The sequence below is a fragment of the Hippocampus bargibanti genome, linkage group LG09, assembly GCF_051943395.1.
Source record: "Hippocampus bargibanti isolate YZ-2025 linkage group LG09, ASM5194339v1, whole genome shotgun sequence".
NCBI classification, from domain to species: domain Eukaryota; kingdom Metazoa; phylum Chordata; class Actinopteri; order Syngnathiformes; family Syngnathidae; genus Hippocampus; species Hippocampus bargibanti.
In genome coordinates this window covers 22,381,177-22,432,409 of record NC_142742.1, presented here as the reverse complement: position 1 = coordinate 22,432,409, position 51,233 = coordinate 22,381,177, and the positions used below count along the sequence as shown (strand labels likewise).

The following is a 51,233-nucleotide window of genomic DNA, read 5'->3' as shown; positions in this document are numbered from 1 at the left end:
TGTTTGAAGTATCGTCTGTGTTGCTTTGTGTAAGCGGGTTCGGTAAATGATACAACTTCTGAATAGAGTTGAGGTTCTTTATTAGGACGGCTGTGTTGGTTGGAGGGAGAAGGCAATTGACATGTGTGGCTCTCGTAGGCTCTCATTAGACTGACTTGCAGCAGCGCGCATGCTCCTTTGATCTAAAGCCAGGCATCACTAGTAGAACATGCAAATACGATTTGCTCCTATCATTACATCTACCTTTCTTCATTGAATCTTTACTTTTAACAAATGTAATGAATTTAATTATGTCAGTAATTAGCAAACTTAAACTTGAATAAAGTCTTTCTAAATTTTGCAACAATAAATGAAACATTCACATGAAACATTCACATCATTTTTTTTCACCATGATCACGTAGAAAAACATGTTAAATGGGTTCAATCAGTCTCTCAGGTGCTTTCACTTTCCTTGAGGATTTTCGGATAGCATGTCCTGGATTTAGAGGTGTTACAACAGTCTCTGTTACAGTCTCTGTTCGTTGACTTGCTATGGTTGGTTCTTTGAGAAGATCTCTGCGGTTTCTTCTTAAAACAGCACCTTCCTCTGTCTGAATGTTGTATGACCTTGGTTGGACCTGACGCAGAACAGTCCCTTTCTGTGATCATGTGTCTGTTTTGTCTTTGTACCGGACTTGGTCACCGGTGTGTAGTTCAGGTAGGTTCCGTGTTCCTCTGTCATGATAGAAGTTTTGTTTTTGTTTCTGTTGTTCTTTGATCTTCCTCACTTTCTCCCCTTCCTTTGTCTTTAGCAGGTTTTCCGGGATGGGTAAGTTGGACACGTCACACGTCCCATGAGTAGCTGGGCCGGGGACATACCACACTCAAGCGGCGTTGTGCGATACACCAGCAAGCTCTGGTAGAAATCCGTTCCACTGTCTGTTTCCTTGTACATCAGCCTTTTCACAGTCTTGACAGAACTTTCCTTGATGGCTCTGTTTAGATCTCTGGGATCCAGGCATATTCTGAGTTTTCCGTTCTTTTTCTCTACGACAACGAGGGAACTTATCCAGTCAGTCGGCTCATCTATTTTCTTTATCACATGCCTGCTCTCCATGTTGTCCAATTCTGATTTTAGCTGCTTTTGAAGAGCAAATGGGACTTTCCTGAATGGATGTATGACTGGTGGCACACTCTTGTCCACTCTGATTGTGTTCTCCTGGTAGGCAGCCTAACCCTTGAAACAAGTCTCTGTACTGCTCCATCAGTTGATCATATACTGTCTCTTTTTGTCTATCCACGACAAAAACTCTGTTCACTAGGTGTAGTCTCTCACATGCCGACAATCCTAGTAGACCCTGCACATCCCTTGGAACTATGATGAAAGATAGCTTATGTAATTGGCCTTTATGTGTCACATTCACAATGCATTTTCCTTTCATTGGTATGACTGAACCCGCATAAGCTGTTACTTTCATGTTTGCTTTATGTATTTTTGGCCTCGGCCTGATCTTCATGAAATCAGTCTCTGAAATGACATTCACATTGGCTCCAGTATCCAATTTGAATTTTAGATGAATGTTGTTCACTTTCAGCGTAGTGATCCAATCTCTTTCTTCTCTTTCATCTTTTACAGCATTCACATAAAGTTCCTCCACATCATAATGATCATCTACTGCATCTACCTTGCCTTTCATGTCTTGGTTCCTGCAGCAACGAGCATAGTGATTTGCATTGTCGCAGTTTTTACATATTTTCCCATATGCTGGACACTGCTTTGGGGGATGTTGCATACCACCACGAGTACAACATTTTTGTTTGAATATCCTATTTTTGTTGGGTTGTCTCACTCTTGCTTTCATCTCAGCAGTCTTGTTTTTGTTGAATCTGTGTGCATTTCTTTCCACTGCGTGCACGTTGCAGCTAGCATCATTTAGCAACTCTTTAGCCTGTGACTTAACAGTCTCAGCGGCTCTACACAGTGCTAAGGCTTTTTCCAGGTCCAGATCTGATTCTCGGAGTAGCCTTTCTCTCAGTTTATTATCTGTAATGCCACACACTATTCTGTCTTTGATCAGTGATTCTGTTAATCCACCGAATTTACATGTCTTTGATCTTTTTCTCAGCTCATTTGTATATTGGTCAATAGTTTCTCCAACTGTCTGTACACATGTGAAGAATCTGTGCCTTTCAAACGTCACATTGCGTTTCGGAATGCAGTAAGCTTCAAACTTTTCCATTATTTTTGAAAGCTTCATCTTGTCATCCTCAGCATCAAATGTGAAGTTATTGTAGACCTCTAGAGCTTCCTCTACCACAATGTGCAAAAACATGGATGCTTTCATCTTTGAATGGCTTTCATCAGCTCCAATTGCAGACAAAACGTTGCTTAAATCTCTTCCAATTTTCAGCCACGTTACCTGTTAGCTGCAGAGCTGTGGGTGGACGTAAAGCTTCCATTTCTGCCGTTTTCTGCCGTGGGTTGTGCTCAATGTCCTTCCTCCGTGGAATCTTCCGTTCCAAGTCCTTTTATCGTCCTCTTGTCTTCCAGACCAATTCTGACACCATGTGTTGCTTGGGTCTTGTCTGGTGCGGTATATCCAGTGGTGTCAAACATACGGCCCCCAAGGAGGTTTGATCAGGCCCGCAGGATAATTTAAAAGTGGAAAAAAATGCAAAAACGACATAAAATTCATATTTTTTAATGAGGTGCAATTCAATGATTGTCCGCAGAGTGGTGCTGTTTCAATTAACGTAGAAGAGACAGCGGTAGAAGAGAACCACATTTTTTTTTCAACTGCGGTTTCAACACCCTCATTAGCAAAAATGTCATTATCCAAACAGAAATGAAAAATGGACCACATCATATTTTTTACAGAGATGCGTGGGAAACATTTGTGCTTGGTGTATTTTCAACAAGTTTCGGTATTGAAGGAATGATATTTGGTTATTTATAGCATGTATGGTATCATTTTAATGGTCCTTGGCATCTACCGAGGCCATATGTGGCCCACCATGTGAAATGAGTTTGACACCCCTGCTTTAGTTTAGACTGCCGTTCTCTCTCTCTCGCAGTTACTCTCATTCTGTCTCTCTCTAGCGATTACTTAAAGAGTTTGATGTTTCTCTTTATTTGTAAGTAGGTTCGTTGTCAGATCTTCCAGGCAGATGATGCGCAGAGCTTGATCGTGGCGTAGAGTCGAGCAAGTCGTGCTGTGAAACTCTGTGCGATGCTGAGCAGGTCTCTGCGAGCGGTGCGTCTGTCTGGGTCTGAGTCCGAGATGAGTCTGAATCTCCCTGTCGCACGACAGCTGCTTTTATACCATTGTTAAGCCTGTGATATGCGTCAGGGTGAGACGCACATCAAGGAGATCAAGGAATTGAAAGACATTAAAGCTTAAAGCTGCGGTGCGCACCGGTGACGCCACATACTCTAGTAGATCGAAACACATGACACGGACGCGGAAGTGATGATGACACAACATTATAAATAAAGTATTGAAGACGATTTTAAGAATGACTGTGCAAAGATACTGTGGGACTTCCAGATACAGACTGACAAGATGGTAATGGCCAACCAACCAGATATCGTGATCATTGATAACGGGCAAAGGAATGCCGCCGACGTGGATGTAGCAGTCCCAAGTGATGGAAACATCAGAAAGAAGGAACACGAGATACTCGAGAAATACCAAGGGCTCAGAAAGGAGCTTGAGAGAGCATTGAAGGTAAAGGTGACAGTCGTGCCTGTGGTGGTTGGAGCACTCTGAGTATGGAAAAATGCATAAAAGACATGGAATTAATATTTTTAATTCACTGCAATTCATGGATTATCCGCTAAGGGGCGTATTTTACCAAGATTCCACAGCATATAGCTATAGTTTACGTTCTAAGACTTGCGCTGAATATTCACAAAGTCTTGTTTTCGAGTTGATGACGAACCCCATGTGACATCACGTTTGGACCGCCCCTGACCGAGAAAGCGACACACAATGTATTTTGAGTACTTTGTTTAGTCTGAAAACTTTGTGTTGATCCATGTTGATGGCGAAATTAGAAGGAAAAAACATAAATAACGTGATGGTGAATCGTTGTGTGTTGCACCAAGACTACTAATTTGATACTAGTTGACACAAATTCCCAGCAGACAAATCAGCCCATTTCCAACGGAGCTTGGGCGCCATCTTGTGTATTTTCTGGGACGCTACATTGGAGTCTTGACAGCACTAATTGATACGGAAGGACTTCTTTAATCGATTGCAAACATTTATGCTTTCCTCTTCAGAACTATTTGAATCATATTCATAAGATAGGGAGGTGATGTTGGAGAAACTAGTAATCCTATCGGCGGACTTCATACAGCCATTTTCAATTTTACAAATATACACATGATCTATCTACACAATGAGAAGAGCCATGTTTTCTCGGGTCATAATACTTCATTGTTCTCTGAGACATTTTTATTCACTCCTATCCAGACACACAAAACAGAATATATTTGGCAACTTTTGCCCTTTCGGAATGCAGCTCATTGATCCATTCTCTACAACCCTTCACTCCTCAAGGCTCAGTGGTCATTTACATGGCAATGTGATCAGATGGGACAGAGTCGAAGTTAAGTGAGAACATAAAACAGTCATCCAAGAATAAGAATATCAAGTGCTGTGTTCATATTATTAATTTCAAAAGGATGCTGTCAAAACTACATGTCCAACCAGTCAGTCAGTCAAGTTCATCAGGCTGCGGTTTGGAGCCATCAATCACTACATCCAGCCTGGTTAAGTGTTACATAGCAGTACATGTACAATCTTGAACTACTAAATAGGCCTCATCAATAGGTGTGGTCAGGACATTAGCCAAGCCAGTACTTCATTATAAAAACAAACAACAAAAAGGTGGAGCTTAAAAAAATGTACATGGATTCTTCTTACCGCACTAAGTAAAAACAATTCACTTTAATAATGTATATATTCAATTATGATAGTTGAAATAACAACAGGATGAGGTCATTGAACTGCTTCACGTCACAACGATGGTACAGAAAGTGCTGAAGAATGAATGACTCTCGGTGTCTTTGTGTTGTCATATTTGTTTTTTTTACTTTGTTACTTCCGGGTTCAGTGATCGCTGGCGCTTGTGGCTGCAGCCGCTCACCCGCGGAAAAAAAATATCCTGTGACTGTAAAGTGTCCTTGAGAATTTTTTAAAAGAGATTATAAATGAAATGTATTATTATTATTATTGCAAAAAATAAAAAACAAACCGTTATGCCCTTAAAAAAAAAAAAATCATAAAAATGTTGAAGGTCTGTGTTTTGGAGAATTCAGGAATGATGACTGTGCCAGAGAGCACGTCAGCATGACAAATAGACGACAGTGTGATGTAGTGCAGAATCTGATAGGTCAGGAACCTATGGCTCGCGAGCCATATATGGCTCTTTTGATGATTGCATCTGGCTCGCCGATAAAACGAAATACATATTCTCGCTTTTTTGCTGTTCATTTCCTGTTTGGGCGGCAATTGGTAGAAAGCGCAATTTTGATTGGATGACATTGACCTCATGTCGAAACAAAAAAAAAAAAACGCCTCCTTTTAAAAAAAAATGACGAGTATCGTACACTTCAGGTTGAATGGACCGAAGAATTTGCCTTTGTGGAGAAAAAAGGTTCTGATTCTAATTTGCAATGAAACAATACCATCGATGAAACAGTTGAATGTCAGTGGCACTTTGACAAGCTTCATGCTAACGTTAGCATCAATATACTTCTGTGAGAGACAGCAGAAAGCAAGCGTGAACGCTAATGAGCAGTGTGCAGGCTAGCTAGCAGTAACTTCACCCGGCAAGTTGACTTTCATTCAGATCGTTTGGCTGGATTTTTTTTACCCATCATGAGGAACGGAAAACTATTCATACTAATCGTGAGTATTATCACAGTTATTTTAAATTACACATTCTGACATTTTGTTGAAATCACGTGCATGTGTGTCTCTCACAGAAAAACATTTCTAAATATTTTACTTTTATGGCTCTCTTCGTCAAAAAGGTTCCCGAACCCTGTGTTAGGTGTTCAAATGATTTGCTTTGTGTGACATCAATATAGAGTATATTCATACACACATGAACTTCCTTTCATTACTCATGGCAAATGAAGAAATTCACTGTTAATATATCAACCTGACACCTTCAATCCAGCATCAAAGTAAATTGCAAAGAATACCATGATTTAAGGAGTCTGCTAATATGACAAAGTCTTACATTTCTAATCACTAGTACAGCTTTGATTGGAATGTGATTGGAGCAGAGGAGGTCGAGTGTAGTGATTGGAAGTTCATTTGAAAGCAACAACGATTCCTCCAACAGTTGCCTAAGTACCTCGTAAAGGATACAGCACCACTGAATAAATAGTCTTGGTACTGTGTATTTACGCTACAAAAAAAAAAAAAAAATACATACCGTACAGCGCATTAAAAAATTATCAAATCACCAACACATACTTGTAACGTGTGCTCCAATGTTGATTCTTTTGATTTCACTGTGCTCTTATGTTAGGATGTTTGGAGTGAAAGGAGTAACTTCTTATATCCAAATTGTCATTTGGCTTCTTTGCAAAGTAGTCAAACGGATCAAGCATAATTTTCAATCACTGAAAGTTTTTTTTTTCTATTTAGAAATGCAAGTCATTAACTATAATTTCACATGATTAAATATCAATTTAAAGGACAACCGACGCCTCCGGATAAGTTGTGTCCATAATTTGTAAAATGACTTCAAATGACTTCTACTGGGCGTATTTTCATAAGATTCCACTGCATATAGCTATATTTTACGTTTTAAGACTCACGCTGAACATTCAGGAAGTCTTGTTTTTGAGTTGGTGACGAGGCCGTACGTGACGTCAGAAAAGGACCGCCTCCTCACCGTAAAAAAGATGCATTGTAGCGTCTTTCCATCACGTCAATGTATTTTGCTGTACTGTTTTTTTTAAACCATGTCTTACACCCAAAAGCCGCCAGCAGAGGGAGGCAAACTCCATGGAAGGAATGTATCAGCCTGTGGAAACGGGCTGATTCATTCCTCACCGGAGCTGGTCGCCATTTTTCTGCCTCTTTTTGGGTGAGACATTACCCCCGGCCGTTTGCCTAAAAATGGCCCAAATAAATTTTTAATCGATTGCAAACATGTATGCTTTGCTCATCATGACTATTTGAATCATATTCATAACTGGATGTGTAACAAGAAAGCTTATTCTCCGAATCTGAAGCCATTGTTTTGATTCACAAGCAATGCAAGCCGTCTTGGCGTGACATCACAAAATGGGGGCGGTACTTTCTGAAAATGCCCAATTCGCAGCTCAATTTTTTTGCAGATTTTGGACACTTTAAGTCATTTTTATTGGTGTTTTGCATTTGACTAAAAATAACATACTGCATGTTTTGGGTATTTTAGATGCTATAAAACGTTTTTCTGGTATCAGTTAAAAAACAAAAAAGTGACGTCGGTTGTCCTTTAAGACTCGCGCTGAATAGTCAGGAAGTCTTGTTTTCGAGTTGATGACGATGCCTGTCTCATGTCTGGAACGCCCCTGACCGAGAAAGCGACACACAATGCATTTTGGGTACTTTGTTTGGTCTGAAAACTTCGTGTTGATCCGTGTTGATGGCAAAATTAGAAGGAAAGCACATAAATAATGTGATGGTGAATCGTTGTGTGTCGCACCAAGACTACTATTTGATTCTTGTTGACACAAATTCCTAGCAGACAAATCAGCCCATTTGGAGCTTGTGCGCCATCCGGTGCATTTTCTGGAATGCTACATTGGAGTCCTGACGGCTCGAATTGATACGGGAGGACGTCTTTAATTGATTGCAAACATTTATGCTTTCCTCTTCAGAACTATTTGAATCATATTCATAACTGGATGAGTCACAAGAACGCATCTTCTCCAAATCTGAAGCCATTATTTTGATTCTCGAGCAAGGCAAGACGTCCCGGCGTGACGTCATGAACAAGGGGGCGGGACCTTCTGAAACTTTCTGAGGTCATTTTGAAGTAGTTTTGGGACACTTTAAGTCATTTTTATTGGTGTTTTGCATTTGATTAAAAATATCAGCCTCTGTGTTTTGGGTATTTTAGATGCTATAACACGTTTTTGTGATGTGAATTAGGAAACAAAAAATAGTGTCGGTTGTCCTTTAAATCCATTTTTCCGCACCATCACTTCATCCTGGACCTAAGATAGGGAGGTGAAGTTGGAGAAACTAGTAATCCTATCGGCGGACTTCATACATTTAAAAAATTAACTACATTTGAAAATATATGACGATTCAGGAATTTGCTATTACATAACACCCTCAAAAATATCTTGAGGAACAGTGGCATAAACCTTTCATTAGGTTGTGGAGTATCAAATTTGTTAAGCATGTCTGTCTGCACATGTTTGCGTGAGAGAATGAGAGAGTGGTGAAGGAGAATGTCAGCGTAACCAGGAGCAGGACACCCACTGGGGTTCTGTGTCCAGTTTGTTGATGAGTCTTAGCAGCTCGGCGTAGGCTTTGTCATGGTCTGTGTTAACTATGATGGCATCAAACAGGTGACCCCAACTTTGCTCCATCTCCCGTGCTCTCTCAATGATGTCCCGTAGCTCCTCGGGCTGTACCAAAATACAAAATTTAGGATTAAGAACGCTCAAAGTTATATGCCGCAAAAATTACGATATCCCCCCCTCCAGACAGGTGAGCCGTCACCTTGGGGTTCTTGTTGTCTTTCGCCAACAGAGCTCTGAGTCTTTCTTGGGAAGGCGGAGCTATAAAGATGACGTATGGTTTTAAATCCGAACTCCTCAGCACCTTTAGGGCCTGTACACACAAACACACATTAGGTCCCCTAAACCAATAACGCCAGAAACAAACGACATTTTCACTGATGCAAGTACAGTGAAGTCTCATTATATCGATATTCTCAGGAGTCGGAAAAAATATCGATATAACCGGACTATCGATATATACGATCCTGCGGCATGTAAATTTTCTCCTTGCGTTCTTAGAAATAGTATCGTAATAAGATAACCGATATCGATATAACAAGACTTTACTGTATATTTAATAATTACAAAGGTTGGTAGTTTAAAGCCGTGCATGAATAATAATAATAATAATAATAATAATAATAATAGCTAGCTTTTCATCCATTTGAGCCATTCAGCTCGCTAATATTTGAGCTATCCAGCTAGCTCAGGGGTGTCAAACATACGGCCCGCGGGCCGGAACCGGCCCCCGAAGAGGTTCGATCAGGCCCGCAGGATAATTTGAAAGTGGAAAAATGCATAAAAGACATGGAATTAATATTTTTGATTCACTGCAATTCATGGATTATCCGCTAAGGGGCGCACTCTTTCCATCAGAGTAGAAGACACGCCGCATCACTGAGACAGACGGAAAACAGCCGACGGTGTCAATGCGCCATCTGCTGCTTGTTACGGCGTTGTTAATATCTTGGTCTCTACCTCTCCGCTACACCCTCATTAGCCAAAATGTCGTTATCCAAACGGAGAAAAGTAGATAAGGAGTGTAGAATTTTCAAAGAAAAATGGACCACGTCCTATTTCTTTACAGAGATGCACGGAAAACCTTTGTGCTTGGTGTGTTTGCAACAAGTTTCGGTATTGAAGGAATATAATATTCGACGCCACTACGGGACTCATCACAGCGAAAAAATATGACGGGTTGCAAGGACAACTGAGAAGAGAAGAGATGAACGAATTGCTGGCGGGTCTGCGGAAACAGCAGTCAACTTTCATCCGGAGCCGAGAAGTCAGTGAAGCAGCGGTAAAAGCCAGCTACCTAATTGCTAGTGAAATAGCATTAGCATCGAGGCCCTATTTCGACGGTGAGTTTGTTAAACGATGCATGATGAAGGCGGCTGAACTTGTATGTTCCGAGAAGCGACAAGCTTTTGCCAATATTAGCCTGACGAGGAATACTATAGCAGAGAGGATTTATTGCATTTTCCGTGGCAATTGACGAGAGCACTGACATCACAGACGTGGCCCAACGGACCTTATTTATTCGAGGAGTTGATGAGACATTGACTGTTACTGAAGAGTTTCTTGAGTTGGTGCTAATGATGGACACCACAACAGCCGAGGACATTTTCGGCTCTGTCGTTGCTGTATTGGACAGAGTTGGAGTGAACTGGTCCCGCGCTGTCAGCCTGGCTACAGACGGGGCGTCATCCATGGTCGCAAAGAAAGCAGGTGTCGTGACAAAGTTCAAAGACAAAGTACAAGCCCTTAATGGAGGAGATCGTTTCTGGACATTTCACTGTATTTTGCACCAGGAGGCATTGTGTTGCAAGTCGCTGAAAATGGACCACGTCATGGAGGTGGTTGTTCGCACTGTAAATTTCCAGAGGTCTGAACCATCGTCAGTTTGACAAACTTCTCAGCGACAGCAACATTACCCACAGCCTGCCATACCACTCTTTAATGTTAGTCAGCAGCTTCAAAACAAAAGTTCTGTGATGGAATTCTACTGTTCATACAACTCCATACATTTTCAGTATGTATTGTATGTGTATGTATGTTTCATGTATGAAGTTTACAGATTTACAGGACACGTTAACACTTTCTTCATTACAAATTTAGAATCACTCCTCTTAGTTTGTAAGGTGTACGCAGGGATTACGTTTAGATTTTATATGTGTATGTGTAAGTGGTTTAAAAAATCCCTTTCTTTAAAAGTCTCATTTAATCTTAAAGTGCATTACTATATTTTTCAGTACAAATTAAAGTTTTGTGCCTTTGTATAATCATTGGGATCAATTGCAATGCATATTTGTGAATGATAAAAGTAAATTGCACATTTGTCTAAGGAAAGATGAGGTGTTTCATGAAATGTTTTGTAAAAGGATAGTTCATTAAATGTCAATATTTTCCTAATGTTCTTGTGCTTCTTTACACCAAAACAAAGGAAAGACATGATATTTTTGCTATTTTTAGCAGAGTATGGTATAATTTTAATGGTCCGGCCCACTTGACATCTCCCTAGGCCGTATGTGGCCCGCGATGCGAAATGAGTTTGACACCCCTGAGCTAGCTAATGGCCAGCTAATAGCTAGTCAGCTAGAGAGCTAATAGCTTCCAGCGAGAGCCTTGGTCCGTCCAACAGCAGTGACCTTTCCACTGCACAAAGCAGGGCTGTGAAGATTCTGCCCCCATGACGGGCGCCAAAAAGAAAAATGGCCCTTGAGCTGTTCAGTGACGACCGTCAAATGGCAGCGACATTTGTGCATGGTCCTGGTCCCCACTTAGCTATCGAGCGGGTTATCTAGCTGGCTAATGTTGATTCTTGTGTGTGCATGTGTGTACGCACACCAACCTGAGTATGTAGACAGAGGACACATATTTTCCCAGTGTTGATAACTTGTCTCACTGAGTCTGTGCTGGTCCCATATAGATTCTTCTCAAACTCGCCGGACTCAATCAGCTTGCCTAAGAAAAGTATTGCGGACATACAAACCCAAGTGTTTAATCGTGGCAAATAAAATTTGGCAATGCACACTTCGGTAAACTGAATTTTAACATGTGTTTACATGGCAAAAACGAGTACATATCAATGAAATCTAGCACAGCTAACCGTTAGCTTTGATAAACATAGCTTCTAAAGTTTAGAAGAAACATATTTAAACCACAACAATTCCACCAATGCGAGTCTAATCATAAACCTTCTGAAAATATGCTTCAGTAGTTTTATATGATGCCTGTGCATTTCTTTCCAGTCCCTTCCAATAGAACATTTACAATTTGGAATATTTTCAAAGCTCACCAATAAACATATTCCACACGTGTGAAAGTTTGCATGTTCCTGAAGTGGATCATTCTTTGGCCAATTGAAATCAATGTGATGAATCTATTGGGTTTATGTCTAAATCTGTAGGAGTAAATGATGGATCAGAGTTAGGAAATTGAGATGTTTGGCCTATTTCATAGAAATTCAAATGCTGTATCTTCCGCAATATAAGGCGCTTTGAATTATTAAGCACACCTTCAATGAATGGCCGATTTTAAAACAGTTCATTCCGATAGAACGTTTACAAATCGCAATACTTTCAAATCTCCCCAACTTCATTTTACCAGAAATTGTTTGGAAATTCCATGACCATTTCCCCCCTGTGTGAAGTTTTTCAAGTTCCTGAAGTGGATCATTCTTTGGCCAATTGCAATCGGTGTGATAGGGCACACTGAATAAGGCACATTATACAGAAGCTACAATAGTAGCTTCAGTTGCACTGTCCATACACTAGATACACTAGATGAGAATAGGGAGGGATTTTTTTTAAAGATCCTTCATAACAGCTGAAGCTTTAACTAAACTAAGAAGCAGCAACAAACACGGACATGAAACAAATACAAATGGCATTAAAAATCATTAACTGGCGCGTGTGGTTGCCACTGCTCAACGGCAGAAAAAACTTATCGTCTGACTATAAAGCGTCCTTGAGCGTTTTGAAAGGCGCTCAGAAACAACATTTATTTTTATTATTATTATTATTATATGGAAGGCAAAAGTTCTGAAGACAATAAACAAAAAGGCATACAAACCAAAAGGGGCCAAATATACTTACAACAATAATAATAATAATAATAATAATAATAATAAATGTCATTTCCAAGCGCCTTTCAAAACACTCAAGGACACTTTACAATCAAAAAACAACACACAAAACAATAGAACCATAAATGAAATGATAAATAATAGCTGATTGAACGAGACCAGGGGTCGGCAAAAACATTTTAAACTCCGAAAAAAAGACGTTGGGTTGAAGATTACTTTCAAATTTAATACTCAATGTCTATTTGACGGCTTCCCGTGCCTGACTATTTCCTGAGAGGCCACAAAACTAGCATATGTAGCTGAATTTGTAGATTTCATCCACTTCATGAAATGATTTTTGCTCTGATCAGCCTTCCGCATCAGTTCCGAAACGGCTCTTTTTCTCTCATCTCCATCCGGATATTTTTGAGCAAAGGTTCTGGAAGGTTCTTGCGACATTTCACTTTTTGTTGTTTGCTAACTTCTCATTACATATTAAGCATACCGTTAAACCCGTCTCGTGAGCAGTGAAGGCGAACGAATCTGCCCACGTATCATTAAACGTTCTGTTTTCTATAGATTTATCCATAGTTGGCCTACCTGGGGGTCGAAAAATTCAAGATATTGTGCGCAATTTGGCGGTTGTGACCGGATATACGTCCAATGTCGTTGGTTGTGACGTATATTATGAGCGAGAAAAAAATTGAATACGTTTTATTTTGTATTACAGTAAAGTCTCGTTATATCGATATTCTCGGGAGTCCGAAAAATATCGATATAACCGGGACTATCGATATATCCGACCCTGCGCGCATGTAATTTTCTCCTTGCGGTCATAGAAATAGTATCGTAATAAGCGGTACTATCGATATAACCGATATCGATATAACGAGACTTTACTGTATTTATAATCACCATAATATTCAAATTTAGAATTACATTTTAAAAACGAACGAACTAAAATAATATACATTAAATCAAATACTCATTATTTATTTTCCAAAGCCGCAGGGAGCCGCAGCAGGGGGGTGAAAGAGCCTCATGCGGCTCTGAAGCCGCGGGTTGCCGATGTCTGAACTAGACCATGTGCAATTTTAAATAGATGCATTTTGAGGTGGGATTTGAAAGTAGGAAGGGTGTCAATATTATGGATGTTGGGTGGAAGTGAATTCCCGAGTTTGGGAGCAGAGCGGCTGAAAGCTCTGTACCCCATTGTGGTGAGACGGGCAGAAGGCACATAGAGGTGAAGGGAGAGGTCTTATCTCCTTCCTCCATTTAGTAAGTACCGTAGTTAACTATGCTTTTGGTATTATCTTTGTTTCATAATGCTGTACAGAACCTCAAGAAGTATTTGGCTGTTGACTATGTGTTGGCAAATGCACATGTCAATTCATTTTAACAACTGGTTCTTGCTAATAACCCAGAGATGGCAAAGAATCGATTACTAACAAGAAAACAACTCCATGGGAATCTATGGAGGTTGTTAATTACATAAATAAATCGAATGGGATTATTAGGTGCATGGTCGGCTTTTGAGAAAACTGAAAACTTTTAAGTGCATCTTATAGTGCAGAAATTACGGTAATTCTTTTCGATTTGAAATCTTACCAGCAGCCAGCTCGGTCTCAAACATCTGACGAGAAACAAAATGATAGTCTCGACCACCGAGCTCGACATCACGCCGGCTCCGCGTTGTATCTGCAACACACATTGTCAGGTGGGTATACAGGACAAACATTGCATGTTCAGGGATGCATCTGGGAAACTAAAAAAGCCGGCCAGTTGGCCCCCTTGTGTCTGAAAAGGAGGCCAAATTCTAACATTGATGGGCCAGATTTAAATGGACTGCAGGAGTACACAAAACTGATTGAAATAAACCAAAATACATTCATTGCAGCATGATATTTCTAAATTGCAAATGAAGAAACATGATTCGAATAAAATCTGTTTTTTTTAATATGTCAACAATTTTAATTCAAGTCAAATAAATTATTCATACATAAAATAAACATTTTCTATTTTCTTTAGTTAATACACAATCCTGTGCTATTTTGATATTCTACGGTATTACAGAGAAGACAAAGAGAACATAGCAAGCACTACATTTCTTACGAGTGTCTATTTCAGGGGTGTCAAACATACGGCCCGCGGGCCGGAACCGGCCCCCAAGGAGGTTCAATCAGGCCCGCAGGATAATTTGGAAGTGGAAAAATGCATAAAAGACATGGAATTGATATTTTTAATTCGCTGCAATTCATGGCTTATCCTCTAAGGGGCACACTTGTTCCATCAGATTAGAAGACACGGCGCATCACTGAGGCAGACTCAAAACAGCCGACGGTGTCAATGCGCCATCTACTGCTTGTTACGACGTTGTTAATACTTTGGTCTCTGCCTCTCCGCTACACCCTCATTAGCCAAAATGTCGTTATCCAAACGGAGAAAAGTAGATAAGGAATGTAGAATTTTCAAAGAAAAATTGACCATGTCCTATTTATATACAGAGATGCACGCAAAACCTTTGTGCTTGGTGTGTTTGCAACAAGTTTCGGTATTGAAGGAATATAATATTCGACGCCACTACGAGACTCATCACAGCGAAAGATATGACAGGTTGCAAGGACTACTGAGAAGAGAAAAGATTAACGAATTGCTGGCGGGTCTGAGGAAACAGCAGTCAACTTTCATCCGGAGCCGAGAAGTCAATGAAGCAGCGGTAAAAGCCAGCTACCTAATTGCTAGCGAAATAGTATTAGCATCGAAGCCGTATTTCGACATTACGACGGTGACTGCGTTAAACGATCATGAAGGCGGCTGAACTTGTATGTTCCGAGAAGCGACAAGCTTTTGCCAATATTAGCCCGACGAGGAATACTAGAGCAGAGAGGATTTATTGCATTTTCCGTGGCAATTGACGAGAGCACTGACATCACAGACGTGGCCCAACTGGCCATATTTATTCGAGGAGTTGATGAGACATTGACTGTTACTGAAGAGTTTCTTGAGTTGGTGCCAATGATGGACACCACAACAGCCAAGGACATTTTCGGCTCTGTCGTTGCTGTATTGGACAGAGTTGGAGTGGACCGGTCCCGCGTTGTCAGCCTGTCTACAGACGGCGCGTGATCCATGTTGGGAAAGAAAGCAGGTGTCGCGACAAAGTTCAAAGACAAAGTATAAGCCCTTAATGGAGGAGATTGTTTCTGGACATTTCACTGTATTTTGCACCAGGAGGCATTGTGTCGCAAGTCGCTGAAAATGGACCACGTCATGGAGGTGGTTGTTCGCACTGTAAATTTTATCCGGTCCAGAGGTCTGAACCATCGTCAGTTTGACAAACTTCTCAGCGACAGCAACATTACCCACAGCCTGCCATACCACACTTTAATGTTAGTCAGCAGCTTCAAAACAAAAGTTCTGTGATGGAATTCTACTGTTCATACAACTCCATAAATTTTCAGTATGTATTGTATGTGTATGTATGTTTCATGTACGAAGTTTACACATTTACAGGACAGGTGAACACTTTCTTCATTACAGGGATTACATTTAGATTTTATATGCGTATGTGTAAGTGGTTTAAAAATTCCCTTTCTTTAAAAGTCTCATTTAATCTTAAAGTGCATTACTATATTTTTCAGTACCAATTAAAGTTTTGTGCCTTTGTACAATCAGTGGGATCAGTTGCAATGCATATTTGTGAATGATAAAAGTAAATTGCACATTTCTCTAAGGAAATATGAGGTGTTTCATGAAATGTTTTGTAAAAGGATAGTTCATTAAATAAATATTTTCCTAATGTTCTTGTGCTTCTTTACATCAAAACAAAGGAAATACATGATATTTTTTCTATTTTTAGCAGAGTATGGTATAATTTTAATGGTCCGGCCCACTTGACATCTCCCTAGGTCGTATGTGGCCCGCGATGCGAAATGAGTTTGACACCCCTGGTCTATTTAAAGACATTTATTTGCTTTAAAGATTTCCAATGTGCCTCAACACCTGTGAAACCATTCCCAATATCCACTAAATTTGAATCATGAACAGCAGTTTGCTGCAACAAATTGCCATTACACTCCGGACTTATTTGATTGTTTCTTAAAAGATGAGAATGTTTGTCTACTGCCTACTTTTAATGGTGTTTTAGGGTTTTACTCCTGTTCTCACGCTCCATATTGCAAACATCGATGTTGATGGCGTTCGATGTAAATACTCCAATGCACCATGGGTAAATGAATAATCAATTATCTCTTTCGGCAGTTTCCGGCGGGTCACGGAAAAGCCATTTAGTTAGTACCGTAGTTAACCATGCTTTTGGTATTATCTAGCAATCATGTAGCAATATGCGCTAATCGTGATAGACTTGCAACGGTGCAGGCGCAGGTGAGTTACAAAGTTGTGCCAGCGGCTGTCAAAATGCATAAAATGGCGCGGCCCAGATGCATCCCTGCATGTGTGCGTGTTTAAGTCTCACGAGGTACAGCCCCAGCAAAGCGTTCAGGGTGGTTATTCAGAAGTCTCTGACGAAGCTCGGCCTGCCCACAGCTGGTTGGCCCAATCAATGCTATTGGCCGCTTCCGATTGGCTGGCTGGTGGTACAGGGCCATCTCCTCATAGGTCAGAATCTCCTCATCAATATCTACGATAGTTGGGAAATGAGGAGATAACCAAGAATGGTGGTACAGTGTTTATAGCGTACTTTTTGCATCCAGCTTCTTACCATCATTTCTTTGCGTGTTGTAAAGCAGCTTTTTTCTCTTTCTCTTGTTCTTTTTAGCACACCACAACTTTGCTGGAAAAAAAGACAATAAAAAGGGTGTTATCAGCATCCCTGTTAACCAGTGCCCCCATTGCATGGGAAGAGACAGAAGTAATGACATTACAATGTTTCAATTTTAGTTGAACGGGTTGTTCGTTACATGTACTTTTCTTCTTCAAATAATGTAAGTGATTTTAGAACTTCTTTTCCTTTCGGCTTTTCCACAGCGAATCAATGTCCTCCATCTATCCCAGTTTTGTGCATCCTCTTCTCTCACACCAGCTACCTTCATGTCCTCTTTGACCACATCCATAAACCTCCTCTTCGGTCTTCCTCTCGGTCTCCTGCCTGGCAGTTCAAGGCTCAGCATCCTTCTCCGGATATAGTCTCTCTCCTCTGGACATGTCCAAACCATCTCAGTCTGGCCTCTCTGACTTTCTCTCCAAAGCCTCTAATATGAGTTGTCCCTCTAATTCCTGATCCTATCCAACCTGGTCACTCCCAAAGAAAACCTCAACATCTTCAGCCCTGCTACCTCCAGCTCTGCTTCCTGTCTTTTTTTCAGTAGCACTGTCTCCAGTCCAAAATCATGGCTGGTCTCACCACGGTTTTATACACTTTTCCTTTCATCCGAGCTGAAACCCTTCTATCACACATCACACCTGACATTTTTCTCCAGGCGCTCCAGCCTGCCTGGACACGCTTCTTCACCTCTTTTCCACACTCTCTATTTCTCTGGACAGTTGACCCCAAGTACTTAAAATCCTCCACCTTCTTTATCTCTTCTCCCTGTAGCATCACTCTTGCACTTGGATCCCTCTCATTCACACACATATATTCCGTCTTGCTGCAACTGATCTTCATTCCTCTCCTTTCCAGGGCATATCTCCACATCTCTAGTTTCTCCGCCACCTGTTCCCAGTTCTCGCTACAGATCACAATGTCATCTACAAACATCATGGTCCAAGGAGATTCTTGTCTAACATCGTCTGTCAGCCTGTCCATCACCATAGCAAACAAGAAGGGGCTCAGAGCTGACCCCTGGTGGAGTCCCACCTCCACCTTGAATTCTTCAGTAATACCGACAGCACACCTCACAACTGTCTTACAGTCATAATACATGTCTTGCATCGCTCTGACATACTTTTCCGTCACTCCAGACTTCCTCATGCAATTCCACAGCTCTTCTCTGGGCACCCTGTCATACGCTTTCTCCAGAACTACAAAGACACCAAATGCAATTCCTTCTGACCTTCTCTGTACTTCTCTATCAGCATTCTTAAAGCAAACACTGCATCTGTCATACTCTTTTTTTGGCATGAAGCCATACTGCTGCTCACAAATGTTCACGTCTGCTCTTCGTCTTGCTTCAACTGCTCTTTCCCAGAGTTTCATTGTATGGCTCATCAACTTTATTCCTCTGTAATTAGTACAACTCTGCACATCTCCTTTGTTCTTAAAAATGGGCATGAGTACACTTTGTCTCCACTCTTCAGGCATCTGTTCACCATCTAAGATCTTGTTGAATAACCCAGTCAGGAACACCACCGCCACGTCTCCAAGACACTTCCATACCTCGATTGGTAAATCATCAGGCCCGAGTGCCTTTCCCCCCTTCATCCTCTTTAGCACCCTCCTCACTTCATCTTGCTAATGCTTGCTACGTCTTGGTCCACAACAGTCACGTCTTCTACTCTTTGTTCCTTCTCATTTTCCTCATTCATCAATTCTTCAAAGTACTCTTTCCACCTTGCCGTCACACTACTGGCACCTGTTAATACATTGCCATCTCTATCCTTAATCACCCGAACCTGCTGCAGGTCCTTACCATCTTTGTCTCTCTGTCTCGCCAGCGTATAAGATCAGTCTCACCTTCCTTGCTGTCCAGCCGAGCATACAAGTCATCATAGGCCTCTTGTTTGGCCTTTGCCACCTTTACTTTAACCGTGCGCTGCATCTCCTTGTACTGCTGTCTACTCTCGTCCGTCCTCTCAGTGTCCCACTTCTTCTTTGCTAACCTCTTTCTCTGTATTCACTCCTGCACCTCCCCATTCCACCACCAAGTCTCCTTATCTACCTTTCTTCCACTCGATACACCAAGTACTTTCCGACCTGTGTCTCTGATTATGTTCTCTGGAGTTTGCCAGTCATCTGGAAAGACCTCTTGCCCACCCAGTGCTTGTCTTACCTCCTTCCTAAATGTCATGCAACACTCCTTTTTCTACTTCCACCATTTTGTCCTCACTTCAGCCTTTGGTTTCTTCATCTTCCTCACTGCCAGAGTCATTCTACACACCACCAACCTATGCTGTCTGGCTACACTCTCACCAACCACTACTTTGCAGTCACTGATTTCCTTTAGATGGCGCCGTTGACACAAAATATAGTCTACCTGGGTACTTCTGCCTCCACTCTTATAGGTCACCCTATGTTCCTGTCTCTTCTGAAAGAAAGTATTCACAATAGCCATTTGCATTCTCTTAGCAAAGTCAACCACCATCTGTCCTTCAGCGTTCCTCATCTGGAGTCCAAACCTGCCCATCACCTCCTCATCATCTTTGTTTCCTGCGCCAACATGTCCATTGAAGTCTCCACCAATTACAACCCTCTCACTTCTCGGGATGTTCTGTATGACTTCATCAAAGTCCAACCAAAATTTCTCCTTCTCCGCCAGCTCACATCCTACTTGTGGGGCATACCCACAAACAACATTGAACATCACACCTTCAATTTCTAGCTTCAGTCTCATCATTCTATCTAATACTCTTTTTACTTCTAAGACATTCCTAACAAACTCTTTTAAGATAACCCCAACTCCATTTCTCTTTCTGTCTTCACCATGATAGAACAACTTAAACCCTGACCCTAAGCTTCTAGCCTTGGTCCCTTTCCACCTGGTCTCCTGGACACACAGTATGTCTACCTTCCTTCTCTGCATCATGTCAACCAGCTCTCAACCTTTACCTGTCATTGTTCCTACATTCAAAGTTCCTACTCTTAGTTCTATACTCTTGGCGTTCCATTTCTCTCTTTTCCTCCGGGCACACCTCCCTCCTCTCCTTCTTCGACCAACAGTAGTCCATTTTCCACTGGCACCCTGAAGGTCAACAGTACCAATGGCGGCCGTTGTTAACCCGGGCCTCGACCGATCCGGTATGGGATTCATAGGTTTGATTCGCATATTTGTTTTGGCATTTTTTTTTACATTGGATGCCCTTCCTGACACAACCCTCTGTATTTATCCGGGCTTGGGACCGACACAATAAGACACTGGCTTGTGCCCCCTTGTGGCTACATTTAGTGATTTTAGAACTGACATGAACAAAACAACGAATTGTAATAATAACAATACATTTTATTTTAAGCGCCTTTTAAAGCTCTCAAGGACACTTTACAGTCACAGACAAGCATAGGTACAATAATAAATAAAATACAATCACAAATACAATACAAAAAATAAAACACAGTTATAAATAGAAAGAGGAGAAAGAGCTACACAGAGAATGCAATTTTAAATAGGTGGGGCACACAGAGGTAGAGGGAGGAAGAGGATCTGAGGGAACGAGAGGGAATAGAAATTTGAAGAAGGTCAGATAGGTATGGGGGGGGGGGGGGGGGCAAGGTTATGGATAGCTTTAAATGTATAAAGAAGAATTTTAATTAGGTAACAATAGACAGAGTACCGGTACTTTTCAGGGCCTCAATTACGCACACAATTGCCATGTTGACAGTTAGAAGAGGACCCTCACACATGAGGCACACAATTGCCATGTTGACAGTTAGAAGAGGACCCTCACACAAGAGGCATTACTTTATCTACGTATCGCCAACAAACATGTTTTATCAAACGCACTCCTCAAGTTGACTTTTCATCAGTCCGTATATAGGTCAAAACATTTGATCTTTCTGACCGGGCAGAAAAGCAGCTGAAAGTGCGTGGAGGCGACAAGAGAGTACTGCTCAGGCACAATGCAAAGAATAAGCACCCCGGCGCTCTTCCCAAAGAGCAAAGATCACCAAATATTTGGTAAAAAACTGACAGCTACATCCTGGGGACTGCTTAACAAAAAGCCTGATTCGTTGCTCAAACTACCTTTAATAACACTGTTATATGCATGTACTCATGATACCAACCATGTCTATGATTTTGCATAAAAAAATATTAATGTGTAACAGTATTTCTATAATTCTGTGCCAGGGTTTAAAGGAAAACCGATGTCACTTTTGTGTTTCGACATGCCCATTTCATGGTAAGATCAGAGCATTGTCATCAAATGGTGAGGATAGTTTTGCTTTTTTGATTGTTGCTGTGCTGATGACCATTTTGTGCTTGGAAGCCTTATACTGAGCAAGTTGCTTGTTGTGTAGCCACAAAGGGATATAAGTCTTCTTGTGCCGGTCCCAAGCCCGGATAAATACAGAAGGGTTGTGTCAGGAAGGGCATCCGACGTAAAAGCTTGGCCAAAACAAACATGCGTATCATACCTCTGAAGATGGAGGTTACTGATTCGCTGTGGCGACCCCTTGAAGGGAAAAGCCGAAAGGAAAAGAAGAAGAACTGACATCAGAAAAACGTTTTATAGCATCTAAAATACCCAAAACACGCAGTATGATATTTTTAGTCAAATGCAAAACACCAATAAAAATGACTTAGTGTCTAAAAAGTAGTTCAATTTGAAACCGGAAGTGGCCAGTTTCAGAAGGTCCCGCCCCCATATTCGTGGTGTCATGGCAAGACGTCTTGCCTTGCTCGAGAATCAAAACAATGGCTTCAGATTCGGAGAATATGCTTTCTTGTTACTCATCCAGTTATGAATATGATTCAAATAGTTCTGAAGAAGCATACATGTTTGCAATCGATTAAATAATTTATTCCGTGTCATTTTGAGGCTTCAGGGGTGGGAAATGTCGCACCCAAAAAAGGCAGAACGTGGCGACAAAGCTCCATGTAAGGAATTAATCAGCCTGTGGAAACGGGCTGATTAATTCCTTACATGGAGCTTTGTCACCCTCTTCTGCCTCTTTTTGGTCCTACACGATGTTTTCAGACCAAAGTACAGCAAAATGCATTGACGTGATGGAAGGACTGCTACAATGTGTCCTTTTTTCGGTCAGGGGCGTTCCTTCAGTGATGTAACGTACGGACTCGTCACCAACTCAAAAACAAGACTTCCGGAATATTCAGCGCGAGTCTTAAAACGTAAATTATAGCTATATGCGGTGGAATCTTTGTAAGATACGCTCAGTAGAAGTCATTTGAAGACATTTTACAAATTATGGACACGACTTGTCCGGAGACGTCGATTGTCCTTTAAGTGTCAATGCCACATTATTTGTAAGATGTTTATAGAAGAAACCAGGCTACTTATGCAATGCAAGAGGGTGACCCCGTGCCCAGGGGCAATATGTTGGTGAGCCTTGCATGAATCAGTGCTTCTTAAGTCATGAACCTCAGCGCACGTCACAAATGTAAACCACCACAAAACATTTCTGACACTTCCATGAAGACAGACCTGACTTCTCAGGCTCTTTGTCTTCTTCTATTGTTTGTTTCATGGCTTCTCTCTGCTGCTGGAAACTCTTCCCTATACGGAAAAAAAACAAGCTTTTCTGTTGCCATCAACCAAAATGCTCAATTCACAAGAGGTGTACCTGACACCACCTTAACGACCATAGTTAAAAAAAAGATGAACAGACCTGGTACCAATCCAGCAAGAGGCTGATTATCTTCATCTCCATCTCGATATGCCTGCCACCAATTGGGGTCAGATTGGCTGATGATGTGGAGAATATCTCCTTTCTGGAAGGACAAGCCTAACTCTCTGCATGGCACATAGGGGTCATCAGATGGGTCATAGTCAAAATGTGCTTTCACGTGAACCTAAAGAAACCAAGGAGGATGAGTTGGAGAGGGGATTTGTTTTTCATGTGTTCACTTAATTGTGAAATTGTGAAATTTAACACAGAGGCTCTCTTTTGATTTTGTTGAGTGATGTCCACCTTTAAAATATTTTGAATAATCTGCAATAGCCCTGAAATACCAGCACAGATATATCACTTACTACATTCTCTTTGACTGGGGGAGGCTTGCTCTGAGTACTCGGAATGAGTACAAAGGTAAGGAGGCCATGCATGTCCGCCTGAAACAAAGACATTTTGCAAATAACATTAGGATAGTGGGCTTGTTGTTTTGCACATTTGTTGTGAAGCTGTCCATCCTAAAATGTCTCAGAATGGAAACCAGAACTAATGCAAGTTAGGCTGGTTATTAATGTGCTTCAGTGTGTCCTTGCGTTTAAAATGCACATCTCTAGAAATGTATTTTGTTGATTTGTGTATTCTTACTAGAATATCAAAGACTTGGTTGACGTCTTTGCCTTTTATTTCAATGCCATTTATTTCCAATATTTCATCTCCTTCTGCTAAAAGTCCACTGCGTTGGGCTGCTCCTCCTCGTACAATCCTACTGATAATCACACTTTCCATTTCATTCCGGACTGTCGCCCCCTGCAGAAAACACAGACAAGACCAGATGTGAGATGAAAGCTGCCAATTATTACATATATATATTTTGCATACAGTGTATGGGGGTTGGAAAAGGTCCAGTGAAGAAGGCATCACTTTTTTCGTTGGATACAAAATTAAGGGCAAATCTGAAGACAATAGTCCTATTTGTTCTATAAATAAAATATGCGCACATATACATATGCACACATCAACATAAATGGAATTGTAAGACTGCAACAGCATAAATAAACTACAGATCAAAAATGTACATTATTTGCGTTGAGTCACATCTAAGGTATGGTATTGCATCTGTTTGTACTGAATATTAATTGTCAGACCAGTGGTATGTCTCGGGCCTTCTCTATGTGAACAATCTTTACAGTGTCCTCTCCCCATTGCGTCAGTGTTTCTGTTTGGCTGGTCGGTGGTTCTGGTTCCATTTCTTTCTCTGCGATGCTGTCATGTGCCAGAAGCAAGGACTGCAGCACAATGAAACAGACAAATCATAGGAATATATACACAACAATTACATTATTATTATTTTAGTGCAATAACTTTATAATAGAGTGGAAGAAACTGTGCGTCTTCACCTGGAGGCGAATGTCAGATAGGAGACTGCAGAGTTCCAGTCCTTCTTTGTTCTGACTTGTCCGGCTGAGATTTCTGACCTGAATCAAAAACAATAATGTAACAGACACACACACACACACACACACACACACACACACACACACACATATATATATATATATATATATATATATATATATATATATATATATATATATATATATATATATATATATATATATATATATATATATATATATATATATTTCTATGCACGCACGGAGAAAATTACATGCAAACAGGGTCGGATATATCGATAGTCCCGGTTATATCGATATTTTTTCGGACTCCCTTTACGATAACGAGACTTTACTGTATATATATATATATATATATATATATATTTCACATCGCAAAATAAAATGTGCAGTACTTTGTTGTGTTCCTTGCTTCACAACAGCTGCAGCACAACAAGTAGCACTAATGCAAATGTTTTGGCAAAGCGACCAAACAGCAAATGCAATATGTCGACTCCCCAAACCAAAATAAGAATGAACTGCAGTGATTTTAAAGGACAACCGAAATCACTTTTTTGTTTCCTAACTGACATCAGAAAAACGTTCTATAGCAGGGGTCGGGAACCTATGGCTCGCGAGCCATATATGGCTCTTTTGATGATTGCATATGGCTCGCTGATAAATACTACATATTATAATACATATTGTCGTTTTTTTCGTCGTTCATTTCCCGTTGGGGCTGCAGTTGGCGGAAAGCGCAATTTTGATTGGATGACACTGACCTACAATGGCCGAAAGCGCCATGTTGATTGGATGATAGTGGCCGTCATGTTGAAACAGGTAAACGCCCCTTTAAATGAGCCCAACTTGTGCACTTCAGCCTGAATGCACTGGAGCATTCGAGGAGAGAAAATGTTCTGATTCTAATTTGCAATGAAACAATACCATCGATGAAACAGTCGAATGTCAGTGACATTTTAACAAGCCCCATGTTGACGTTAGCATCGACATACTTCTGCGAGAAGTAGATTGCAGATAGCAAGTGTGGAAGCTTATGAGCCGTGTGCAGGCTAGCTAGCAGTAACTTCGCCTCTGGACCGGCAAATTGAATGCCATTCCGATCGTTTTCCTGGATTTTTACCAAACACAAGGAACGGAAAACCATCCATGTTAACGGTGAGTACTATCACAAAGTTATTTTAAATAATACATTCTGATATTTTGTTGAAAAGTGGCCGCGCGTGCGTGTGCGCGCGCATGCGAGCGTTTGTATGTGCGCGCGTGCGTGCGTGTGGCTCTCGCTGAAAAACATTTCTAAATATTTTACTTTTATGGCTCTCTTAGTCAAAAAGGTTCCCGACCCCTGTTCTATAGCATCTAAAATACCCAAAACATGCAGGCTCATATTTTTAGTCAAATGCAAAACACCAATAAAAATGACTTAAAGTGTCCAAAATCAGCAAAAAATTGAGCTGCAAATTGGGCATTGTCAGAAAGTCCCGCGCCCAGTCCGTGACGTCACGCAAAGACGTCTTGCATTGCTCGAGAATCAAGACAATGGCTTCAGATTCGGAGAATATGCTTTTTTGTTAAGCATCCAGTTATGAATATGATTCAAATAGTTCTGAAGGGGAAAGTACAAATGTTTGCAATCGATTAAAGGTCTTCAGGGTTATTTTGAGTGATCAAGACTGAAGTGTAGCGTCACAGAAAATGCAGAAGATGGCGCCAGAGCTCCGTTGGAAATTGGTTGATTCTTCACCTTGGAATTTTTGTCAGCGAATATCTAAAAGTTGTCTCGGTGTAACATACGATTCACCATTGCATTATTCAGAATCAGAATCAGAATACCTTTATTCGTCCCGCAATGGGGAAATTTGCAGTCCACAGCAGCAATTGAAGAGGGATGGGGTTGGGGTGGGAGTGAAAGGATAGAAAACAAGATATTCTAAGCATAACAAAATAAAAATGTCAACTGTATACTGTGCAAATGTAGATGTGCAAAAACCGTTCTATAAACAAGACTGTACATAGTGCAGAATCAAGAAATGCATTTAGATATATTGCAACAACCCATATTTACAAGTGTCCAGTTTTTTTTTTTTTTTTTTTTTATTTATGTTTTCCTTCTAATTTTGCCATCAACACGGATCAACACGAAGTTTTCAGACCAAACAAGGTACAGCAAAATGCATTGAGGTGATGCAAGGTATGTCCTTTCTCGCTCAGGGCCGTTACTTCAGTGACGTAGGGTGAGGACTCGTCACAAACTCAAAAACAACACTTCCGGAATATTCAGCGCGAGTCTTAAAACGTAAAATATAGCTATATGCGGTGGGATCTTTGTTAAATACGGTCAGTAAAAGTCATTTGGAGCAATTTTACAAATTATGGACACAACTTGTCCGTAGACGTCGGATGTCCTTTAAATGGGGATTGCTGTCAGAGTCTGTGCAAATATAAGACCAAGCATTGAAAGTGGAAGATTTTTTTTCCGAGTGAGAAAGGTCTGCTCTGCAAAGCTAAAGTTATGAGCGAATTTTCAGGTGGTAAATGATGGTAAGAAATAAAAGTTGGACAACTTCAAGTAACACATTTAGGGCTGGTTCACAGAATGACCACCACTTATCGTGGTGCCATGGCCGAGATTGAGAGTAATGTTTCCGGGTTTAAGTGTACGGACGCCAGATATGCAGCTGTACTATGATATATGAAATAAAGCTCACTTCCTAACCGCACTCAACTGAAGTTGTGATCTCTTGATTAAGCACAAAATGAACAACCAAAAGTTAGATTTTACTACCTCCAGTGCCAGCTGTAGTGCCTGTTGTGTTTGTGGGTAAGGAGGATAGGGTCTATGCATGTTGTTGGCCACAGCATTATGGATCTTAAGTGCAGACTGGAACTCTGACTAGAAACAAAGGGGACAAACATTTAGTGACAGAAAAAGGTAAAAACAAGAGCCATGTTCTGATAACTAAAAAAGGCATTTCAGCAGACATTGTTACCCCACTATATCATATTGGTTTTTACAATTATACAGGGAAGTTCAAATTTAGTGCACTGCCACAACTTTGTTTGGTGTACTTACTGAGTCTATTTACTGAAAGTGATGCAGCATCAGAGAGGGGTATAAAAAATTGTAACAAATCACAAATCAAGAAAATGTTTTTTTTTAATTCAACCCTGGCCGGCCTGGTAGTCGAGTGGTTAGCACGCCGGCCGGCTTCACAGTGCAGAAGGTCGCTTGTTCACTTCCCGCCCCAGCCTCCCTGTGTGGAGTTTGCATATTCTCCCGTGTGGGTTTTCTCCAGGTCCTCCGGTTTCCTCCCACATTCCAAAAACATGCATGCCAGGCAGATTGAACACTCCAAATTATCCCTCGGTGTTGAGTGTGAGAGTGACTGGTTGTTTGTCTTTGTGTGCCCTGCGATTGGCTAGCAATTCAGGGTGTCCCCCGTCTCGTGCCCGAAGACAGCTGGGATGGGCTCCAGCACCCCCCGCGACCCTAATGAGGAATAAGCGGAACAGAAAATTGATGGATGGATGAATTGAACCCTCCTCTCAAAGTCAAAGTCAAAAGTCAAAGTCAGCTTTATTGTCAAATATGCTAATATGCATGACATACAGCACAGATGAAATTACTGTCCTCTCCGATCCAGCATGCAAGGCACTTATGACTTTAACGAACATAATAAACATGAAAACACCAATTTGTCGGGAGAGGGGAGCCGCTGCGTGTTCATGCAGCGCCATCTTGGGAAAACCAAAAAAAAACAAAAATAACAAATCGTAATATGACAACACATTGACACAGAGTCATTCATTCTTCAGGACTTGCTGTATCCTCTTTGTGATGACATGAAGCCGTTGTAGATGAAAGAGGAGAGGATCAAAGCATCCATGTCAGCAGTGGATCAGGGACGTCATGGTGGAATTTGCACGTTTACTACAAGCTAAATGTTGAAAGCAAACCCGAAGCTGTAGCATCCATTGACGAAAATACATTGTCTCACATCTCCTGTCCCACATAAATCCGCTTCAATTCCAAGCCGCGACAGTTCCACATACGCATCGGCGCTCTGCGCTGAGGCTGCTTTCTTCTTATCGCGGGCTCCTCAAGCCATGCATCCATCCAACCGCAGACTGTCCAACAGCACCGACCTTTCCGCTGAACAAAGCGGGGCTGTGGAGATGCTGCCCATTACAGCCGCAAAAAAGCACAATGGCCCCAGAGCTGTCCAGCAATGAGTCAAATGGCTCCGACATTCCTCCCATTCAAAAACAGTACTGGCATATCCATGCTGCCGAAAAGGCGCAACCGCTCAGCAGTCTTCTCCTTGATGACTGTCGTGGCCAAAAATGCTGAAAAACAACCCATATCCGTTCCACACGACGCACAAAAACATAAAGTGACAAAAGAAAACACAATAACTAGACAAAAACGACAAAAAAAAAAGCAAGGCTCATAAGAGCACTTGCTGACGGCTGCCTACTCAGGCGCCATCTTGGAAAAACAAAACTCCCCCCAAATAGTGGATTTTTGCCCTTAAAACTTGACTGCTTTTTTAAAGCTAATCGTACAAAAGTAACATCGCTTTGAATAGGCATCAATGGTACAAACCTTTTTGTCTTCAAGGGTCTGCACAAAACTCGGCCTGACTTCCCTTTCATTGTTGCCACGAAGCACATATTTTATAAAATGTACCCCCATTTCTTGCTCTAGCATGATTTCTTTGCAGGTAAAATACACACATAGCAATGCTCCTTACAAAATTCTTTGTCGCTGGCTGGTATTTCGTAGGTGTACGAGTCAGCTATATTGGCGTTCTTTTGTTTAAAAAAAATTATGTATTTTTTGTATTAGACAACTTCCACATGTACACCACTTTTAATTGGTGAGGACAGATGTTGTCTAAATAGCATATTTGATTGGCATATTTCCAGTGTGTTAAAAGTCACAGAAGTGGTTATATTTATTTTCCCATTTTTTAAAAAAAGGTTTGATTCCCACCTATTGAACTTGGTCAGTGAACGGGTAGTCCACTTTCATTTTTCTGAAATTTCATTTTTCTGAAACTGTTGCACAGGCAGACTGGGCTTTACCACCACATTGCCATTTTGAGAACACTTTCACTGACCTCAGACGAAATGTGTGTGTAGACTTGTGACCAAAATAAGGAGAATTGCATGCATTTGATTAACCACTTTCCCAACAATTTTTTTGTGTGAAAACACAGGCAAACTACGGCCCGCGGGCCACATACAGTTAGGCTTTTTAATCCGGCCCGCCGAATTTGTCCAAATTATAGTAAAAACAATGGCTGAAACTCGTAACAAAAAGGTAGCGGACAAAAGGGCAGACAACTCTGAAAAGCTGCCTGCCCCGTTTTTCACAACTTGAAACACGATAAGACCAGCAATTGCAAAAAAAATCATCACAAAGTATTAAGTTTTTTATATTAATTAAGGTTGTCCCTACCACAAATTTTACCTTGCTTAATTTACGGTAAATGTCCAAGGCTGCAGATTTCGCTGCAGTAGTCATTTGTCACCATGGTGCACAATGCAATGTTTGCATTGCTAGCTACAACCCACTAAGCCCCTTTCATAACTCTCACGTACACTTTACAGTCACGGTTTGATATGAATTTACGTTTTTTTGCGTCACACATGTTGTTAGCTTCTTTTGAATCTTTCTTCTGGGCTGTGCATCTATTTTGGAAAATGATATGCAAATACACAACCTTATAACGCTTGCGAAAGTCCGGAAGAAAGAAGCAGACTTCTGATTGGCTGCCGTGTCGAGTATGCAAATTTCAACTGCAGGTAGCCTGTCTGTGTGCTTGCCGACGGTACACGTGTACTGTTTGCGCGTGAAGGCGAGGGCGTCCGTGGCGAGTTTGTAGAGTGCGCGGTCAGGACAATCCATCCATGATTTAGCGTAGTTTAACACAAGTAGGTATTATTGAGCTTGAATATTTCGTTGTGGAATAATATGTGTGTCGCTTTCTCGGTCAGTGGCGGTCCAAACGTGACGTCACATGGGGATCGTCATCAACTCGAAAACAAGACTTCATGAATATTCAGCGCGAGTCTTAAAACGTAAACTATAGCTATATACCGTGGAATCTTTGTAAAATACGCTCAGTCGAAGTCATTTGAAGTGATTTTATCAATTATGGACATAACTTGTTCGGAGGCGTCGGTTGTCTTTTAATTCTTTAGGTTTAGTATTTCCGGCCCAAACACTCCCTCCAAATGCTCCTGGCCCGGCCCCTCTGTCAAATTTTAGAACCCATTGCGGCCCGCGAGTCAAAAAGTTTGCCCACCCCTGCTCTAGTTCTTTTTTGACCCCAATGCAATGTTTGCGCTGCCTGCTACAGGCGACTAAGCACCTTTCAAAATTCTCAAGTACACTTTACCGTCACGGGTATAATGTACGTTTAAGTTTTGTAGCGAATATTTGTTCTGGGGCTGAGGTTCTGTGCATCAACTTTGGAAAATGATATGCAAATGCACGACCTTATAACGCTAGGGACAGTCCGGAAGAAAGAAGCAGGCTTCTGAATGGCCGCCGTGCCGAGTATGCAAATTTCAGCTGCAGGTAGGATATTTAATTCCAGACTATGTGTCTCTGTGCTTGGCAACGATACACGTGTACTGTTAGCGCGTGAAGGCGAGGGCGTCCGTGGCGAGTTTTCAGAGCGCGCGGTCAAGACAATCCATCCATGATTTTGCGTGATTTTGAGTTTAACACAAGTAGATATCATTGAGCTTGAGTATTTTGTGGTGTAATAATATGTTTGAATGTTGAAAGTGATTCCATTTTTCAATAAATGTTGATTTCTTTAACTTTGCACCTTCGATTGAAACTTATTCAAAACAGATGCAGTCTTGATAAATCACAGTGCGTATGTTATTTTAATCTATTTACATTTCCTCCTCCCAGTATCTGCGAAATAGTATGTAAATGCCATGTCTTGCATATTCCGTGAGACAAATTTATGAACTGATAAGGGATATTTTTTGCATTTGAAAGACAGTTAATATATTGGGTTATAGTGTTCTTACTGTGCTATGAGGTTAGCACACGCTACATTTAATGCTTTATCCGGTCCAAACACTCCCCCCAAATGCTCCTGACCCGGCCCCTCTGTCGAATTTTAGAACCCATTGTGGCCTGCCAGTCAAAAAGTTTGCCCAACGCTGTTCTTTATGGTATCGTTGGTATCGAACAGTTTGTACATCCTGCCCAGTTTGTTCAACAAAACGATTAGTCTCTACCAGTACACAGTCAATAACCCTTTTATCAATAAAAAGACTGAAGAATTCTGAAGTTTTTATCAATCGTTATTCAATGTTTTCTGTGAAAGGATATGCGCCTCTGACAACTCGAGGCTTCTCCAAGCGCTCCTCCCTACTTGGCGAGAAATAGTCATTGTACGATGAACTGGCAGAGTTATCAGAAGTATTCAAGCTTCCGAAGGAAGGTTCATATTCACCATCATCCATTGAATTAGGCATTTGTGGTGTAACACTTGAAAATGCTACAAAAAAATGAATGCAAACCTTCGATGCGAACGACACTGTTACGACGACAACGGCAGTCGGAGCAAGTCTCGTAACAATGTCCTTGAAATCCCACAGCTCTACCCTATCGCAAGAATACTCGTTGCACTCGGAGAATGGCTCACAAAGGCTTAAAATTATATTATATACAATTATATATGAATGTCGCTAGTTTTTGAAGGTAAGGTTTTAGACGAGTATACTCGTCCACGACTGAAAAAAACATTTTGTGAAAACCTGTACACTTGTTTCTGCCGGGCAAGGTTAATAGCCAAATACTCTAAATTCTCCCTAAGCGCGAGTGTGGATTGTTGTTTGGCTTGCAACCAGTTCAGTGTGTCCCCCGCCTACTGCCTAAGACCAGCTGGATAGGCTCAAGCACATCCTGCAACCAATGTGAGAATAAACGGATCAGAAAATGGATGGGTGGATGACATTATTGAAATGTATGTGTTTATCTAAATAAAGGTGTATTGCATTCTATTTAGGGCAACACCATCTAGTGGATGCATAGCACAGCAACAGCTACTATGGTGGGGTATATTATGTGGCGTGCCATATGCGTTTTAAAGGTGCATTTTATAATGTGAAGTTCGTTATATCTAAATACAGTCCAGGTAACATCCGACTTATGACCGGCGCGACGTATGACCACCCGTACTAACGACCACGACCGCCAGACTCTATTTTTTTTTAATTTTAATTCTACGCCTGCCACGGCAACGCGCGAGAAGCCAGGCAAGGCAATTTTGTTTTGTTTGCAAGTGATTTAGCACACAGTCTGGATTCAACATTTTGAATAGATTTTGACTCACGGCCATTTTGATTTACAACCGTTTGGTCGGAAAGGGAACCCGGTCGTAAGTCGGATGTTACCTCTACTCATAAATGTTTGCCATCAAGTGGGAAGGGGCTGACGTGGAGGGTTGTGTTTTTTCTTCTACGGTGGGCGTTTAGTGAAGTCAAAAATGTTTTTTACATTTGTTATATGTTAATCCCTTTTATTTTTTAGGTGTCCATATCCAGGACCAAATATTGCCCTTAAAATTCCCCATCGATTACCTTGTTAAATAGTGAAAGGACAAGCTCTATGTCATTCTGACTCTGCTGATCGGACAGACAGCCTCTGACCTGCTTCAGTGACAGCAACAACTCCTCCAACTCTGCAGGAAAAACACACTGCAGTTACAATTTTCAGCTTTTACCATCTAAACAACAGATTAGTTATTTCATCTTCTTGTCCACGAGCTGGATAAGAATATCATCTTGCGGCGGCTTCACATTGATGGTCCCATTTAATAGTAAAGAGTAGTGCAGGGATAAACATTACAGTCCCCAAGAGATTTAATTAAGTTGCTTCCAGGAGCGTCTCATGTCTGTCTCGTCCTCCTCGTGGAATTCCCTCCCACATGTTCTTCCTTAGATTCCTTTCACTCCAAACTGAATTTCCTCTACAGTAGCTCTCCCGTTTCACAAACAGGTTCAGTGATGTTTGCTCCAAAAGTGGGAAAACTATTACTACTTATTAGATTATGTGCACTAGCTGAAGTTTGTGTGCTCATACCAAGCAAAGTGTGCTGACCGCTCAGTAGTGGTTGCTGCGGCGCGTGTGTGTCCTGCAGAAATGTGGGGTTGTCGATGCCAATGTGGGGATTCTGAGAGAGCTTCTTCAGCCTGAGTGAAGCATTGAGATCCAGCTGCCGACCTTCCTCCTCTCGACGACGGCGCAAGTCCTCCTAGCATAAACAGAAAAGTCAAGGAGGCCAGATTACAGGATATCTGGTTTATAATCAACAGTCTTTTTTAAAAAAAGACAAATCAAAAATTACATTTACTGTACTCCTTAATAACGAAATCAGAAATTTCTCTACAGGGCCTGGTCTTTTCTGCAGACAAACATTACCTGATGTTGTCTTATTCTCTCGAGTTGAGCAGATCGCCGGATTGGCAGTGTCCGGTTCCCGAGTTCTCCCGGACAGTCAACGGCCATTTCCCTGTGCTGTTGTCCTACCCTCACATCTTCATCTCCTCCTCTTCCTCCTCCTTCTCCAGCAACATGCCCATTCAGATGAGAGGTTGTCATCCCTCAAACACTTGGGAGTCACAAGTGTGTATACCCAGAGATTTCAGGGTCACCCAGGTATATGTCACACTACAAAGATTTCTAGGACGGTAGCTCCGTAAAAAATGCAGCCATGTTGCCTATACCTGCGGAGAAAAGCAAACACCTCAAAGGTTTAACTTCTGGAATGTTTTTTTTTGTTTATAGTGAAGATTGCTCTTAAAACATTCAATATGAAACAACATAATCTAAAGTCAAGCAACTTCTGATGTCTCAAAATAAAAACTACATTTATCAGAGGATGACAAAACACTAATAACTCATAAATAGAAAGGAAATAGAACTGTCCTATACAGGTAAATGACTGCTCCTAGATTTTTCTCCAGATGGCACTTGAGCTAAAATGAGTTTGACATCACCGATCTCAGTCACCAGGAGCTTCAAACTCAAAGCACAGTTTTGGTAGTATGCTGAATAGAATAAGTAGGCTGAAACTAAACATTTATCACAAAAATAGGCATTAAAGCAGACAGTACAGAACAGCTGACCACCCGACCACTAGCCAGTGAGAGGCCGAGTGCCAACGTCCGACTGTCAATGCGTCACACAAGTCAGTCCACCATTGGGTGCTTCTTGGCCGGCCGAAGCAGAGAATGCGGAGTTGTAGTTTTGGGCTATTGATCAATTGAATTTGTTTGTTGTTTTATAGTACAATTTTTCAGGCTGTTTTATTAGCAGATATGTTAAAAAAAATAAAATATGATCGTCAAAAAGGATGGAGTGATTCTTTATCAGCTGATCCTCAAAAGCAAGTGTGATTCACTTGTCAGATTTGACAGGACAGTCAGTCCCTCAACATGACAAATGTTCACTGGAAAGTGTGAGCATGGGCCTCTCTATGCAGCTCCTGTCTGGACCCTCTGGGGGGTCTGGCTGATTACATTCAGTGCAAGTTATCAGAAAAAAGTAATATATATATATATATATATATATATATATATATATATATATATATATATATATATATATATATATATACAAACAACAAAAATTTAACAAAAAGGACACAACAAAAAAAACTGCGCAGATAGAAATGACAAAAAAATATCATTCAAAACTTTCAAGCATCTCTCACACACATACACGCACACACAATGACGCACGCACACGCACGCACACACACATCAATATAAGGTGAAAAGAAAAAATAAAAAGGTGAAAGGATTGATGACTTATCTTGGTCACAATCACCTCAAAAGCATGTTTGATATGTTATCTCTCACCAGTAGGGCTACGTATTTGCGCACACACGCACACACTAACACACACACACACACACACACGCGCGCACACACACACACACACACACACACACACGCGCGCGCGCGCACACACACACACACACACACACACACACACACACACACACACACACACACACACACACACACACACACACACACACACACACACACACACGAATAATAGTCAGATCCCTTGGTGCAGGAGTGAGGAATGCCAGGCAGTCCTGGGAACAAAATTCCATGGTTGGGGGAGGGAAATGTGTGTATACAAGACCACATACAGTGTTGTGAAATAGTATTTGCCTCCATTCTGATTTCAGTGATGTTTGGATATTTATCACATGCAAAGGTTTCAAGTCATTACATTAATTTTAACATTGCACATATAACATCCAAGGAAATACAAAAGGCAGTTTCTACAAGCCAATTTAATTTATAAAGGTACAAAAATTCAAAAACTACCTGTCCCTATGGGGAAAAAGTAATTGTCCCCCTTGTTAAACCACGCAGTGCCTGTGACTAACGATGGTTTTGAGAAAGCTGAGTTCAATTTCACGGGTTAAAATCACGCACCACCTTTGTTGAGAAACCACACAAGAGGATGTGTCAGGCAAAGTGAATAAGGCTACAAGATCTCAAGAGACAAACTAAGAATCGCACTGTCCAAAGAAGTTTCCCGAAAAAAAAATTGTCAAAAGAAATCGATCAGTCTGGTAAAAAAAGTTACATTGCCATTTCCAGGTTTCTGGGACTTGAAATCAGCGTCAGAGTTAGTATCCATAAGTAGATCAAATTGGGAGCAGTGGCAAACAGTCTCAAGTGTGGACAACCAGCTAAACGAGTGGTTCTTCATCTTGTTGGAGGCACCGAACCCCACGAGTTTCATATGCTCATTCACCGAACCCTTCTTCCAATGTCTGTGCCTACTAACTGCAGTCTAGACTGAGGGATGGACCTCTGTGGCGGAGGATCCACCGAACCCCTGAGACCGACTGACCAAACCCCTAGGGTTTGATCGAACCTAGGTTAGGAATCACTGAGCTAAAATAACCCCATGAGTGTGAGGACAACTCCTCATTGAGTTTGTAAAAGAACCCTGTACGACATCCAAAGAACGCCAGGACTTGTTAGCCTCAGTTTGGGTCAGTGTTTATGACTGAAAGACACTGGCCAAAAACAGCATGCAAGGGAGAGTTCCCAGGTAAAAAACATTGTTGACATATGGGCTTGCCTCACATTTGTCATCGAAAGACATTGATCCAGAGACACTCCTTCATATTGCAGCATGACAACAAATTTTAGATCAATATTTTGTCAGGCAAGGAGATCAGAACTTGGCAATTAGAAGACTTGAGTGCGAAATTATGCTGGCTGGCCTTATAACCCCTTGAGGTCAACCTGGAAGAGGTGCTCATGGAGATTTGAGACCTCTGTGCTTAGTCCACTGTTCTTTGAATTTTGAAATGACTCAGCAGATTTTTTTTTCAGTGTCATATTTGTTCTTGATACAAAAGAGCAACGTAGAACAATACAGTTGTAATACAAATATTCACGTCTTGGCCCATTCGGCTTTTCAATATGTTTATAAGATTGACAAAATATGAATTATTTCATGTGAAATTGTTCTGTGAATCTGTTTATTTTGATTCTGGTTTTATTCACCAAATACACACACAGGGTTAAAAATCCGCACTTGGTTACTTTGGAGTTGGAAGCACAAATAGAGGCAAACCTTATCCGGGTTTGACGCACACACAGTTGCACATAGACACACACACACTCCCGAAAAGAGTTGTACAACCCTGTACCAAGCAAAGAGAAAGATATAGAGGAACAGACTGGCATAAGCACATTTCCTTTGATACCATTTCAGGGTGTGTGTGTGTGTGTGTCTATGTGCAACTGTGTGTGCGTCAAACCCGAATAAGGTTTGCCTCTATTTGTGCTTCCAACTCCAAAGTAACCAAGTGCGGATTTGTAACCCTGTGTGTGTATTTGGTGAATAAAACCAGAATCAAAATAAACAGACAACAGAAGAGAAGATTGTTGGTCCAACACTGGTTTGGTGGGGCATTGTCATTTGTTTGTGGCCTAATTTTAAGTCTGTCAGAGCATGGAGGGAGTGGGAATGCGAGTGAATATAATTTCAGAGAACAGAGGTTGTGTGTATTGTGCTGGCGGGTAGCCCACGTGCTTGTGTGCTAGTTTCATCAGGAACTCTAAATACATTATCAGCCTTGGCCTCGTCACAACAGTATTCACAAAATGAAAGACAATTCTAGTTTCAAATATTACAGAAATGCCAAGCAAATATATTATTACCTCGAGAAGGACGATGATTGAAAATTGAATGTGTGATTTCAATTGAGGGTGCTCGCAATATTGACAACGTAATAATCGAACAAAAGAGATCCATGTGCAAATGGAAAGGAGTATTTACAAGTTCCTGAAGTTGTGAAAGTACCCTAAATGCACAATTTTTATGTGACAAAAAGAATAGTGTTCAAGAAGAGTATTCAACTCAGAGCACCTCCAAAAATTTCTGACTTGATTGACTGAACGGTCTTTCTTTTCAGTAATAATAATACATTTCATTTATAAGCACCTTTCAAAACTCAAGGATGCAAGTATGTATTAATATTGAAGACAAGGTGCAACTGTCCTGCTCACTCGTGTGAGTCAATAGTATCGTCATGATCAAAGACAACGTAAAAATAAATAAAGAGGCCAGATTCTGGTTAAAGTTACTGAGCAAAAGGTCTATCTCGAAATGACTCAAGTTGGATTGTATCTTAAGAGATACAATATGTAATCTTTTGGGAAGCCATTATTTGAATTCATTCATAGTTGAAGAGGCACCGGTGGTTCAGCTGGTGATTGTGAGAAAATGCACAAGTGGAAGTACACTATCGTATACAGAAAACTGCCCACACACAGCCTGACCTTTTTGAAAGATAAGCTGTATGTTTACAGTATTTCTCAGTCACATCGTCATCACATTTTTGTGTCACTTGTGTACATGTAAAAAGAAATAAAAAGACTTTCTCATTTCTTTGAAGCAGTTGCAAATTCTTAGGCACAACTACATAACTGATTGTTTATCATGCGCAATTCTCTGCTGTTGCCCACATTTCCAATTGCTTATCATGGCACCAAACTGCCTCTGAATAGTCGCATTCGCCACCTAAAACTCGAGAGTTCGTAAATACATTTTTTTGACCAGTCACGCCAATGTGACTTGACTTCAAAATTACCATGGTATAATTGTGATCAATAATATTGCAATATTTAATAAGAACCCCCCCCCCCCAAAAAAAAAAAAAACACTTACTATGTAGTCAAACATTTTTGTTTTATATATATATATATATATATATATATATATATACAGTAAAGTCTCGTTATATCGATATCGGATATATCGATAGTCCCGGTTATATCGATATTTTTTCGGACTCCCTTGAATATCGATATAACGAGACTTTACTGTATATAAAATCCTCATATCACCCACCATGGGTGGTGTCTGTCCCCCATTTCAGCTCGGGTCCTCTACCTACCATCTTAAACCCTGCAGTTATGTGTTGGATTGTCTCAGGTGCCTCTTTGCACAACCTACACCTTGGGTCTTGTCTGGTGTGGTATATCCCTGCCTCTATGGCTCTGGTGTTCAGGGCCTGCTCTTGGGCAGCCAGGATGAGTGCCTCTGTGCTGTCCTTTAGGCCAGCCCTCTCTAGCCACTGATAGGACTTCTTGAGATCAGCCACTTCTGCTATGGTTCGGTGGTACATCCCGTGTAGGGGCTTTTCCTCCCATGATTGTCCCTCTTCCAGCACCTCATCCTCTGTTCCCAATTGACTGAGACATTCTCTGAGTACATCATCCGTTGGAGCCTTCTCTTTGATGTATTCATGGAGCTTGGATGTTTCATCCTGGACAGTGGCTCTCAAACTCACTAGTCCCCGGCCTCCTTCCTTACGGCTTGTGTACAGTCTCAGGGTGCTGGACTTGGGATGGAACCCTCCGTGCATGGTGAGGAGTTTTCGGGTCTTAACATCCGTGGTCTGAATCTCTTCCTTTGGCCACTTTATTATTCCTGCAGGGTATCTGATCACTGGCAGGGCATAGCTGTTTATTGCCCGGGTCTTGTTCTTGCCATTGAGCTGGCTACTGAGGACTTGCCTCACCCGCTGGAGGTATTTGGTCATAGCCGCTTTCCTTGTTGCTAGTTCGAGGTTGCCATTGGCCTGTGGTATACCAAGGTACTTGTAGCTGTTTTCAATGTCTGCTATTGTTCCTTCAGGGAGTGAGACCCCTTCAGTGTGGACTACCTTGCCCCTCTTAGTCACCATCCGACTACATTTCTCCAGCCCGAATGACATTCCGATATCACTGCTGTAGATCCTGGTTGTGTGGATCAGGGAGTCTATGTCCCTTTCGCTCTTAGCATACAGCTTTATGTCATCCATGTAGAGGAGGTGACTGATCGTAGCTCCATTTCTGAGGCGGTATCCATAGCCTGTCTTGGCGATTATCTGGCTGAGGGGGTTCAGTCCTATGCAGAACAGCAGTGGGGAGAGTGCATCACCTTGGTATATGCTACATTTGATGGACACATGCGTTAGTGGCTTGCCATTGCCATTTCCACATCCTCATCGAGTTTGCAACGAAGGCTCTCAGGGTCCTGTTGACCTTATACAACTCCAAGCATTCAGTGATCCATGTGTGTGGCATCGAGTCATATGCTTTCTTGTAATCAGTCTAGGCTGTGCACAGGTTGGTATGTCGGGACCTGCAGTCTTGAGTGACTGTTCTGTCAACTAGCAGCTGATGTTTGGCACCTCTAGTATCTCTACTAATGCCTTTCTTTGCTTTGCTCGTGTATTGATCCATGTGTCCACTTATCTTAGCCGCAATGATGCCTGACATGAGCTTCCATGTTGTGGAGAGACAGGTTATTGGTCGATAGTTGGAAGGAACTGCACCCTTTGAGGAATCCTTCATTATCAGGATTGTTCGCCCTTCGGTTAGCCATCCTGGGTGGGTCCCATCCATCAGCAACTGGTTCATTTGTGCTGCTAGGCGCTCGTGGAGAGCTGTGAGTTTCTTTAGCCAGTAGGTGTGGCCTGGTGCCGTCCAGTTTTTCATACCTGAGACTTTTCCTTGTATATCTGCCGCTGTGATGGTAACTGGGTTCTGTTCAGGGAGGTTGCTGTGCTCCTCTTTCAGAGTCACCAGCCATTGTGCACTGCTGTTATGTGCGACTTCCTTCTCCCATATGCCTTTCCAGTATCTTTCAGTTTCCAGCCTTGGAGGGTCTGCTCCGTTGTTAGAACCCTGCCACTGAGCGTACACTTTTGCAGGTTGTGTTGCGAACAGCATGTTTATTCTTCTGGCCTCATTGTCTTTTGTTTACCTCTTTAGGCGACTGGACAAGGCCTGGAGCCTTTATTTGGCAGTTTCGAGTGCTTCAGGTATGGTTATCTGCATGTACCTCTTAGGTATTGGCCTTTTATTCACACCTCTCTGGATCTCCATCAATTGACTCACATATTTCCGAGCCGCCTTGATCTTGGCCTCCAACCGTCTTTTCCATGGTGGGTAATGAATCTCGTGGCTCTCATGGTTGCTCTTGTAGCCAAGCATCTCTAGGATCACTGATGCTGAGGTGTATATCAGCTCATTGGTTTCCGTGATCGTTCCGGTCGGGATTGTTCTCAGTGCTGCATTCACAGTTTCCATGAGACTTTCAGGTGGTACTTCACATAGCAGTTTTAATCGGTGTCTTCGTTGCCCAGTTTTCATTCTTGCCATGATCTTATCTCTCAGGTCAGTTGCTGCCTCGCTCAGCATTGCATTCATTGGGGCTGGTTTCCCAATCTCATCATTCATTGGGGCTTGCCTCCCAATCTCTGGTTGAACCTCTTCCTCGGATGTGGCAGCCTGGGGCCTTTCCCTTCGGAATTTGTGTTGTACCTCATCAATCTATTTTCACCGACACACCAAAATCTACAAAGTTTTTCGGGGCTGCTCGCGAGCGGCGTAGCAGCTCTGTACGGAGCTTTGAGACGCCGGCGTAGGAGGGGGAAGCGAGCCGGCGTGCTCGTCAAGCTACGGCAGCGTGGATTTCGAACGCCGCTCCCATCGATCCACCTCGCTAATCTACGCTCACTACCTGGCTCAGTGACCGCCACCCGGATTCCGCGCTACACCTACCCGGATTCCGTCTCTGTCGGGCCGACCGTGACACGGAGCAATCGGGGAAATCCAAAGGCGGTGGACTATGCTTCTACATCAACGAAGAATGGTGCACCGATGTCACGATGCTCGACACACACTGCAGCCCTGGTTTGGAATCGCTGTCTCTGAACTGCAAGCCATTCTACTCGCCACGTGAGTTCGCTTCCTTTATTCTCGTTGCCGTGTACATCGCGCCACAAGCTAATGCTAACGCGTGTATACAAACACTAGCGGACCATGTAAACCATCTCGAACTAAAATATCCAGAATCACCCCTGATCATTTCGGGCGATTTTAATCAAACACGTTTAAACTGTGAACTTCCCAAATATAAGCAGCATATTGACTGTTTCACCAGAGGAGAAAACATTCTAGATCATTGTTACACAGCACTCAAAGGCGCATACCGGTCTGTTGCGCATGCAGCATTGGGTCTTTCTGACCACTATTTAATCCACTTAATTCCCACATACAAACAGAAACTCAAATGTGTAAAACCGGTAGTCAAGACAGTTAAAACATGGACAGATGAAGCAAAGTTATCGCTACAAGAATGCTTAGACTGCACTGATTGGAGCGTCTTTGAAACTTCAACGGGCACATTGGATGAATACACAGACACTGTAACATCATACATCAGTTTCTGTGAGGACATGTGTGTACGAACAAAGTCCTTCCGCTCATTCAACAACAACAAGCCATGGTTCACTCCCAAACTCAGGCAGCTTAGGAAAGAGAAAGAATCCGCATTTAAAAGCGGCGATCGAGAAGTTTACAAACTCGCCCGAAACAGGCTGATGAAGGAAATTAACATTGCAAAGAAACGTTATGCGGAGAGGCTTAACAAACAGTTCTCCGCTAACGACTCTGCATCGGTGTGGAATTGCCTGAAAGCAATAACAAATTATCGTTTACCTTCCCCCCAAGCAGTGTACAACAATGGTATGGCTGATGCGTTAAATACATACTTTTGCCGATTTGAAAAGGACACCCCATTTCCCCGGTCTGCCCACCATTACCAGAAACTACAGTATCTCCGCCCTCTGCCCTACAGATCCACGAACTGGACGTTAGACGGCTCTTCAAGCAGCAGAAGATCAAGAAAGCTGCGGGACCTGACAGAGTGTCCCCCTCCTGCCTGAAAGTCTGCGCTGACCAGCTGGCTCCGGTCTTCACACAAATCTTCAACAGATCCCGGGAGCAGTGTGAAGTCACATCCTGCTTCAAACAGTTTACTATCGTCCCAGTTCCAAAGAAACCAGCGCCCTCGGGATTGAACGACTATAGACCTGTCGCTCTGACGTCTGTGGTCATGAAGTCCTTTCAACGCCTCGTGCTGAACCACCTAAAGAACATCACCGGACCTCTGCTAGATCCTCTTCAGTTTGCCTACCAGGCAAACAGGTCTGTGGAGGATGCAGTCAACATCGGACTGCACCACATCCTCGACCACCTTGACAACTCAGGAACCTACGCAAGGATCCTGTTTGTGGACTACAGCTCTGCGTTCAATACCATCATCCCAGAACTCCTCATCCCCAAACTTCTCCAGCTTGGTGTGTCCCCCACGATCTGCCAGTGGACCCTCAGCTTCCTGACAGGACGGACACAACAGGTCAGACTGGCAAATATCATCCACAACACGAACCACGAGCACTGGAGCGTCCTGTCTCCATTACTCTTCTCTCTCTACACGAACGACTGCACCTCAACGCACCCAGCTGTCAAATTCATAAAGTTCGCAGACGACACCACGGTCATCGGTCTCATCAAAGACGGCGACGAGTCTGCGTACCGATAACAAGTGGAGCAGCTGGAGCGCTGGTGCAGCCGTCACAACCTGGAGCTGAACACGCTCAAGACAGTTGAGATGATCGTGGACTTCAGGAAACATCCATCACCACAGCTACCCCTCACACTATCCAACTGCCTTGTGTCAACCGTTGAGACATTCAAGTTCCTGGGAATCACAGTGTCCCAGGACATGAAGTGGGAGGTCAACACCAACTCTATCCTGAAAAAAGCCCAACAGAGAATGTACTTCCTGAGGCTGCTAAAGAAGCATGGCCTGCCACAGGAGGTGCTGCAACATTTCTACACGGCTGTCATCGAATCCATCCTGTGTTCTTCCATCACCGTTTGGTTCGGGTCCGCCACAAAAATGGACAAAATCCGACTTTAACGGACAGTTAGGACGGCGGAAAAAATCATTGGCACCGCCCTACCCACTCTCGAGGACTTGCACACTGCAAGAATCCAAACTAGGGCGCGGAAAATCCTACTGGACCCTCCGCACCCTGCCCATCACCTTTTCCAGCTACTCCCCACAGGCAGGCGCTACCGATCCATGCGCACCAAATCCAGCAGACATTTAAACAGCTTCTTCCCCCAAGCCATTAACTCTTTGAACTCTTTCAACAGTAGCCAAAATGGAAGTGTATAGTGCCACTTAGCAGTTTTTTTTGACGACGATACTAGTGCAGCGTGTTCTACCGGAAACAAATTCCCTGTGTGTTCTACATACTTGGCAATAAAGATGATTCTGATTCTGATCTCAAGTTGTGATAGCAATTGCCGTTTGTGGATATTGGAACACTGAGCTACTAGTTGTTTCGTGGTCAACCGTGACTGTGGGTTTCGAAGTAACCATTCAGCCCCCATTCTCCGCATGTAACCCCTCTGACTAGGGTTGCTTGAGTAGTAGCATTCCAACAGAGCCATTTTATCACATCTCGTCCATCTCCGCTTTGTTCCAGTAGCCCATTTTTCATCAGGGTGCTCTGGTTCCCCAGCACCTGACGCAGACCTTGTTTGGCCGGGCGACGTCTGAGCCGGCATGTCATTACATTTATTGTCTCTCATCATTTTTTATGAGGTAGGCATTAGCGTGAAGGGTCTTGCCCAAGGACCCACACTGGATGATGTTTTTGTGCTCATTTTCTCCACCACAAGTGGGATTCGAACCATCGTCTCCCATATGCCAAACTGATGCCTTATCAACTGAGCTTTTCAGAATCAGAATCAGAATACCTTTATTCGTCCCGCAATGGGGAAATTTGCAGTCCACAGCAGCAATTGAAGAGGGATGGGATTGGGGTGGGAGTGAAAGGATAGAAAACAAGATATTCTAAGCAAAACTCTCAAGGACACTTTACAGTCACCGGGAATCCATTTGAAACTTGTTGCATGTTATTCATATGATGCACAGGCAGGCCATGACCAAAATAATGGATTTTTTTTATCAATTGTGCAGCCCTAAATGGTCCAATGATTTTCTGCACCAAGTATACAACTGCAATAATATTGCATTCTCCCACTGATCACTTTCTCTCTGCTTGAAACTGCATATTGTCTCACAGCTGGCATTAGGTGGTACCACTGCACAACGTGGTACACTGTTTAATGAATGTCCTTCTGTAGTTGCTGTATTTGTCATGTCCTGGTTATGATGATACTGGTCCAGCCTGTACTACAGAAGAAAAAAAATCATTGCATTCTATATACTTTTCCAATAAAGATGATTGTGATTCTAGTTCTTAAACCTTTAAATTTCATTTAAGAGTGGACAGAGTGGGAGGGAGAGATAGAGAGAAAGAGAGAGAGAGACAGAGAGATAGAGAGAGACCGAGAGATAGACACACAGAGACACACAGACAAAATATGGGGCCATGATCCGAGACTCGCACAATACTGTAGAAGTCAGGGGTGTCAAACTCATTTCGCATCGCGGGCCACATACGGCCTAGGCCAGGCATGGGCAAACTACGGCCCGCGGGCCACATACACACATTAGGCTTTTTAGTCCGGCCCACCGAACCTGCCCAAATTATAGTAAAAACAGTGTCTGAAATCCATGACAAAAAGTTAGCGGACAACAGGGCATATAATATACTACTACAAATGCTACCTTGCTTAATTTACGGTAAATGTGCATGGCTAGATTTTGCTGCAGTAGTCGATTGTCATTGTGGTGCACATTTCTTTAACTTTGCCCCTTCAATGAAAACCTATTAAAAACAAACGCAATCTTGATGAATCACAGTGCATATGTTATTTTAATCTATTTCCATTTCCTCCTCCAAGTATCTGCGAAATAGTATGTAAACGCCATATTCCTTGAGAGAAATTTATTAACTGATCAGGGATATTTTTCACATTTGAAAGACAGTTAATTGGATTGGATTGGATTTGCCTTTATTATTCTCACAGTGGAGAAATTTACATTTCACAGCAGCAAAGTGATGAAAGGAATTAAAGTAGAAAAACAAAATTCATGAGCTGCTGGAAAGGCAGCCACTCTCGCGGCGCCGTCTTGAAGTCAAAAGAAGAAAAAACAAACTAAATAACAAATAATATGACAGCACAGAGACAATATGACAAATCAAAAACACAGAGAGACATTCATTCTTCAGGACTTGCTCTACCCTCTTTGTGATGACATGAAGCAGTTCTAGATGAAAGAGGAGAGGATCAAAGCGTCTTTCCACCAGTGGATCAGGGACATCATGGTGGAATGTGCACGTCGACTACAAGCTAAATGTTGAAAGCAAACACGCAGCTGTAGCATCCATTGTCAAAAAGAGATTGTCTCACATGTCCTGTTCCACATAAATCTGCTTCAATTCCAAGCCGCAACAGTTCCACATACGCATCGGCGCTCTGCGCTGATGCTCCTTTCTTCTTATCGCGGGTTCCTCAAGCCATGCATCTATCCAGCCGCAGACTGTCCAACAGCACTGACCCTTCCGCTAAACAAAGCGGGGCTGTGAAGATGCTGCCCATTACAGGCGCAAAAAAGCACATCGGCCCCTTTGGTGTCCAGCGATGGCAGTCGAATGGCTCCGACATTCCTCCCATTCAAAAACAGTACTGGCATATTCATGCTGCCGAAAAGGCGCAACCGCTCAGCACAGTCTCCTCCTTGATGAATGTCATGGTCAAAAATGCTGAAAAACAATCCGTATCCGTTCCACACGATGCACAACAACACAAAGTGACAAAAGAAAACACAAAACAAGACAAAAACAACCAAAAAAAGCTCGTGAGAGCACTTGCTGAGGCTGCCTACTTGGGCGCCATCTTGGACTTCAAAGATAATAAATTGGGTCTTACTGTGCTATGAGGTTTGTACACACTACATTTAAAGGACAACCGGCACCATTTTTTTGTTTCCCACTGATATCAGCAGAACGTTCTATAGCATCTAAAATACCCAAAACATGCAGGCTGATATTTTTAGTTAATTGAAAAACACCAATAAAAATGACTTCAAAATGAATCCGGAAATGGCCAGTTTCAGAAGGTCCCACCCCCTTCTTCGTGACGTCACGCCAAGACGTCTTGCCTTGCTCGAGAATCAAAACAATGGCTTCAGATTCGGAGAAGATGTTTTCTTGTTACTCATCCAGTTATGAATATGATTCAAATAGTTCTGAAGAGGAAAGCATAAATGTTTGCAATTGATTCAAGGAGTCCTCCCATATCAATTCGAGCCGCCAATGATAGCAATGTAGCACCCAGAAAATGCAGAAGATTGCGCCCAAGCTCCGTTGGAAATGGGCTGATTTGTCAGCTGGGAATTTGTGTCAGCGAATATGAAATAGTTGTCTTGGTGCAACACACAACGATTCACCATGGCGTTATTTATGTGTTTTCCTTCTAATTTCGCCATCACACGGATCAACACGAAGAAGTTTTCAGACCAAACAAAGTACCCAAAATGCATTGTGTGTCACTTTCTCGGTCAGGGGCGGTCCAAACGTGATGTCACATGGGGTTCGTCATCAACTCGAAAACAAGACTTTGTGAATATTCAGCGCAAGTCTTAGAACGTAAACTATAGCTATATGCTGTGGAATCTTGGTAAAATACGCCCCTTAGCGGATAATCCATGAATTGCAGTGAATTAAAAATATTAATTCCATGTCTTTTATGCATTTTTCCACTTTCAAATTATCCTGCGGGCCTGATCGAACCTCCTTGGGGGCCAGTTCCGGCCCCAGGGCCGTATGTTTGACAACCCTACACCCAACTTATACTATAAGTTGAATGCCAGGTCGCATAACTGTAAGTACGTGTGAACATTCATCAAATGAACACCAAACAGAAGACCTCTGATGCTGTTTTTAGAACAAGATCAAAATCGTTGTGTACACCTGCATCTAAATATATAACTACCTAATCATACCACACACAGCATTTACAGTTAAGTAGAGTATTGGGTTACCCATATTGTTGCGCCCAAGATGCTAATTAAAAACAGACGACTTCCTGACGGCAAAGTCCACAGTCTGCGTTCTGGCTAATTAATGTCAGCCAATGTAACAACACTTGTGACAGATGACATTCGAACGTACAAGATTTAGATGCATCAGTGAAGCAAGAAATGTTCTTCATTAGTCATTGACGATATGAGCGTTTCAAGAATGCTTGAATATTTCGTGTAAGCCTGGATTGTTGGGTATCTGTTTACTGTGGTTTAAAATACTTTCACCTTAATTAAACGTGTCTCTCGTCGTGTATTTGGGGAGTGTGCAGTGAGAGCGAGTCGTCCCATTATCAAAAGTTACGTCTTTGCGAACAAACCAGTGGTAATCAACGCCATTTGCTTCAGACGCTGCTTGGTGGCGTTCCTCAACTTTGTGAATAGGCCAAAACATCATATGCGTTTTGTTTTCTTGAAGTTACCGTTTCCAGGCTAAAATTGGCCGCTAACTAGTTAGCTCACTTGCTGCGTCTTTGCAGCACCTGTTGATAACAAAAGCCTCTTCATCTGAGGGCGAAGAGTACTCACTCGCGCTGTTCCTACGCCGTCCCACGTTCCTCTGAGGAGAACAGCACGCTTCATCGAAGCAGTCGTGGGTCTTCTAGCGTTATGTGAGTTAGGTTCGAACTACAGTCGTTTGGTGATCGCTTTTTCTACTCGGCAGCTCGGACGTCTCCGTTCTCAGTATGGAGTAACCCTCCTTCTGTCATCATTTCAACAGCCACAGAAAGGAGAAAAGACCGCCCCACCCCTTAGTTGAGAGAGCGGCGATACGATTGGATGCCAATAACAGGAAATGCCGTCTGACCAATCAAACACAGGAATGCCGTATCAGCGCCCACATCATTATATACGTTGGGTCCTGTCGAAATAAATTACAACATACCACTTCAAAAAACATACCACTTTACTTTTCATTCCAGACCGTCAAAGCCAAGAATGAACAACTATCTTGATTAATTTAAACAGGTGAATGACAACACTCCTCAGAAACCGGAAAATATTCTTTTCCTTTCGGATTTTGCCTTCGGGAGTCGCCACAGCGAATCAGTGTCCTCCATCTCAGCATGACACCGGAAACTGATAACTCCAATTTGTTGAACGTGTAAACAAATACATACATAAATAAGATAAATATGACGAATTGCACAAATCACACAAGGCCACGCATATAGAAATACGGAAACTAAACATGCGCATGTGCAAAGAGTCACTTTCTTTTCCCCGCCTATTTATTGACGTTTCAAAATCCCAATGGTTGAAAAGGTTTCTTCAGCCGTCATCTGTACTTCTTTGAAGGTGTCGGACGTTTCGCTTCTTATCCAAGAAACTTCGTCAGCAAACTAAAGTCTTACTGGAAGTTTAGGCCCTATATATATATATCCCTACTGTCCAGACATGGCGGTGCCGGACTCTGCTATGATAGGTCCCTGCTCTCAGGTAGGGGGAGCAGAGGACTACTCCCTGCAGCTGCTCCACTGATAGTTCCTGTCGTTCTGACTAACGACTGGCCTGATTGCCCCACTTCGACCGGTATCACCTCATCAGTATTACTAATCCTATGTTGCCTAAGCAGGCTATTGTATGAACGATCCAAATTGAACCTCACCCCACCAAACCGGTTTAATGAAGGATTTCGTTTTATGAAAATCGCTTCTTTTACTCCCCTTTCAAACCATCTGTTCTTTCGCTAAGATGTTAACCTCATTGTCGTCAAATGAGTGCTAGCTTTAGGTGCATATGTACTGCCGATTGAGGCCCACTAGTATTATCCCTGCAATGTTGATAAAGACTTTTTTTGAGAATTTGTTTAGTCTCCCCAATGTACTGCTCTTTACATTTTTCATTCTTACAATGTATTGAATAAACTACATTACTTTGTTTTTCATTTGGCAGCCTATCGTTTGGATGTACTAATTTTTGCCTTAAAGTGTGTATCGGTTTGAAATAAGTAGGAATTTTGTGTTGCCAAAGGACTCTGTAGTTTGTCAGAAACTCCTGCTATGTTAGGTACTGCTACTCCTCTCATTTTTGTATCTTCAGAATTTTTGGTTTCATTCCCTATTCTTTCTTTCTGACATTTGTTAAACGACCACTGAGGGTACCCACAGTTAGTGAGTGCTCTCCTGATATGTTTTGACTCCTTTTCTCTGCCTTTGACGCTTGTTGGTATTATTTTAGCCCTATGCTGGAGGGTTCTGATAACTCCTAGTTTGTGTTGTAAAGGGTGGTTAGAATCGAAAAGTAAGTATTGGTCAGTGTGCGTAGCCTTCCTAAAGACTTCTGTTTTTAGCGCTCTGTCCTCTTTTATAATTACTTTACAATCCAAAAAGGCTTGTTGTTTCTCTTTAATGTCCTCACGAGTAAATTTAATGTTGATGTCTACCGACTTGAGGTGATCTGTGAAGGATTGCATTTCTTGTTTTTTAATTATGACGAAAGTATCGTCCACATATCTAAACCAGTGTCTAGGTTTTGTCCCCGGGAAGGATGTGAGGGCCTGTTTCTCCATCTCTTCCATGTACAGATTAGCCACTATGGGTGAAACTGGTGAGCCCATAGCATAACCATGAATTTGTTTATAATAATACTAGTGGGCCTCAATCGTCACGACATATGCACCTAAAAGCTAGCAACCACTCATTTGATGACAATGAGGTTAAAATTTTAGCGAAAGAACAGATGGTTTGCAAGGGGAGTAAAAGAAGTGATTCTCATAAAACAACTAAATCCTTCATTAAACCGGTTTGGTGGGGTGAGGTTCAATTTGGATCATTCATACAATAGCCTGCTTAGGCAACATAGGATTAGTAATACTGATGAGGTGACACCGGCCGAAGTGGGGCAATCAGGCCAGTCGGTACAATAGGAACAATCAGTGGAGTTGCAAGGAGTAGTCCTCTGCTCCCCCCAACCTGAGAGCAGGGACCTATCATAGCAGAGTCCGACACGGCCATGTCTGGACCATAGGGATATATATAGGGCCTAAACTACCAGTAATACTTTAGTTTGCTGACAGTTTCTTGGATAAGAAGCGAAACGTCCGACACCTTCAAAGAAGTACAGATGACGGCTGAAGAAACATTTTCATCGATAATCCCAATAGTGACAATTTTAGCCCATGATACAGTGGATGTCGTTTTGCTATTCTGGAATATGGCAAGGATTAAAACACTAACTAGACCAAATGCAGTCAACCGTTTCATGATCCTCCATGAAAAGTACAGGAAAATTGTTAAAAAAGAGGGAAGAAATAACAAACCAGAGGAAGTGTCATGTGACAGTTGACAGCGGGGGTGGGGCTGCTTCTCCCGGCCGCCCTCCACCCTCTGTCAATTCTCGAATCACGGACATGGGGCATTTATA

General features: G+C 42.1%; 1 protein-coding gene across 3 annotated transcripts; it reads right to left on the bottom strand.

Moving 5' to 3' along the window:
* Nucleotides 1–4,917: 4,917 nt before the first annotated feature.
* On the bottom strand, nucleotides 4,918–48,586 carry pals1a (protein associated with LIN7 1, MAGUK p55 family member a). Of its 3 annotated transcripts, none has more exons than XM_089003814.1 (17): nucleotides 48,396–48,586; nucleotides 33,900–34,204; nucleotides 33,561–33,732; nucleotides 33,059–33,159; nucleotides 27,228–27,335; nucleotides 24,428–24,505; nucleotides 24,218–24,316; nucleotides 23,676–23,837; nucleotides 23,393–23,470; nucleotides 23,028–23,211; nucleotides 22,844–22,915; nucleotides 17,292–17,363; nucleotides 17,046–17,210; nucleotides 14,180–14,269; nucleotides 11,357–11,469; nucleotides 8,726–8,836; nucleotides 4,918–8,631 (listed from the first exon to the last, which is right to left on the bottom strand). In XM_089003814.1, exons 2-17 carry the CDS (start codon nucleotides 34,077–34,079, stop codon nucleotides 8,455–8,457), a joined length of 1,962 nt encoding a protein of 653 aa, XP_088859940.1. In that variant the 5' UTR covers nucleotides 34,080–34,204; nucleotides 48,396–48,586; the 3' UTR covers nucleotides 4,918–8,454. The 3 variants fall into 3 exon arrangements, with proteins under 3 accessions (XP_088859940.1, XP_088859939.1, XP_088859938.1); XM_089003813.1 differs by having other exon boundaries at nucleotides 24,176–24,316; nucleotides 33,579–33,732; XM_089003812.1 differs by having other exon boundaries at nucleotides 24,176–24,316; nucleotides 48,396–48,585.
* Nucleotides 48,587–51,233: the final 2,647 nt, after the last annotated feature.

Excerpts from the sequence above, each read along its gene's own strand:
- pals1a (XM_089003812.1), bottom strand. The coding sequence starts at position 34,079 with ATGACAACCTCTCATCTGAATGGGCATGTTGCTGGAGAAGGAGGAGGA. Across the intron at positions 27,336-33,058 it reads TCCTTTCACTATTTAACAAG|TCAGAGTTCCAGTCTGCACT; the intron begins GTAATCGATGGG and ends CTTTGTTTCTAG. Across the intron at positions 23,212-23,392 it reads CCCCAGTCAAAGAGAATGTA|GTTCACGTGAAAGCACATTT; the intron begins GTAAGTGATATA and ends TGGTTTCTTTAG.